We start from the raw sequence: 72089 nt of genomic DNA, 5'->3' as shown, positions 1-72089 counted from the left end.
GATCACTTCCCTAGTCCTGCTGGCCACACTGACACAAGCCAGGATGCTATTCACACCTGGGCACGCTGCTGGTTCATATTCAGAAAGCTGTTGACCAATACATGCAGGTGCTTTTCTGCCAGGTATCTTTCCAGCCACACTTTCCCAAGAGTGTAGCATTGCATGGGGTTGTTGTGACCCAGGTTCAGGACCTGGCACTTGACCTTGTTGAACCTCATGCAATTGGCCTTGGCCCATCAGTTCAGCCTGTCCAGGTCCCTCTCTAGAGCCTTCCTTCCTACCCTTCAGCAGATCAACACTCCCGCCTAACTTAGTGCTGTCTGCAAATTTACTTAGGGTGTCATCTTGATTCCCTTATCGAGATCATTGATACAGATATTAAACAGAACTGGCCCCAATACTAAGCCCTGGGGAACACCACTTGTGACTGGCCACCAACTGGATTTAACTCCATTCCCCACCGCTCTTTGGGCCCAGCCATCCAGCCAGTTTTTCACCCAGCGAAGAGTACGCCTGTCCAAGCCATGAGCAGCTGGTTTCTCAAGTGAGAAATGGTGTCAAAAGCTTTACTAAAATCCATGTAACAATATCCACAGCCGTTCCCTCACCCACTAAGCAGTTATGAAGGCCAAGAAAATCCAGACAAAACTATTTGTAGCACTTTTTTGTCACCAGTATATAGTGGGGAAATAATTATCAGAAATGTTGCAATTTCTAATATCATTAATCTCTCTAGTAAAATACAGAAGTCTATATTTATCTTCAACCCTTGAAGCTTGTGGAGGAGAATACTTATAAGACCACCAAAATAAAACTGCTTCTATAACCTTTCCCCAAAGTAACTTTGATCAAAATAAGTTTGTATTTGCTCCATGCTGTCTGATTTTATTTCTTTACAATTTATCACTTCATTAACCGACAATGCTATCCTTCTGTCCCAGTTTTCGTTATTCATTCCTGAATATCACATAGCTGTAAATAAGTATGTTCCAGTCATGTTATTAGATACTGTAATCAGCAGTAAAAAGCACATAAATTGTTGGAAAATATGTACAGAAGGAAAGCTTGGTGATCAGAAGTAGTGAAGATTAGTAGAACTATAAAGTAGTTGTATGAAACTAAAGTTTAGGGATGTGAAGGTATGTAAAATCACAGGTAAAACCGATTTAGTAAATAAAAAAGCTGAAGTCATAAAGCGACCACTGAAGCACAATCTATGCAATGCATTAAGAAGAACAAAAATTATTTCTATATTGATGTCTAGCATATTTCTATATATGAGGTGTAACTGTTTGTTGCTCATAGACTTAACTTTAAATCTACCCTCAATAACATTTTAGCCTGGACTTCGTAAAGAAAATAACAGAGAATTTAAGAAATTAATGGAATTTACCTGAGGACAAAGTAGCTTCTTGGATGTAATTTAGACAGGAATGGTTTTATTTTTTTTTAACCTCCAAATCATGTTTTAAGTCAGAACAAACAGGATCAAAACAGGAATCACTTGATAAAATGCATTTGTTTCTGTGATGCTTAGATAATTACCCTAAGAATCTATGAGTATCTACAGTATCAGTGTCCCTTTGGTCCTTTGTTGGCTCTTTCATAGATTCATAGATTCATAGATTGGTCCAGGCCGGAAGGGACCTCCAAAGGTCATCTAGTCCGACCTCCCCAAGGTCGGTCTTCAGACACCTGGCATCATTTCCTACCACAAATACAACCCAGATACACATAATTTTCAAAACAGGTGTTACCAACATTGCATCATCTAATTTTTTAACACCAATATTCTAACCCTCCATCTGGGTTTCCATAACTTAGCTAAGAGCCTGCATTTCCAGGTTTAGCCTCTCGATCTTGTTGCTCCCTGCTCCTGACAGGTACGTTTCTGCCATGCTTCTGCTGCTGCACCTGCCCCCACTGGCCTGGCAACTCAGCTGCCCTCCTGAACCAATGAGGAAGGGCAGGGGGCAATCTTAACCTCACCCAACTTCACCAAGTTTCCGGTCTCAGATTTTTAAATAACTGCTTCTTTCTCCTACACACTACTGAAAATTAAATTTTCTTAGCTCCTGAGTTTCACTCTAAGTCACTAAGTATTGTCCATCCTCTAGGTGTTCAGAATGTGCTAATGGACGTTGCATCCTACCTGGTCTAAAATCAACAAACTAGTAACCAGGGTTCTTTTGACTGTACAAATTATGAGCAATAGGATTTCTAACTCTTTGAGGCTTAATAAGAAGGTATTACAAAATGTTTAACTGTGCATCGTCAATGTCTTCAAAATTCTGTGTGCTTTAATACATGCACACTAGTTTCTACAGTCAAATCAGTATAATGCTCAAAATCTCAATGGGCATCTTTCAGCATGCTTCATAAGTGTTTTTCTAATTAAGAACACTTAACTGGTTTAAAATATGCTTTATTCACCATTTTAATCTTCTCCAAAAATCTTTCATTTCAGAGGAGTCAAATAAAAAAGAACAAGCTTCAGGTGAGATCCACCCAGACTGATATGCAATGACTACAAACAGGGCTGAACACACTGTCTCCACCTGCCTTATGGAGGCACCCAACATTCTTATTAAAAGCTAACACAGCTAGCACAGCATGTCAGCCACTGTCCATAGGACATTTGATATGATGGATAGTAGTTTAATTTTATGTGTACTGTAGTTCTTACAATAGTCTCCATGTGTTCAAATTATATTCTTTTGAGGAAGATATCATAAAAAAATTTATCACTACTTTAAACATAAAGTTCATGTAACTCTATGACTAATAATTCTATAATAATAACATAACATGTACATTAATAAAATAATAGTTTCAAGAAAGGAAAGTAGTGGAGTTTCCCTTTTCCCCCAAACAAATCAAGATTACATAGCAAGTTTCTGAAATCTTTTATCTTCAATAATGGTTGAAATTAAAATGTTAATTCCAGCTTCATCTATTTACAGAAATAATCCATGCACTGTGCTAAAATAGGCATATTTTCTGAGTCAGAATAATGCCTATTTTAAATTTTCATATTCTATTGAGTTGAAATCATAGTTTTCAGTTGAAGTGGGCCTTAAACTGGGCCTTAGCCACCTGTGACCTCTTGAGCACTTATTTACATATCATTTTTTGGTCAAACTCCTTGGTTATTTACCTTATTGTAAATGCTCCTTCTCTAGATAGTCCAATAAAGCCATAGAATAATTCTGTATAGCTATAGTAATGTATAGGCCCTGTACAAAATAATATTATACAATATTATAGATCTATGTTCTAAATCCTTTACATGCAAAGAAATGGTGGTAGTGATATTCAGCCTGAGAAACAAGTGCATTAAATATACTATCATGAACTAGACTATTGGCCTCCAAGTTGGTGTGAATGGTGAACAGTACACAGTGGTAATGTCCCTGGAGTGCAAAGGAAAAATAGGAATCAAATAGAGACAATATGGTTCCCACATCCTCCATGCTCCATGGAAAAAATAAACTGCAACTTGCTTTCTCCCTCTCCTAAACAGAAAAATGGTTTTAAAAGCCAACAGAAGCTTCCTCCTCTTTGTTCAAGGAGATACAGATAAGTCCCTTAATTTTCCCATTAAGTGTTCAGTAAGGGTCATTATCTGAGCTTGTACAAAGTACATAAAACATTTCAGAATCATTCAGTTTGAAGGACACTTTATAAGAGCGTGATATTGTTTTGGTTTTTTGAGATGTTTAAAAGTTTCCTTCTCAGTCATTGCAGCTGCATTTGCAAAGTGAACAGAAGTAATTTCAAAGGGAGTAAGAAAATACAAGCTCTCTCCTTCCACTTGTAAGATGTTATAGCTTGACTATACTGTGCTAGAAAAATTAATGTTTGAATGACAGTTTCCACATGCAGTACTAATTGTGAACTAATAATTTCTGTACCAGGAAATATGCATGTATTTAGGGACATAGGAATTTTTATTGGATTAAATGTGGCCTACATGTAAATTTTAGATGGAGTAGGCCTTTATGTATGAGGAATGAAGGACTGCAATGAGTAGTTCAGGAAATACAAAATAACTTAGTGTTATAATAGTTTTTTCACTTACTGTTTAGCTTAAAGAACAGACTTACACTTTGGCCAAAATATATTTGTCTTTGCGTTGATTTTGAAGGTATGTAATTATCTAGTTGGCTTGAGCTCTCATTACTAGAATGGGAAATGAAAGTGCTTTTCTTTTACTTTGCATTTTGCAGGAAAATATATACTTTTTTATCATTCATATGAATTTATATGTTACTTTTACAGAGAGCTTCAGGATGTTGGTGGATTATTTTTGTTTCAGCTGTTAACACTAATCATTTAAATAGAAGGTATTATCTAAATTACACTAATCTTAAGTGCTTCTTGTGACACTTTTCTCACATATGGGGAAAAATATAGCTGAATATTTCTGTTAGTGCAGGAAAGACAGTACATGAAAGATTGTTGGTGATTCTTCAAATACTTACGATTGCCACCATTTAGTGGACACTTATTGCCGTGTATCCTTTTTACACCTAATCATTCTGCAGTGTCAATGACATATTTGAAGACTATTACAGATCCTTTTTATTGCTTAAACATTCAATAGTGCCAAAAGTACCTTTGGCTTGTTCGTGCTACACACTTATGAGTATGACACTTGAGTCATGTTTAAAGCCACCAACCATAAAAGATGAAGAAAAGCATGTTACTTTTGTCAAGACTTTCACTCCTTCAGCTGCCTCTGCGTTTGTCCTTGTCAATCTCCTTCCCTTTCTCATACTTGTTCTTTGTCAAAAGGTAAGTTGATATTTATGATATTTAGTCAGAAAACTGAGGGCCCACATTAAAAGCACTACGTTTCCATCAGGAAACAAACAACAACCACTATGAACTGGTGGTTGTTCAGTAAAAGCAAAAAAAAAAACAAAACAATTTTTTCTCCTATATCCTACTGAAACCATAACCTGCTGCTTTAAGCTCCACATTATGTAGGCTGAATTCTTTGAATTCTTTGAAGTTCCTAAATATTGCACTCACGTATCACATGAGCTTTGGTGTCCTGATAGATTATCTTTCTATCCTTCATTTCAAGGGCTAGTTCTACAAATACCACCACAGGCCTTTAGAGCACAGCCAAATTCCTCACACCTTTGGCTAGCCAGCTCTTCCTTGCCTCCCCTCACTCCCCTCCCTTCCCCTTCCCTCCCATCCTCTCCCACTTCCCCTCCCCTCTAGAAATTGAAGGTATATGTCTCCTTGTTTCACTTCTCCAACCTCCAGTCATTCCACCGTGCTACAGTTTTAATTTCTGTTTTGAAGCAAAGCATGCTGATTTTTCTTCACTGCTCATGTCCTTGGTCTTACTCAAAGTCCAGCCTGTTCAAGTTGCCACTGCCACAGCTGGCTTGAAGAATGACTATTCTGTGCAGATAATGGAATCATGAGAGAACACAGCATTTCGAAGTGTTCCCTTTCATGCATTCTCATTTACCAGAAAGGTAACACTTGCAGATATAAATAGACTCAAGGCTAGTACCAGATGCAGTTTAATATTTGTCATGAATTTGCTGTAGTATACTCATTTATGTTTAACTTTTATGGTCATTCTGTCATTGTCATGACTTTCTGAGAGGAATTGTGAGAATGTCCCTACGTTCTCAGACCTACCTCTACCCTTAGTCTCCATCCCCTGAGGTATCTAGTTCGAAACCTTCCTCAGCTGGTAAGCAAGCTTGGTTTTGAAGATGTTCTCACCCCACTTTGCCAGAAGGATTCCAATGTTACCCAGTAGTTCTTGTTCCTTTAAGAGGATTATGCGGTCATAAAATCCAAAGCACAGCCTGCAGTACCAGACAGATATTGTTGTGTAGGTTGCATTCCTTCCTACTTGAGCCGTCCACACCAGGATGAAGCAGAACACAATCTGGACCCCAATGTCTTTCATTGTAGCACACCCCTTCCCAGGCCATTGGTCCAATCAAGGTCTTTCTCAGCATTGGTGCCCACATGAATGAGCAACAAATCATTATTTTTCATTATTATATCCTATTAACATAATGTCCATGAATTCCAGTTCTGGATATTATGCTAATCAGTGCATATAAAAAGTTCAAAGCTGAAAGACTAATCTAAGAGAAGACAATATAAATGTAGATAGGTGGGAAAATATAAAGATACAATAGAGTATAATTCTTTACCATAACACGTTGATTGCAGCACATAAAGCAGCCTGAAACATTACAAACTTTTTGTTTGTTTATATGAAGATAAAAGTTTTTGAAAAATAATATGAAAGAGAATTATTGAAAAAACACTTAGAAGGGGAGGTCTATTCAAAAGTGGAGGGTGGCATGCATGGTAAAAGGCAGGAATTTGCGTGGTTATAAAGGCAGGCATACTGGAAAAAGGATTTCTCCCTATGAATGAAAGGGGAGTGAGAGATGGGCAAAAAGATGGCACTAAGCGAGGAAGAATAAAGCTAAAGCTTTATTGACTATAGAAGAGAAATCAGTGAATGGCTCCAGAGAAAGTTTTAACATGCATAAAGTAACAGCTGAAAAAAAAAAATCTTTGCAGCAGCATTCTGAGTGACTGTGCATGGACAAAGATTTGTTTGCTAGGACTGTAGAAAGCATGTTGTAAAAAAGCAAGATACAATCAGAAGGAACAGTATGAACAATAAGTTTAGTTATATGAGTGAAGACAAAAGGTTTTAGTGAAGTAATATAACCTTTCTCATCTCTATCCAACTCAAACTGCAAATCAGTGTCTAAGGTGAAACAACTGCAGGCTGGACTGACAGACCAATTTTTTCTACAATGTTGTTTGTATGTAGATGTTATAAGTAGATAAATCTTTGGTTGTAGGATTGAGAGACCATAATTGATGCACACGGGCAAAGTAGTTTTAGTCACTGTGCCCACTTATAGTATCTTTTTTACTGACATCTGACAATTATATAATTTGTAGCATTTTAGGTATATAGTAAGCCTTAAAAAAACCCAGGGGACTAAATACATAAAATAGCAATTTTTTGTATAATTAATGCAATTGCATTATTTCCAGTTTTAATCACTTGCAATAAATGTTTTGTCAAAATGGCTTTAATCAAGTATCTTTTAAAGTATTTTTAAGTTTTAACATCAAAGGCCATTTTTTTAGACAAAACATTCTGTAGCAGCCTGCGAACTAACACATTTTTAACTGCATTATTGAAATTCGGCTTCACTGCCTTTCAGATGAAGTAGATACGTAGACCTGGGTTCTTCTCAGAAAAGTAGAGATTTACTAGTATAATTCATGAATAGTCAATACGCTTTTCAACATAGTGAAACCTGGGACACGACAGTTTTTTAAAAGCTTTGGCACAAAGATAACTAACTACCTGTCGGAGGCAGTTGCAAGGGATTACTCCATTCTGCACGTTATGATCGAGTTCCAGTGGTACACGTGGTAGAGAGTTTATTTCATTCTTGCGGCAATGATCATTGCTGTAACGGTGTAGCAGAAGTTCCGGTGTGATTTCTACCTACTTTGTGTATAGGCTGCTAAGGAAGCCTATTCATCAGCAGTCAAGACTTTTGACTCTTCCACCCCAGCAGTCAACAAACTCTGAATAAGATGTAACAAAACCCCACAGACCACTATCCAGAATGGAAAGACTTAATAACATCTCTGTAGGCTCTTAAAACCATGGATGTGTGAGGATTGATTTAGAAGCAACCTATCTAAAGAAAACAGAAAATATCTGAGGGAAGTCCAAACTATCAGCTTCCCAGAAGTCAGTGAGCTGGTAAGTATTAGACTTCTGTGGGAAGGGACCTACACTTATCTGCAGATATGTAATTTGAAATACTTGTTTTGGTGTACTTTATCACATTGATGGCGTTTTCAGTGAGATTATCTTGTTTATGATCCCCCATGTGACAAGATGCAGCATAGCAGGGGAAGATGTGGCCTCGGCAACCTAATTCAGCATGTTTGGAGAGCGGGAAAACAGCATAAAACTTCTATTCTAAAGATTACAATTATTATTTCTGTATTCACAGATGTGGTTTCGGATGTAGCTAACTGGGTGGATATGTTCTGCAGATTTTGTATTTTGCGTTTGTACTTTAGTTTGGGCAGCATTTGGGTGCGGTTACATTTAAAGAAAGCCTATAAAATATGTTTATGAATACACCAATGTTGATAGTGTACCGGGTACGGGTGCCCCGGTGCCGGCGCTGGTCGCTGCCGGGCGGCCCCTGTGGGGAGGGGCCGGGGCTGCCCCGTGCCGGACACAGCCGGTTCCCGCCGGCTCCAACGGCCCCACCGCAGGGCACAGCTGAGCCCCTCAGCCACGGGCGGGCGCCGCGGGGAAAAACTGTGTCAGAAGGGGGAGATGTCCCCGGAGACACCCCAGTAGGGAAGGTATTTTCCTTCAGGCCCTGGAGAGGACCCCACGGTGGAGCAGGTTTATGCTGAAGGACTGCAGCCCATGGGAAAGCCCAGGCTGGAGAAGGGGAAGAGGATGAGGAGGCAGGAGAGACAGAGAGGAGTTGTTATGGACTGACCACAGCCCACCATTCCCCATCCTCCTGCACCTCTTTAGGTGGAGGAAGTAAAGGAGTCGGGAATGGAGGAGTGAAGGTGAGCCTGGGAAAAGGGGTGTGGGGGAGGTGTTTTAGATTTTCTCTTTTTCACTCAATGTTTTTTTTTTTTTATATTTGACAAAAAAATTACATAAATTTTCCCCAAGTCAGGTCTGTTTTGCCCATAATGGTAATTGATAAATGATGTCCCTGTCTTTATCTTGACGCACGAGCTTTTCCGTTTTATTTTCTCCCCTGTTCTGTTGAGGAGGGGGAGTGAGAGAGTGGCTGGGTGGGTGTCCGGCAGACAGCCAAGGTCAATCCACCACAATCAGGCTCCAGTTTATCAGGAAACGGTTTCACTATGAAAATATAATATATTAAAGATATTACTTTTTAAAATTCAGTTCTGATCACACCCTGCCTAAATTCTTTTAAGAACTAACACCTGGATTCAGCTTCTTTTTTTAAAAAAAAATAAATCTTGAGTTACTCATTAATAAAATAGTTAAAACTATGTGTATTACCCATAAAATGTAGCCATTCTTTCTCTAGAAAATATCTAAGAATTGATTTTGTCAGATTTCGTTTAACTGATTTGATGTAAGTTTAGCTTAAAACTGGAATAAAGTAAGTATCTATGATGAATACTAACTAATCAAAGTACTGGAGGTCATTGTGCTTGGTTGAAGATCAAACATGATAATGGCATGGAACTGGACAGGTTCATTAACATCTGTTCTTGCAGCCTGTCTTGCAGCCTGTCTTTCCTTGTTCATCCTTCAAAATTTTCCCTCTCTTGTAAGGTGTCCCTTTATGCATTATTTCTTAGAGACAGAGCAAACACATTTGAGACATTTTCTGTAGATAGGGAAGAAGAGACAATCATGGGGGGAGATGTCTTCAGTCTAAAATGAGAGTCTCATTTGATGGAGTCTTTCAGGTAAGCTGGGTTCCATAATGCGTTTGCAAAAATAGCGAGTTACTGTAATCTCCATTAAAAAAAAAACAAACAAACAACAAAAACCCAACAACACAGCAAAACCCCTAAAAGAAACCACAGAAGAAGAACAACAAAAAGACTATGGGAGAAAGCATTCTGGAGCTGTGTGAATGCTATAAATAAAGTATATTTGGTCTCCACTTTTTCAGTGCTCTGACCTGATCGGAAAAAATCCCAATTTTTCAGTCCTGCCTAAGTGAGACTGCCAGACCTGTACTACTGCAGAAATGTAATGATAGTTCAAGTTGAATAGAATTCAGCATTTATAGACCCTATAGGATAGTCCCTTAATGTGTTTAATGTATATCAGTGGGGTTTTGTGGTTGGTTTTTTTTTATTTTTATTTTTAATTTGAAGCCCTGTTGTAATATGCTAATACTGGAACATAATGACAAATGTTGCCTGCAGCAGCTGCTTTCCTCAGCAGTTGTTCCAAGCTATGGAACTTATTCTGACACAGTTCAGCTCTGTGTCCCGACTCCACACCCTAGCCTAGCAAAACAGGTAAGTGTAAGCTTGACAATCAGCAACTGCTCAAGTGCTGCTGATTAAAATTTAAAAGAATACTGTATGAAAGCTATAGCAAGGACACAATCTGCTTAAGTAACAGTACTAACAAAAATGTTGGTTTTGCCCATGTCTTTGAGTACAGACCAAGGGTTTCAAACATTTCATACAGGAGTCTGTCAGCCACATCTTGGCTGCTCCTGACACCTAGGCTATCTACGTTAGAGCTAAAATAGCTTTGCGTCTACGAGCTAAAAGGAGACCTTTATTTAGCCTTGTTCAAACAGAACAGAGTATGAACATGTGCTTTACTGAGTAGGGACTGATGAAAAATGGACTTCAGAACTAAAAATAGAGAGATGCCACAGGATCCTCCAGGAGACTGCGAGACAGGTGATTGCTTGATTTTTTACATGCACAATGTTACCATTCTATTTCCACAACCACGATTTTACCATCATAGCTTGGTTTTGCTAGAGAGGTGGTACATGGAAGATACTCATGTCATATGGGTACCACAATCAGGCTGTAGCTGGGCAACTGGTGTTGCTGCTGCCTAAAGGGATGTAAGCAGCTGTAACTCCTATCCAGCCTTGACCCTCTTAATTTTGTCTCTGTTTGGGCTGTTACACACCTGTGGGGCTGTATAGTAAACTGGCTGGGGAAGGTTATTCTTCTGCAAATATAAAGACATCTCTCAGAAAAGTATGTTCTCAGAGTAACTTAGTGGAGGCAACATTTAAAAAAAATTAATATCCAGCTGCTGAGCCACTGTATGTCTTGCAACCACAGCCTCTTCTGTCAGGTCTATACTGCTTTGTACTAGAGATTCAGCACATGGCACTTTAAGGAGTAGCACTTCATGTTGTCCATGACTATGATAGGTTCCTCCACTCCTAACAGTATTTGTAACAGATTTTATGTCAGGAGTCCCCCTTCGTACATCCCTGAATAACAGTCAAATAGCCAGTAAAACTGGCCTCAGCTACCAGCATTGGAATTTAACCAGGGCAGCACATACTGTGTTGTAAAAGGAACACTGTTTGGTTACAGTGTGATGATTTGCAAAGCTGCACTGAAGGTTTACGTGTGGCTTTATGAAACATCTTTAAAAAGCAAATGCTCTACTTCATGGAATTTTGTCAGAAACTTAACATCCCCCACAAATATTAAGTTGTTAGGTTACAAGAAAGAGGGAGAAGGAAGGAAACAGCATGTGACAGAACACTTACCAAGACACATCCAGCCTTAGCATTGCCCCATTGTATCACAAAACCAAGAAACATCCTTCATGGTATGAGAAAATGTGTTTGGTTGGTCTATAAGTGATTTCAAAACTTTTTTTTCCTATTCTGTAGTAAGAATGTAAGTGTTACTACTGACTCAGCCCAGTACTGGACTCTGATGCACTAGAATAAGATTCCTCAGGGGTAATACAAAAAGCCTTGTCATGAATGCACAACTTGCTTATGGTAGAAGCTATATTCTTGTCATTTCAGTCAGAAGTTAACTTACTCCTGGATATAGCACTTGCAATTGAATAACAACCTCAACTTAGGTAAAACATCCAGCAGTTTATTGTATAAGGTTCTAACATTTTTGCTACCAGTATCTACAAATTGATTGTCATAGTTCTTTTAGCATCTACCCAAATGCGACTATTTGTAGTATAAAACTTACACTGAAATGAAGGAGCCTAAAGAAATGAGATTACTGACTCACGTATTTATCTCCTAGAAATCAAGAAGGTCAAAGTCATATTAATATTTAATATTCAAATTAAATGTCATGAGCATAAATATGTAAACACTGTTAATAAATCTTTGCATTTCATTTGAAGCTGTGGTCTAAGTATTGCTTAGGTGTAACACACTTGATAACTATTTTTTAAAATATCACTGAAAATATTATTACTACTGTATGGAAAAAAAATCCAGATTGGTTTTCTTTCTTTGATTTAACTAGCAATTTTAAGAATTTCAGCCAACATATAGTAATGGGTATTTTAGTATATGCTGGGCTAATTTAGATCTGCCTAGAACCTTGGAATTATGAAGGTTTTCTGAGAAATACAATCTTAAAAAGAAATGTATTGAAAAATAACTGCTCAGTGTATGAAGAAAAGTAAGTAGGACAGTAGATAAATATTTGTGTATAATAGCTGAACTTGTATGAAGAACTGATCCCCTGCAGCTGATAACAGTACTAGTGCTATGCATTTACTTAGACATAGAACAGAGTTCTATCAAGTGAAAATTGTTGATGAGTATTTAAAAGTCTGATTTGGTCTCTGCACTATGTTGTTACATTGAGAAGGCAGAACTCTTTCCTGGCCAGGATAATATCTTCACACTTGAGATATGATGTTCCCAGCATGGTTGTATGTAGCCAAAGGAATCATGAGCAGATAAGGTAGGTAAAACTTTTATTGTGTAGGAACAAGTATTTCACTGAATTTCACTGAATTTTTAGAGTTGGAAGGGACCATAGAGATCATCTAGTCCAACTCCCCTGCTGAAGCAGGATTGCCTAGAGCACGTCAGAGCATGTTACTCAGGACTGCATCCAGGCGGGTCTTGAAAATCTCCAAAGAAGGGGACTCCACAACCTCCCTGGGCAGCCTGTTCCAGGGCTCTGTCACCCTCACCGTGAAGAAGTTTTTTCTCATATTTGAGTGGAACCTCCTATGTTCCAGCTTGTGCCCGTTGCCCCTCGTCCTCTCACTGGCAACCGCTGAAAAGAGTCTGGCTCCCTCCTCCTTCAACCCACCCTTTAGATACTTATAAGCATTGATAAGGTCTCCCCTCAGCCTTCTCTTCTCCAGGCTAAAGAGTCCCAGCTCTCTCAGCCTTTCCTCATGAGGGAGATGCTCCAATCCTTGAATTATCCTCGTTGCCCTTCGCTGGACTCTTTCCAGTAGTTCCCTATCCCTCTTGAATTGGGGAGCCCAGAACTGGATGCAGTATTCCAGTTGTGGCCTCACCAGTGCAGAGTAGAGGGGGAGAATGACTTCCCTCGACCTACTAGCCACACTCTTCCCTATGCAGCCCAGGATTCCGTTGGCCTTCCTGGCTACAAGAGCACACTGCTTGCTCATTGTCATTTTGCTGTCTACCAGGACCCCCAGATCTTTCTCTTTGGAACTTGACTCCAGCAGGTCCACACCTAACCTGTATTGGTGCCTGACATTCTTCCTTGCCCAGCTCTCCAGCCTGTCCAGGTCTCACTGGATGGCAGCACGGCCCTCCGGGATGTCAGCCACCCCTCCCAGTTTGGCATCATCAGCAAATTTGCTGAGGATACACTCGGTCCCCTCGTCCAGGTCGCTGATGAATATGTTGAACAGGACTGGACCAAGTATTGACCCCTGGGGGACACCACTGGTTACAGGCCTCCAGCTTGAACCTGCTCCATTAATCATTACCCTTTGGGTCCTGTCACACAGCCAGTTCTCAATCCACCTCACTGTCCCCTCATCCAGCCCACACTTCCTTAGTTTCCCAATGAGGATGCTATGGGAGACAGTGTCAAAAGCCTTGCTGAAGTCAAGGTAGATGACATTTGCTGCCCTCCCCTCATCCAACCAACCAGTTATAGTAGAACTGAGACAATCTAATACAATTTATCCAAATATAGAACACCTAAAACACCTTTATATTCTGAATGCAAACCAAATCAAATGCAAATGATTGCCCGGTACCAGAATATTTAGCCAAAGCCTATTTAGGTCTGTGTAAACAACCAGGGAGATAATATAATTTTGCTCAACTCAAACTACCTCATTGGTTTTCCTTTTGTGAAAATACTTCAGGTCTTAGCAGAGAAATATCATAATATTTGAAAGTAAAGGATAACAATAGCACAGCTGTGCAAAGAATACACAATGTTTTCAGTTAACAATCAAATTAAAAATAAAAACTGAATATATGACTGCCCAAAACTTTGCTAGTCCCACTATTGTAAACTATTGTTATTCCAGTTGAGTAATTCTTTTCTTTGACATGAAATTAGTTACACATAGTGAATGGCAGATGGAGGACAGACCTGAAATGCTGTCCTCAGAAATGGAGAAAATAAATTCAGCCATGCCATACTGATATCAAAGTCATTATTAGAAATTCAATGTTAACTCTTCATCACACGAACAGAATGGCATAAATCCTTTGAAATCTTTGCTCATTCAAAATTATTGTAACATTCAAAATTATTTTAGCATTTTTGCTGCAGAATACATTTAGGAGACAAAAAAATTCTAACATTCCTTGGTCGGATAAGTTCAAGCAGTCAGGAAACATCAGCTGGACAGAGAGATTTCTACATTACTTTTGTTAAATCTTGTGACTTGTTTAATATAGCTTAATTAATTGTTTCCTTTTGTTCAAAAAAGATCTCTTTTCAGCATGGAATAGACAAGAAATGGATACTAGTGCATGTGTTATACTGGCATATTTGTGTTGGCATAATAGACAATCAAAACTCAGTGATGACTACCTAGCCTTTTCTAGCCAAGACATCCAATAAGTGTATAGTTCCACCTGATTTTCTCTAACACATTGAGATCAATTTTGAAATCCTCCACCCTACTGCATTGTTTGAAATAATAAAAAAAAAAAAAAGTGCAATTTAACTGTACAACAACTAGTTCAATTATTATGAGAGGTGAACCCCTAAGACAGTGTTATCATTTCGCCCAATCACAGTCGTCTTTGCCAAACTCGGTTGCCAGGCAGGCAGATTCTTCTCCAGCCAGCAGGGTAACCACAAGTTGACCACGCACCATCTTCTGTAGTATTTTTGTTCATCTTGGTTTTCACTCTTTCACAATCTATCTGCCCATGTGGTTTCTTGCTCTTTCATAATCTGACTAGTCATTCTGCTAGCCCACAGGAGTGATTAAAAAAAAAGTTATTAGAACAAAGATGAGTGGCCCAGGATGGTAGGGATAGCTTAAGCCAGATTTCAATGCCAGAAGAAGTGTTTGTGAAATAACATTTTCTGTATGGCTCAAGGAAGAAAATTCCTTCTGGGGCTGCTTTTTGGAGGTAGGCAACAGTTCACCTGGTGATTGGTTCCACTCCTCCAAATGATGAATCATAAGATAGCATCCAACAGAAGTTTTACAGTAAACAGCTTTTTGCTAAAGGCAAAGGGGGCACTGGTGCAGAGCAATAGGAGGAAGCTGTTTACAGAGGCATGAGAGAGAGACCTCCCAGCAAAGCATCCCTATATGGAGACCCAGGGCGCTGGGCTCCTGGGGAGATCCACCTGAGCCAAGAGGAAGAGCAGCAAAGCAAGAAAATGTACATGCTGTTTTTTACTACATATATCTGAGCTGTGCCAAAGGTGGCATTTAGAGTGTACAGCAATTTTAAAAGAGCATGGTTATTTGCTTTCGTTGTTGTATATTCCCAGAGTGACCAGCTTCCTAGAGTAAGGGAAATGGGGGGCAGGGGTGGGGGGGAATAAAGCTAAGGCAAGGGCACTAGACTGCTTAGGCCACAAGGTCTGATTTTTCTTGACAGGGTAACAGAGATGTGTTCTCTTTGTAGGATAAATCTTTGGCCACAGAGGCCAAAACCAGTCCTGAGGCGTATGCAGATTCCTCTTACAGTCTGATAATACGGGATTCAGGAGAATAAATCTAATGAACATCCACAGTGGGAGGATGTTTTGTCAGAACAAATGGGTCATTGAGGATGCTGTTGTGGATATCTGTGCTGACAGAATCTTTGGAGACATGTGATGGCAATCAGCTAGAAGTAACATATTATCATTACATCTGTATCTCACTGAAAGACAAGTCTAGATGAATTTGATATTCAGAACTAAAAGCTATCTTAAAAACAGAGAAGGTTCAAGGAGGAACTAAAATGGATTCAGAGAGGGGGAAGTGTGCTGCCAGAAGAAGCTGGAGAATTTTAGTTTACATAGTTTTTCAAACAGAAAGTTAAGAAATGTTAGATTACATCCCATAGGTACCTGGTTTATGAGGAAACACATTTGCTTTTGATGACCTCACTTTATTGAGCCAGAAAGTAAATTAGACTACCAAGGAAAGAATGGGAACATCAGATATGAAATCAAAATATTTAGAATACTGTAATTTCTAGCCTTTTAAAATGCTTCTGGTTTTACCAGATAAGGAATTTGGGTTCTGGCAATACCAGGAGCAGATAAGTGAAAGTCACATTTAAAGATTCCATTGCAGTTTTACTTTCAGGCAGAACAAAGTTTTCAGCATCTGAGAAATCAACCAAGTGCAGTGAAATGACAAAGTGTTACCATGGGTGCAGAAAATTTTGTACCTTTTATATTGGAAGACAGTACAGAAAACTGAATTCAAACTAAGTTGAAGAAAACAGCATAACAAAGTCAGTTATTTTACATTCTGATCAAGTACAAGAGATGCTGCACATTGGATCGTGTGACGAGGGATTCACAGGTCAGACTGCATGATACGGAGACTCCTGCAGGTCAAATCACATGGTAGGAAACATGGCATGGCATGAGCCCAGGTTCTCTCTGGAGACTACATTCTCTTCTAGATGCTGCACATATGCTCCTCCATGCATTAGATTAAATTTCTCAGTAGGTCAGTTTACTATGTCTGGAGTGGGAGAGAAATTATAACTGAACTGGAAAAGTATTACCTGCAAACCCTGAAGTTGGGCAGTGTGAGAGAAACACGTGTATGCATTGTGCATAACGCTGAAATTTGACAGTTCTGAAAATAGGTTTCTGTAGGAACTGGCTAAAAAAAAAAAAGGGAATCTTGTTTTATCCTCCCTTTTCCCAGTATATACTACCAAATAGATTTTGTAATTACATTCTGAATCAGTCAGCTGTGATGTAGGGAACCGCCCCTTTATTGCTCATTAGCAATTGTGCAGATCAGCGAAAATCTACCAAAAAATGGAAAAGTATGTCCATTATAGAGGTAAGTAGAGACTTAGGTTAGTTACATTATCTTAAATCTTGCTCCAACCAGATTTGTTATGCTGAAAAAGTATCGTATGCTTTCACACACTGAGACTGTGATTCTGTTTGGAGCATTACTTCCAAGAAACCTTGACCACCCTGCTGGATTTCCTGTTTCTATAGATGTGACCAAGCAACTGTGTTATTTTGTGGAATGCTGGATCATAAAGTAGTTTTCACAGTGACTTGGAGTATCAGACCTGTGCGGTACTGATTCAAAACTAAGTACTGATTCAAAAACTAAAGAATAATTATCAGTAGTTCAAGCAAAGTTTAAAATATATTTTTAGCCTTTACATACACATGGAACTTTATAGTTCATAGCTCCTAGATTGTGGTGACCTTTCTATAAAGAAAAAGATTTTTCTTTAGTGGAAAGCTTGTAGTTTAAATGAAAAATGACCATGAGGAATTCTTAACATTTTCTTTTCCCACCCTCTGCTGGGAAAAAGAAAAGGCATCGCATTGCAGCAGCAATTGAAATAGAAAATGAAATATTTTTATAATAGAGTTTCACTCTCCTTGAAAAAAAATTACTTATAAAGAAAGCAATACATAAGTGTCCTCTTCTACATTTAGTCAAATATCTAAATTTCTTCTAGGGGATTTTGAGAAGAAAACCACCTAAATCAATGGAGAATTTTTTTGTGGATAAAGCTTGAAAAACTATTATGATTAGGGAGTACAAGAGACGGCTATTGGTTGTTGAACACTTAAACTGATGATTTTGTCGTCAAAAACGTTGAAGAAAATGGCCAGAAAATGAAGGTACATGAGCGTTATTTTGTTCTAGTGGGTGTCTGTTTTAAGGCAGATTTCTAAGTCAATGGAGACAAAACCAATACAGTCAATGGGGTCTAGGAAACAGAGCAGTTGACCAGACATATATGACTACTTTGAGATGAGCTGAATATCTCCCCAAACTCCACTAGTGCTATTGACTAGATCTCCAGTGACTATCATGGGCGCTTAGTTTTGTACATCTAAGTGTGTTACTGAGGAGCTAAATCCCACATGATAAGTGTACTCAATGTTTGTGTACAGAGACAAGTACAGATTGACCCAACTTCCTTCAGGTTCCTGCCTGGATCAGTCAAGCTCCGGTGTAAAAACATAACTGGGTTTGCAGACACGGCTCCCAGATAAAGAGCAAGAAATGATAGTTCATACACAGTGGCACTGGCGTGTCCAGCTGCCTTTGAATGTTGACAGAAAAGCAGGCATCTGTCTGTACATCATTGACACATAATGAGTTACTCTAGCCTTGCTATCTTGCAATTCCATACATACAAGATTTATTGCCAGAGACTACATTACAGATTTGGTGTGCTTACCTCACTGCTTCTCTTGAAGATATCTCGCAGTATGGGTCACAATGAGACAGGACTTTCAGCTGCTTATTGAATCCTCTGGCTTATAAAAATGTTCCTGTTCTCCCTGCCGTTCCCTGGTTCTGGTGTCAGCCTACTGCTCAGCTGATGTTAAGCAGAGAAACTAAAGAGGTATCTTTCTTCTAACTATAGATCTTGATATTTGTATCACTATTTCATAACAGGATCTCAGCTGATATAGGAGCTTAGATACGGAAGAGGCCATCAGCTGAAGATCAAAGTTAAAGAATGGAGAATTCTAGGAAAAGGAGTATTTTCACTCTCCTCCTCCATTTGACAATGCCAGTAAAAACTGAGCAGAAATTGCAAATGTCTGAAAGGTGGTTATAAAATACTCTCTTTTACTCAGCTCTCATTTAAATTGCACAGTAAATGTATGTACACACACATACACCCACATTCTTCAGACCTTTCCTGTCCTGGACTTCTGGGTACCCTGAGTTGATGGGATTGTTCATTGTCTGAGACAACATACACTGTGCCTGTGTACATGCACAGCGTATTTAGTCATTAATACCTTGGGTGACTGACTGAAATTCCAGTTGCCTTCAGCCAGAATGCTGCAGAAAAACATTTGACAAATTTTTAGAAGACCTCCACAGATGGAAATTTCAGGCAGTCCCAGAGATTCCTCCAGGCAGCTCATGCTCTAACCCAACTGTTATGCATAACCTATGTATGGCAACAAATGCTTCAGCTTCCAGCCTGGGTGGAGAATCAGCCATCCTAGAGACGCCTCTAGACATCTCTTTGCACAGAATTTACCAAACTGTACATGGGTAAGGTACTTGTAAACAGTCCAAAGAAACTGTTCCTACAGGTGCAGAAATTATCACATGACAGTGAGTCTTTTCTACATAGATAATCAATAGCAAACAAATCATATATATGCTGAAGTGCACATGTAAGACCATGGATCAGATGAATTATGAAAAATTACTAGAATGGTAGTTCAGGGTGTCTTATCAGATCCAGCTGAAGATATTCCAAGGACTCTTCAAGGGAGATTCCTACATTATCCAGCAGTGACAGACCATTCTGCTCAGGAGATCTGATCTCCCGTGCAAATGACAAAGATCCAAATAAATTAATCTTTTTCAGCAACAGCAACAGCAAAATGTCATGGTTATCTGCCTGAAAAAAAACCTTTGCCAGCACCAAGAAAAAAAACTTTCTGTGCCACAAGTATATAAGATACGTATAACCAAAACTAAACATTCACCTGTGTAGACAAGTCTTGGCTGAAATCTGATGACTGCCTTATGAAGGTTTTAAATCATTCAGATGCCTTGTACTGGCTTACTGTGGAAGCAGGAATTTCCTTCTGAAATAAGCATTTGGTTTAGAATTAATTTATTTTGATTGAAGTTAACAATGTCCATTTGTAAGCTTATACATCTTGAAGTGGTTAATTTTTGTTATGTCTTCTCAAGAACCTTCTGCTATAAAATAATTAGGAAGAACAGAAAAAAAATGTGACAAAACTAGTTGCATTTGTAGTTAAAAGGTGCCATTTTTCATTCTGAGATTTGGCATTTATATGTTTTAAGAGTCAACAGTAATGTGGAAAAAACAGTAGCTTCTGTGCCAATTTTTACTTCAATGAATTGAGATACATGCCAGAAGATAGGACACTTTATGAATGTGTCTTTTTACATGCTACAGAATGTGTCTTGGAAATTTCACAGAAATTATGCCATCTGGTTATCCATTTGCTCATTATCAGCCATACAGTGAGGGGACAAAATGTAGTTTATTCAGCCTCACTAGATTCAAACTAAATCAAAAGTGCAATTTGCTTGATCTAGTATAGTAAGATACGTCTGCTGGGATTGATTAAAGTAAAAATACCAAGTGCCACAATCCTAGAGCATATTTCATCATCAAAGATATTTAATTTAGTTCTTAAAATATAATATGAAGATAACAGATAGAGCCATTGTGTCATGCTAAATCCTTCAGACCAATATTTATTAAAACTGATATCAGTGGAACAAATGAAAATGCCTGTAAATTAATTTACACACATAATAAATCCAGTACACTGGAGTGCCTAACATGATCTGACAGATCTAGGAATTTTTATTTTAGGTCATTACTAAAAGACTGTTCAGGATGTAAAAGATACAGAAAGTTTTCAACATCTTTTCTATTAATATCAGAGAGCAATTATACCACCTATTATCCATGACTGAAAGAGAGTATTTGTTGGAAAAATGATAGATTAATTACTCAGCAGATAGAGAGTTCTATAATGACACTGAAAATGAAGTAGCTACAGCGTAACCACTGAAGACCTAATCCATGTCTGTCTTTGACATATCAAAATGTTTTGTTTTGTTTCAGATGTCAAATGTCAAATTCTTAAAATTTAAATCCTTTCTTCATATGAACAGAACTCTTCATATAAAGAACTCTTTTCAGAACCAAGAGCTTCTGAAATAGGTTTTTAAAAACCTAATGAAGTAGTTCTCAAATTTACTTTTGGCAAATATATGCTAGTTAGGGTGGTATTCACCTCACAAATGTTTAGCCACCCAAAAGCTGGTGTTGCAACTCAGCTAGTTAAAGTTAAATTTAAAAAAAAAAACAAGCAAACAAACAAAACAAACAAATAAATCCCTCATACTAAAAATGGGAATGATCATTTTTGGTCACTTGAAAATTTTAACCTAAAATTAGTTGTTTGGGGTTTCTTGATTAGAATCAAATGTATAAACTATGGTTTTGGCAATGTTATTTACCTGCTTCTACTTTTAGGGGGCTGTAGCAGGGGCTACATACATCTGCATTATCGAAGGCTAAGGATAAAATTTCTTTTCTGATTAATTGAGAGAGAAGATAGCAAATTCCTAGAAGAGCTTCTTTCATCCAGCTAGAAAGTGAGTTTCTATAGTTTGGACTGTAGGTTATAATTCAAGAGTACCTTTGCATTTTTTTTTTTTTTCTATATGGCTAATTTTCATTTTTATATTAATCAGTCAACAATTTTGAAATATTGTGAAGTCTGTTGAACCCTCTTTTTTTTTTTACAGGAAATGGGAAAAAAAAGAGTATGTGTATCAGGCCCTAAAAAGCAGAACTGCACCACAAACTTTGCGGCAAGCTGGCAAGTATGTGAACCTAAATGTCTGATTACCATCTAGTGCCTATTTCTTGCATCTATTTTATCCAGGCTTTACCTTGTAACTACCACCATGATGTCTGTACAACAAAAGAAATGATGATTAATTATTTTGCACTCAACAAATCAAATAATTTTCAGGATTACATGAATCATTGCATGTAGATATTGTTGTAAGCTACTGCTTATGAAGCTACCTGAGGAGAGAAACGTTTAAAATTTTGGACAGGAAGTACTTACTGATTTTGTCAGTCTAGCACAAGGAAGTTCAGAAACAGATGCTCTTTTGTTATATTATATTAATTTCCCATTTTCTATACAAAAGCATAAGATTTTATTTTCATATCATGCCATGAATATTAGCCACTAGCCGTTTTCACCATTATTTTAAAATATGAAAACATTGAAAAATAATTTTAGGGAGGTGCTCTTAGAAGAATATGAGAAAATTATTAATTATGCCTGGCATTGATTGCATTTGAAATCAGTAAAACCCTGACCTGCTACAAATCTCTTGTCTCACAATTTATAAAGATTCCACTTTATTTCCTGCCAATATCTGTTTAACAGTGAACTAGGACAGATGGAGTGGTTGTACCCACCATACTTACGATTTGATTTACATGAAGTTTTTGTCAAATCCTGTTCTCAGATTAGTCTTAGCTTCTCATGGTGCTCTGCTACTTCAGTAAGATAATATTATCTTTGAATTCATTGGTCTTAAGAGATCAAGCCTTTCTTTTCCCCCCTCCCCTCCAAATGAAAATAAATTCAAGTGATACTGATTTGTTTCTGTGTCAGTGGCTGAGGAAGGGAATGAAAAATCAACTTGCTGCCTCTTTAATTTATTTAAGACACAGAGAAATATCCTGATGTGCTCTTAGCAATATATCTCCATAAGAAAAATTCAGATGAACAGTTTCACATGGAGCAGTATGTTTTTACATTTTAAGGAGGAGGTAATAAAATGATACATCTTTTGTTTTTCACAGTGTCTCTCAAGAATTGTAAAAATATTTTGATCTAAAGTGAACCAGCCAACACCAAACAAGCAAACAAAATTGTCCACAAGAAAAGAAACTGTTCAACATTATTGTAAAATATGTATTTCGCTTTTGCTGTTCTTTACTCAACTTGGCATTCACATGAGCAGAGCATTGATCCTGTTTTTGTGAGGCTGACTTGCCATAATATCTGTCAGACACCGCCTTACATTTGCTGTTCAAGTACTGCCTGCTGTATCTTAGGCTAGTTAGTTCTGTTATCTGACATAAAATGGTTTGTATTTGGGTTTTCATTATGTAGCTGGGATGCTTTGTGAGAGACAGCCTAGAAAGTGACAAAACAAACACACTGTTATGTTGAAACTACTTGCTAATGCTGCACAAGGGTAGGTACTATCATGTTCCAAAGGGAAATTGAGCTGGAGGCTATCGCCTGAAAGACAAAGCAGTTCCAGGTGTTGAAGACAGCTGATAACAGCATCCTGGTCAATGCAGAAATGACCTTGAAAACTTTTCAGTTACCTATACTGAAGCCAAATCTCCATCCATTAATTGGGCATCAGCAGTCATACATAGAGATGCTTGCAGTGCTGTTGGAGGTCCTACTTACTTCTAGCACCTGGTACTATTTACTCTGCCAACAGCAGCAACTACTGTAGTGCTTGATCCCGTACTTTGTACTGAACTGCACTTTTAAAGGGGCTCTCCCCCTTCCTCACAACTTGATATGGCTGTACAGCTCCCAGTTAAATGTTCCTCCTTGATATACTGCAGAAAAATTGTGTGAGTGGGGCTTCTGCTTACCTCTGTCAGCTCAACAGCGAGGCTTTTCTGGGTTCTTCTTGCATCAGAGGCGTCTCACTGACTTCAGTGTCAATACACAGGTTCTCTTTCACCTCTGAATTATGTAGGAGAAGGAAAGGATTCAACCCACGGAGAAATGTCATGAGTATGTCACCCAACTGTAGCTTCAGAACTTTCTATAATTGTACAAAAAGTACAATTTCACAGAATTCTCCACAGACTGTATTACAAAATTTTTATTCCTATCAAAGGATATTTACTGACAAAAGAGTCACTAAGTTTATTTAAAATTTATCTTAAGATACTTTTATGTAACTTTTTAGCAAGCAAAATAATGTGAGTTTCTGGAAGATCTATGTCCAGAAAAGATGATAACTTGCTCAAAGTTTAAACAAAACAAGGTTGGGGGGGAGAGTCACTTTATTAAATGAAGAAGCAAACAAGAACAATGTTTTAAACGTGCCACAGCAAAAGACTGGGACTGCTAAAATTTGGACATTATGTCTGTGTAACAGCATAAATTCTAAGCAGATATTGTGCAGCTTAAAGTGAGAAAATTGTCAGTGACAGTAAAAAGCAGATTTCCACGCATGTGTAGTAGGAAGCTGCGTGTTATTAAGAGTTATAATAAACAGGCATGGAAATGATCCACATCATAGTCATCATATAAATGTTTGTCTCACAACATGCCTCATTAACAAAGCCTCTTCATTCACAATTAAAAAGTGTAAGAAAACTTACTAGTACTGAGTATACCGCCATTCTGCTATTTCAGTATCAGAGTTGATAAAGCAGTCTAATATAGAAAAGGAAAAGAAAGCTATCAAAGGAATATTTCTGTCTTTTACCAGATGGTGCACACCTTGCATGTTTAGTGAATTGAATTTAAATAAAGACTTAGAAAATAATATCTTTCTAACTACCTGTAGACTGCAGAATTCTTAAACATATTTGATTTAATATTAATACAGTATGTTTTACCAGATGATTTATTTGATGTAGTAAGTAATTTATTTGATCCAGTATCTCCCACATAATACATGACATACCTGCTGTGACAGACAATGTATCTAATTTGGTAAAGGCAAAGTTTAATTCTACAGCTTCTTTGCTCTTCTGAATCTCTGGAATAAAGATATATTTTATTAGATTACTGCGTATTAGTTTCAGTTCAAACTATTTAAAGTCCAGTATTATGCGCATTAAGAAAAAGTAAACCCAGCTCAAGAGTGAAAAGAAAAAAAATAGAACATAACAGCTTTGCAAATGTGCTTGCATACAAACCACTTGACTTCAATATGCTACTCTTGATAAGTGATATTTGTAATTAGGAATATTTCAACAGCTGCTAGTATTCATGAAAATATCAGTAATTTTTAAGTGTCATGAATTCATATTAGCATTCTATTATTACTCATTAGTTAAAAATAATGTAATGTAGCTGAGAAACAGAAACATTATCATGTATCCATTCACATGCACTGAATTGTCAAAGATATTTGCAATTTACCTATAATCTGGAAATTGTCATCCAAACTGTTTGATGCATAATTAAGACATAACTGATACATTTGTAGGCATAAGGAATGATGTGAAAAGACAAGACATAATATGTTCTGGCTGATAATGCTGTTCAGTGAGATTTTGTCAATATATGCTAGTTCTTTCGTGCATTACATTAAGTGATGTACACATTGAAAGGAAAGTTGAATGGAATGGTAAATTTTGAAAGAATTTCTAATCTTTAAATTATTTTTCTTTCTGAATTACAAAGAAAATGAAAAGGTTTACAGAACAAAATTTTTGAAAAATTTGAGGTAGAAAAGTCGTTTTCAAACAACATGAATTTAGAGCATCTAAAGTATTCAAGACAATGGAAAAGGAGCCTGAAGAAAATCTAAGTGGAATTGGAAAGTTCAGTTTTGATAAATCACATCTTTAATAGGGTAGCAAAAAATAAAGCTTTCACTGGCTTTTTTTTTTTAATGAGCTCTACTTCAGACTTTGTGTATTGGCCTGAAATATATTAATAACTCCTGCATGTGTCATTGAGAAAATTGCAGCTCAGATTTTTCCCAATCACAATTTCTCCAGCAGTAACAACAGTACAGTAGGTCAAACATGTAGCATCAAATCCTCTCTGAAAAGCATCACCCTATAAATTTGGAATTAAGTGGAATGCAAGGCTGTCAGTTCAACAAACTCATTCCACATCCACAATTGGACACATGCCATTTACTGTGTTTTACTTGTGGAACCAGAACGTTCAAACTCTCCAGTGTGAGTTTATTCCTTCAACTTGATGCCATTAAAAGAGAGGTAGGTGGAAGGCCTAAGTTTCAGTCTCCATTGATCAGGACTTAGAGCTGAACCACACTAAGAAGAGGGGTTTTATTGAGAAGCAGTTGTTATTCCATCAGTTATACCTAGATCTGTTGCACCTAGTTATTATACCTGGGGTCAGCATTGAATGATATACACGCAGAAGCAAAAGACTCAAATCTCCCACATAGATTCTCTCAAATGAAAACAGAATGAGATTTTATTAGTGTAATTTATAAGTCAGAGAAATTTTATTAATTTTATAATAAGTAAAAAATGCTAGCAATCTACTCAGAAGTCAGGGTCTCTCCTGCTGGAAACTGTACCAAATTACAAAAAAAAAAAAAAAAAAAAAAAAAAGAAAAATTAGGGCCAAAAGGGGCTCTGAATACCTGTCATGCTAGTTAGGAAACTCTCCTAGAAGTGGTGAGTCTTGGGTGGCAGTCACTCTCCTCACTCCAGTTGAATATTGCACATACTCACTAATTACTAGACCAAATCCTCTTAGGGGAGAAAGAGAACTGAGTCAGATTTTCTTAACAGTTGAGAGAGTGACTAAATCATGACACAGAAGAGGGTAAGGGAAATAACAAATGTATCATCATCTTTCTGCACTTCTTTGCAGGAATATTTAAACACTGACATACTTTAGATGTGAGCCAATACTTCAACTACTCAATACAGGAATTATTCTGGAAGGTAACAGGAGTCTAAAAGACCATAGAAGCCTGGGAAGCTTTAGTGATAAAAATGAAATAAAATGTAGAACTTTCTCAATGGTTGTTGGGCAAGGCCTTTTAATCTCAATTTTGGACACAAGCAACTGAATTGCTTTAAAAATCCTCTTTCAGCTTTATTCTTTCTGGGGGCCTCGCCATTAGATTTTGTGAAAGAAAGTCATGCAACTAGACAACTGCATCTTCTGGTTAATTTAAATATAACTGTAGGAGTGATTCTTTAAAACCACTTAGAAGGCTAGAAAGCCTTATGTAAAAAATATTTTGGAAAATGGTGCTTTCTATGGGTCAGTGGATTAATGCATCGACTTGCAATTTCCATCTCATTTAATAATATATATTCTTCATGCAATTCTTAATCACAATCAAATCCACCCAGGCACAAAATCCAGCCAACACTGAAAAAGCACACCAGCAGCTCTATCACACCATACTGAATAGGCATATGTTACTTGCCTTCTTTACAATGATCATTTGTTCATTAAATATTCCTAAAAAACACCTCCAAATGTACTTTTCAGTTAACTACAGGAATCATGTAAAAAGGTCTGCATTTGTGATGAAAAGTGGCTTCATTAGTCTCTCAAGACTCTTGTCAGAAAGTCTGTTGTAAAAAAGCTACTTTTTCTTTGCTGGGGAGACTGATCGAGTATTTATGGTTCCCAGATTCAGGAAATCTTTTTATAGGATTTATGGGAATTCAAGGGAAATTTATATCTTTATTCTGTCTGCTTGATGCAGACTGATGATGAAACTAGATATGTGAGGAATCTAGAGAGAGTGAGCAACAGCTTTATACTACTTTAGAAAAAAATACGTTTTGGATTCCTAGACCATGTATTTTTTTCTCAGTTTCAACAAACTTAAAAAAAACAATTAAACAATATCTTCCTATTGTGATCACAATATTAACCTCACTCACAAGTATAGAAATGCACTTGGCATATTCATTGTGTACTAAAACTTGGCACAAGTTAATAGCTAATAGTCTGAGACTGTATTCAAGGCTGAGTTGCTGGCATTCTGGTTAAGGTAAGAGGAAAGCTGAAATTCTCCAGCTCTCATACAGGATCTCCAGATGATAATTTTAAAACATCAGGCTTTTTAATGATAATTTTCAAGATTTGGGAAGACTAATGCTTTAAATGTTTGAGCAATGCCTGGCTGAGAATTTATGTTACTGAACTTCCCATTGAGTAAGTGAATGTTATTTATATTTGCTTATATTACTTACAATAAAAGAATTAAAATCCCTTGATTATTTGGAACAGTAAGAAAACAAATACACACATCTTCACTCTGTGCTTTGTTCCAAAAAACCTGACAATCCATTTTTCATCCTTTCAACTAAAAAGGACTTTCTGTTTTCAAAAATCTCTTCACTAACTATTTGCAAATTGGATGTTCCTATGGTCTAGTATCAATGAAATAATCCATTTTACTGTGTAATTGTATTTGATAAGTTATATTTCATAGAGATTTTTCTGTCCCTCAAGCAGCAACTTGCACTGTAGAATTGTTTTGCTGAGACCAATGACTGTATTTGTAGCACAAAATAATACTTAGCACCAGTAAAGCTTGCAAAACCTAGGACATAATGACTAATATATTTATTTCTATGTCAATGCCTGTCTAGAATTCATACATTAAAAATTAACCTTTTTAATAATAGATATTCCAATTTGAAAATGAGTGTGCTCTGTGTGATTACTGCTACTGAAAAAAGACACCCCTCATTTCTTTATTTTGTATTTTAAGTGCTGCAGTCTTCTGATGTGTTCTAAGAATTATTTTTTCTCTGCTGAGAGACAGAGACTGCAGCCTCTAGCTATATAAACTTTTACATTAGTGATGTTAATATTCTGCTACCAATGCAACTAAGAGAGGATATGCTTTCATTGACATTTCCCTTTGAAGTGAAATCCTAAAGCTTTAATTTTTATTAATGCAAATCCCTGCTAAAAAATACCTTATCCCTCGTCACATATGAAGCAATATAAGATCTAAAGGCATCTTTGCTTTCAGACTTCAGTATAAAACAGCTGCTGCCTGCAGTCATACAACCTTAGGCTCTGATAATGTCAGCTTCTATAACGCAGAGTAGGCAGGGGCAAATTACTACTTGAAAAGAAAACTTCCAAATAAAATCCTAAACTTCTGGAAGATGCTGAAAGAATGATGGAGTGCTTTACAGAATCTGAACCTGCAAAGAACTTGAAAGACAGGAAAAACTCACCAAAAAGGTATGATAGCTGTGATACTCTAAGGTTCACAGAAGTAAATAAGGAAATGGTGGTTTCCTAACGAATGCATTCCTTACAAATACACAATTACATGTCAGAAAGTTGTGATGTCTCCCGTTTAATCTGTACTGCTAGAAAATAAATGAAGTCCTTATGGTTTTCATATGGTTACAATGAAAACAAAGACCAACAGCTAAATGATCATTATCTGAAGAAGTACAGTTGACAAAAGCAGCATTTTGGAGAATGGGGTACAGAATGCACTTAATACCAGATTCTGGCTGCAATTCTATTTGAGCTAGTGCTATAATAAAAGTATGTAATTATTCAGTGCATCTTATCACAGTGTGCAAAGGCCACTGTTCTGCTACCTAATGACCTAATGCATAGGTATAAGGATTGATGTTGCTACACCGTTTCTCCATGTATGCCAGTCTAACAACGCTTAATACTTCTATGGGACTTTACAAATATTTAAAAATAGGAAATATAATATACGTACAAAATAGTAATGGCAGATTGAAATTTGACCTCTAGAAGTTAAGTTTTCTTACAACTTTATTATATCAGCTGAATTCTCCAATGGCTTCTCAGCTGATGTAGACCAGATCAACCCACAAATGTCCAATCACCCTAAAAGGTGACTTGACCGGGCTGGTGGCAACTCAGTAGCACTCAGAAGCTTCTTTGTTAGTCACAACCATATACCTTATCAGTCAGCTTGGAATATGGGCAGACCAAACTCTTTTCTGATTATAAAGAACAAAACAGATATACCAATGTGTATCCTTCCAAATGCAGAGTTTCCCTCTGGCATCAGTGGTATCAACAGTGTACTGGAAGCAGCAAATACCTGTTTGTGCACATGATGCCTTGCATAGAATCAGCTACATTCAGGCTCTCCGAGAGAGTTCAACTTGTCTCTGACAGAACAACTGCATTGTATTGTCAGCTGTTGCACGTGTACATGTGTTCAGGAGCTATACAGTTACTCCATGTAAAGACGAGAGCAATGTAGTTTTTATTCTGTCGTGTGTGCTTAGAAGGATGTTTTCCAGTAACTTACAGCTTTCCCACAGTCATTGAAGCATTTGATTTCTCTGCGGTACACTTGCATACAATACTTCACAAATGAAAACTTGAATATTACAGTCTCTGACAGAAGCAAGCTATTTTGAGGTACTTTCTCATGATCTAGTGAGTGGAAACACACCATTCAGTATTTCTTTTGTAGGATGTACATTGCACACTAAAATTATCTTTGAAGGAATTGTAATAAATTCAGAATTTTGACAGTAACAAAACCCCTCAAATGACATAGTACATGCTATTTTGTATGTTACTGTTGTCTTTTTTCCTTTTTTTACATATGAATGAAACAGGACTTTTGAGCAGTATAGTCTTGATTTGTTTTTTTTTTTTTTCTTAAAATATGAAAAGCTTTTACTATTATTTTAGTTAATGTTGGATCTGGAAGGATGGATCAAATCCTGAGGTTTTCTTCAACAGAAAAAAAAAAAACAGCCAACAACCAAAAGTTAATTTACTTTGTTTGCAGACACAGATATGAAATTTAACAAAAGTAAACAGAGATGTAGCGAAGGGTGGTCAGTAAGCATTTTCTGGATAAGAGAGACATTATATGTAAGAAAAAGAAAACACCACCAACCACAAGTGCCCCACCTTTTCTGTAAGTGTGGTCATTGACCACAGTCATGACCACTGACTTGGATATTTCTGCCTTTGCATATTGCCCCAGACCTTTATGAGACTACCTTTCTGCAGTGCCAGCTACAGAAATATCTCATAATGGTCCTATTTACAAATTAATCTTCCTCCAGCAGATCAGGTTGATTAACAACAATAGTACTCCCCATTTCTTCATAAATTAAAAAAAGAAATCACACACACTTAAATGCTAAGAGATTTAGTCAAACGCGTTGAAAGCACAAATATGAATGTCACAGCAGATTTATACTAAATACAGTGAACAGAAAAGACTTTCCATTCTTGTTTTAACAGTTATTTTATGCTGTAGCACTTACCTTGGCACTTCAGTTCCTGTTTGGCTAACAACGCTGCCTAGCTCTAAGTGTGCAGATATATAGCTATGCCTTAAAGACCTGTATCATCGCAAACATTTTTAAATATGGTTTTAAGAAAGACATATGACCTTAACACACTTTGCCAATCTCATCCATAGTGCAGAGGCTGAAGGCGAAGACTAGCTAACCTTCTAGTAACGCATGCTGTTCTCACTGCTGGCAATTTACTACAGCACTGGCTGGATGAACACTAAATTTCAGAAGAAAGTCCTATTGAAGTCCTCTTTAGCATGCTACTGGGAGCTCTGTCCAGATGATACATTGAGTCATTGGAACAAGCATTGCAGAAGCTGATTTAGTGGTAAATACAAGTTAACAGTGCAAATATTCCCTAGCAAGATAATTACTTTCTACGTTTTTTTTCTAAGATGACTTTGCAACCCCTGCCTGTAGTCCAGAGCCCTAAGCATATTTGTATGACATACACGTTATGCGTGTCAAAAGGTTTAGCCAGGAAAACACCTATTGAAATGGCTGTAGTATCTGCAGTGGATAGCAATCTATTCCCTGGTAAAATAAGTCCCGCTGACATAAATAAAGCAGAAAAGCTTTAAGAGAGCAGGAACTTTGTTACAAAGTCAATTCAGTTTAAAGATATACTGTGTTGACATCTGAACTTTGAAATTCTGAAAGATACTAACTGTTGTTTTATTAGTAATTAATATATTTTATTAATTTAAATGAAAATAACTTCTCTGAAGCCACCACCGGAGAAATACATTAGCTTTCATTTAAATTCCATGCTGAGAATATAGGTCTGTAAAGGCATTGGGACAGACTTTCAAAGATATTTAAGTAACTACTGATGCAAATTAGGTATCAGGTAGGATATCAATATACCTAACCGATACAGAAACTTTTAGAAATCTATTTGCAAGCCAGTCTGCTTCACTGGGAAATGCAAATATATTTTGAAATATTAATAATAGGGTTATAAGTGTTGCAAAGCTGCATATTTTCCACACAAAAGGGAATTTTACCAGTCACCCCTTTATGATTCAGTGCTTGATGCATTATGGAATTCTAAGCAGAAATTTAAGAATAAAACGATAGTGAGTTGGTAAGCCTACATTACTTCTGTGATATCAATTAGATTACACTCATACATACACTTTCCCCCCCTCCCCCCCATCCCACCCCTCTATTTTGTCTGTTCTTTAAGAATAAGTAAGAAAGTGTTTGGGCAGTTTTTGTTTAATTTTAAAAGAATTAACTTATTTTCCTTTTCAGAATGTTATTTCCTGATTATATATCAGGTATTTGTGAACAGAAAATCAGTTCAAATTATGTATTTCATCTTCCCTCTATATTAAAATTATTACTAAATATTTTGGCTGTTAAAACTCAAGTTCCTGTAAACTTGCATGAATTTGAATAATTATAAATTAATTTAATTTTTTGTTCAGAGAAGATTTTCATAGCGAAAAGAGCACCATAACCAATCAACCGCCATCATGACAGACTGAATTTATAGTGTTAAGTACTATCCTTCTATCTCTATTTCAGTCTGTATGTATTTGTTTTTCATTTGAATATGTGTCCCAAGAATTTTCTACTGTTTTTCTAAACTCATTTTTTAGTATAGAAAATACTCCTTCAGCTAGGAACTCCACAGTTTTAAAGGCAAGTTAAAATGCAAAATTAAAGTTTATTTACTGAAAATTACCTGGCCAATTTTTCCTTTAATCATCGTTAGTGTATATCAAAAAAAGAACTGAAGAAGTTCGCAAAGCAATAAGGTTTATTATTAAGATTATTGGCAAAATCTTTGACAGAAACAAAAAACCCAAACAACTAAACAATTACATTGATTTGAACCAGCCTTTTGGATGAAATTAATAATTTCCTAGAACTTTCAATAAAAGGAAAGAACTGGAATGCTTTGATGGCATGTTTTCCTGCATTACTGAGGATTTTCTTTTTTTAAGTTGTTTTGCAGCTGATATTTTTTTCCATGTTTGTTCCATGTCATATTAAGTCTCCAGATCTTACATTTTGCAAAGCTACACAATCACAGAACACTTCCCATGTTGCTCTTTAGAAATTTGATTTATGTCTATTTATGAAGTGTCATATGAAGTTTTATTTTGTTCTAGTTTGGTCTCAGTCTCTAACTTTTTTAATATCATGAAAGACTAATGACAGTTGTAACAAATCTATATATGAACGTTTGTAAAATGTCAGTTGCTTAGTCAATTGAATGTTTTGGGGTTTTATTGATTTGTCATGAAGCACACAATGCCAGAATCCAGTCCAAAGGCTTCATGATAGTTCATCAGACCTTATAGAACTCAGTGTTGTATAAAATGCAGTAAAGAACATTCCCATCAAATATTCTTTTCTATGGCACCACTAAAAATGTTCCTTTAAAATTAAAGTTTTCTGAGGTTAAAAGTAGTGTTTCACTGTTATTAGAAATGAAAAAAATTTTAACATTTTAGTTATGACTAATATTACATAGAAGTAATCATTACATCCAAGCAGATACTTCTCCTTTCTCTCTAGATCAGTCAACAGTTTTGTTTGCATTATATTCTAATATGCAGAGGTACACAAACGAAGACTGGTTGCACCTATTAGTACCTAAAAAAGACTGGGTATCATCAAAAGCAGTGAGATGCTAAACAAAATGAGAATACTTTGAATAGCAAATCTTCAATTGCAATTTTAATTCCCGGTCAGGTGAGAACTTAGATGTGCATATCTTTAAACAGGCCAGGGAGATCACTAGTTTCTATAACTGTGTCATAATTTCATTGGCACTAGCAGAGCTTACAGGTCTTCCTTCTTGTTAGGTCACATTTGAGGTGTGCTCAAATCTTTGCATAGCTAGAAACTTGCACTTTGTTGGTAGGATGTTAAAGATAAATGGTCTTTATTCAGTCTAGATTAGTCATACAGAAGCTCTATAGGTTTTTCTATCTTTTGTAATCGTACATAACACTTTGAGATGACCTTAAAACTGATAGAATCCTCCTGTAATCATCTACTTCCTGCTGACATTTAAACAAACACAAAACTCTTCACAAAGCTTACCACGTTCTGTTAATTTCCTTTCAGAGGTGCAAAGGGAATAGTGAAATACTTTTATGATTTACATTGTACTTCAGCTCTTTCCTCACCGCTAAATGCAAATCCACTTTATAACACATACTCTGGTTAGATATTTAAGGGATATTGAAAATTCAGTCCCTTGAGGATGAAACTTACAGCCAGAACTAGATCTCAGTGAAAATATTTAATAAATGCAGGCAAACCCACCATGTATAGTGTTTTCAAACATTTACCAATTTTATAAATTTGTTTACGTACAATGATTTGTTCATTTTGATAGCTCAATCAAATAAAAATGAACCTCAAAACCAAAATGGCTCCATTCAGTATACTAGAATTAATCATTTTTTTGTTTGTTTAGTCAGTGAGTCATTGTATTGATGTATCTTTTAATTAAAATGCAGCAACCAAACTATTTCATATTTCATCAAACTATTTTAGCTTACAAGACAAACAATGTAAATATTTAATGCATTTTATTTGCCTACAAACTGAAACAATTTTTAAATAATCCCTTCCCTAAGATATGTTAAATGCTATCAAATCAGAAAGCCTATTTCTTACCCAGATTTCAGTTTGGAGATATTACTTGTGCCAAATCTGACTGAAGGCAGTAGAACAAGCAATGACTTCAGGCAGACAGCATCTATAGTGTATAATATGGCTTTAATATTAGTTAAAATATAATAAAATTTGGACCCTCGTGTTTTGAGTATTTTATTTTTTTTTATTCATAGGGGCATACGACTGGTTGTACTCCCTCACATAAAGTAAGAAATGCTACAGAAATGCTTTTTCCAAAAATCAGATACAGATTTTTTAATCTAGATACTTTTGACCACTTACAGGTTCATTTTCATGTTACCATTTCTGACAAAGCCAAAAGAAGCATTCTAAAAGTTTTCCTCATTGAAATCAGATGTTGTAAAGCAAAAGAGCTGCATAGAGATAAAATGAGTAAAACTGATACTAGCGAATGAAGAGCTGTTTCCTGAAATCCAGTGAAAATAATGATGCTAACGTATGGGGAAAAGATGATTTTAAACTATTGTGCAAATATTTGAAATAAAAATGGCCAAGCATCCCTGTCCATAGTTTTGCACCTGCTGCCTTGTTTTTGTATATTAATTTCTCATTTTGTGATGGCCTTTTACAGTGTCTAACTTGGTTACCACAGTCCAAATATATACAGAAATGTTTATTGGTAGAGTTTCATCCATTAAACAAACAAACAAAAAAATCTTGATCACAAACTTTCTGGTGGGACAATCTGAGAACTCAGTTGACTAATTCTACATGATAGTACTTTCCATATAAAAGCAAGGAGATTGCTATTATCTGAATTACCATTTTGTGTATATTCAGTTGCTTCTACAGCCTTGGAAAGTAGGAGAATGTACTCCGTTTTAACACCTTTTAAAAATTAAATTCATCAGTTGTGATAAGAGCACGACTGCAGATTTGTCACAGACCACTGAAGCATTTAACCGATATTCCACTAACCTTCCTGCTCCATCTGAACCTGAACAGCCTTCTTACAGAGCAATCAATGAAGTGAGCCTTCCCATTCCTAATGACTACTGCAAGAATACAAATTTCTGAGTCCTGGAAAATTACAAACACTAAAATGTGCCAAGTTTTACCAGATACCTTTGAAGACACTTGTAACGTGCCATCATCTGAGATTTCATATGTCTAGCTGGCAAAGTGTCTGCTGCAAAGAAATATGAAAGAATGAGTGCTAATTAAATAATAATATCAGGCATCAAATGAATTGATGAACTTCAACATTTTAATTTTTCTGGATTAAAAAAAAAAAAAGGAACTAGGAGAACTGTAGAAAGCTTTTGAGTAGGAATTAATTAGAACATTTTATTGATATCATGCTCAAAACATTTATAACAAAGATCTCCTTAACTATTTGATTCTATAAGTTTTAAAAGGAATTTATATGGCTTCAGTTATGTTTACTTCTCTTCAATTATGTAAGATTTTTCCATGCACATGGTTAGTCAGTCTTCCTTGAGGTCAATGACAAAATTTTGCAGGGTTCAAAGGAAAAGAGAACTTGATACTTCTATGAAACATAACATGAATAAAATAGAAAAATTAAAAATATATTTTCTTATCATTTGATAAAGTACTAGATGTGAAACTGTAAATACCACAGGGTTAAGATAATTTTACATACTCCATTAACAACAGATTAAACAATCAATAGGTTCATCTAACACTAAGACTGATATTTTGTGCTGATTCTTCCATACAGCCTGGGTGAGAGGTATAATTATACTAAGATATTCAGTAATAGCCGTAGAAAAGAGTTTACATAAACATTATTTCTTGGAAAGCAAAGAGGATAATTGCGTTCAGAAAAACTGAGTTACATTTTCCTAGTAATTTTTTTTCATACTTAATCAAAAGCCAGATCTCTAAAAATTCAGCATGTTTAGGTTTACATTTTAATAAATATGCATACAAACATTAAAGCATTAAGAAAAACATTAATGCAAAGCATAAAGAAAAAAAATACTGAATATCTGATGTTAAATCATTAAATAACTTCTGTAAATTTTTCAAGAATACCTAAATTATCTTCTAAGTTTAATTCAAAGTCATTATGACTTTGTTTCTCAATGATTAATCACTTTTAAAATTGCAGTTTACATCAGTGAAGAATAATTGAGTATCACAGAATCATAGAATGGTTTGGGTTGGAAAGGACCTTAAAGATCATTGAGTTCCAAGCCCCCTGCCATGGGCAGGAACACTTTCCCTAGACCAGGTTTCTCAAAGCCCCATCCATCCTGGTCTTGACCACTTCCAGCAAAGGGCCACCCACAACTTCCCTGGGCAACCTGTTCCAGTGTCTCACCACCCTTACAGTAAAGAATTTCTTCCTAATATCTAATCCAAATCTCCCCTCTTTCAGTTTAAAACCATTACCCCTTGTCCTGTCACTACACTCCCTGATAAAGAGTCCCTCCTCCTCTCTTCTGTAGGCCTCCTTTAGGTACTAGAGGGCCATTTTAATTTATCCTTGGAGCCTACACTTCTCCAGGCTGAACAATTCCAACTCTCTCAACCTGTCCTCATAGGAGGTGCTCCAGCCCTCTGATGATATTCATGACTCTCCTCTGGACCCATTCCAATAGGTCCACATCCTTCCTGTGCTGAGGACTCCAGTGCTGGATGCGGTACTCCAGGTGGGGTCTCACCAGAACGGAGTAGAGGGGTAAAAACACCTCCCTCGACCTTCTGGCCACGCTTCTTTTGATGCAGCCCAGGATGCCATTGGAATATATTCTAGAAATTAATCACAAGATCTTAATATGCAGGAGAATCAGCAGATCACTCAACACAGTTGTTTCCACACAGCTTGATGTCCAAATTACTGTGGTAAATTCTTTGTGTGTGTGTATTTTAGCTTTATAAAGGGTTAGCATATTTTCCACTGCCTACCACATATCTTGGTTTCTGACCAGTGTTATCTACAGAGTGGTCCCACTGGATCCACAACCTAGTTCAGAGCTTGAAAGAGCCCCAATAGACCTGGGCAATTCATCAAAACTGGGATGGTTCTTACCTACAGCATGGCACAAAATGTCTGTATCACTGGACTTGTGGTGCATGCACAGAGAACAGCAATTCATCAGCTGTGAGACCTAACTCATCATCCATGAGCATACGTTGTGCCCAGGGCCCCCAGGATAAGGTAGCTTGTGGCATTTATTTGCACTTCTCAGCTCTGCCCCACTTCTGTTTGCAGAAGCAGCAGCCACAGCTGAGCTCTGTGACCTAAAACAAAGAAAACTAATGCCTCTGAAAGTTTGGCATCCGTAAGCCAACATTTCCAAAAGGAAAAAAATTTCATCCAGTTCCTCACCTTGCTTTCAAACATCTAACATACTTTTAAGTACCAGAAAGACAAATATTGAAACAGTCATATTGTGAATGTTGAGGTTTTGTCTGGTACATATTGCATGAGTCACAAAGTTCATAAATACCACCCTGATGTGTTCTGGTATACTGTTGCAGTATTTTCAGTGATGTGATTACTTACCTTGTCTACCTTTGCAAAGTCGCATCTAGATAAATAGCATTCACTCTTGTCCCCTTTACGTGAAAATAAAAAAAAAAAAAAAAAAAAAATTTTAGTATTATTTTTTAAAGAAATTATTTGGGGAGGGAAAGAAAAGGACGCAACAATGGGAGGTTTTTTATATGCCTAAAAAGTGAGCCATTGGTCATGTGTTTTGTGCAAGTGTACCAGCTTTGAGAAGGTATGTATCTTTGTAATGTGTATTCAAGGGATAGGTAGGAAGGCGAGAGAATAGGCTTTATGTTTTCCAAGTGGGAGCAGCTCTGGCAGTGGATGTGGCATTGTATGAACCTTCCCCCAGTGACCAAGGCCAGCACAAGCTGAAATGTTGCAGTGCAGAGCTAACAGCAGTTCCAGCATGCATTTACCCCATACACCACACACTTCCCCAATAAATGAAACTTCTGTGTTAATATAGTGCGCAGCATCTATTTCACCAGTATAGCTAAAAGCTGACAACACAGCGTATTTTGTTTTCTGTGCATTTTCTGCTATATGCCACCATGTTGAACACATATGAGTTTGCAGATGAACATGGCTTTGACATTTTAATTCTTTTTACTATTCCTCTTTTATTCTTGGTTCTCATTTAGATTTCCTAAAACAATTTTTAGTTCAAAAACTCTAGAAAAACAGTAATCTCAGCCTATCCCAGACCCCTGCAACAGGAGAGAGTTCCCTACAAATTAACTTCCAATCTTTCCTCTAATTTCAAACTTGAGGAACAAGTTTCATTGCCTTCTTTAAAGAACTATGCTTTATAGATTTTCTTTTAGTGTTTAGCCTAATTTCACTTCTGTTCTATCACTTGGCCCTTCACTTACACCACTTCTGTTCTAGCACTTAATTATGCTCTTTTTTGTGATTCTTAAAACAAATCCATGCTTTCATTTGACTTTTACACCTTCATAATACATAAACTGTTTTGATATTTCAGTCTAAATCACCATTTTGCAAAGCCTTATATGTATTTTGTCTTTCTTCAGTTGTGTGCCCTTACAGAACCTTAATTGTCTGTCCTTACATCTTAATTGTTTTTTTGGTGTTCTTTAATTTCCCTGTAATTCACATGAATAGTATTGAACTGCACATATTTATCTCAATATACTTTGCCCGTCACTCACCTTCACTCTATTAATTTAAGGAGGATAACTAGAATTCTAAAGTAGAAAGGGAACTTTAAAAGGCAAAGAAAGTTATTACATGCACTTCAGCAAATATTTGCTCTACACATTTTATCAGACTTCTCACTTTTTCCTACCAAGCAACATGTTTGTACTGTAAGATATCAAGCAACAAAGTTTGCTTGTATCTTGGGGACAGTGGGCTTCCTTTCCACAATTTACAATTTGAAAAAATCTTTGTTCCATCTTAACAACGACATAGACCTACGCTAGCAATAAGGTGCAGTGCAACAGCTTTAATCTTGTAGAAATTTTTTACAAGTAGCAAGTTTCTGTGTATATATATTTTTTTCAAACACTTAAACAAACTGTAGGTTTGTGGTGTATTTGTGGCCTGCAGAGTAGCCTGCAGTGGGTTTTTCACTGAAAAATCTCAGTCTTGCTGGAAAAAAGCTGTGCTGTAATTTAGGATGAAGATGGAAAGGGAAAGATAACACACAGTTATAAAGTCTTCCATGAGGTAGTGCCCGTTTTATTTGTTTTTCAAAAATTAACACCTAAGTAGTCCTCTGTCCATGGATTTGACTAGGACTAGATTTGCGAGAAAAGCTCATGGCAAAACCTGGAGTAGAGCTGGAAACAGACTGCCAAGGGAAATTAAGGGGTAAAAAACTCTCTGTACTGAGGATTTTTAGTGGTGAAGGGCTGGGGTGCCTTACCTGTGAATCCATCAAGTGTTTGACTTAAGGCTGAGAGAAATAAAGTTTTCACAGCTGTTGTCATAGGAAGTCTGGGAAGCATGTTCGCAGGGCAGCCAAGACTGATATTCAGGTTCTCCTCTGAGGTATACTTAATCTTTGGAGAGAGCAGGGTCCCTAGCCCCTTGGGTCAGCCAAGCTTTATGGCCAGGGCTGAGATGGAGAGGCTGGAGCTGTGGTGGGAAGGAGCTGGGAGGAGACTTCCAAAGTAATCTAAGGCTTGATGCTTATGTCTTGGGTGAGGGATATCAATTCCAGGTTTGACTCTTGCCTTGGGGATCAAGGGATCAATCCCCACCAGAAATTTTATAATGTCATTCGTATCTTCCCTTGTAACTCTCTCCCAATATGCAACTGCCACACAATGAAATGGCAGTAACTGGCAGCGTTACAGCTTGGTACACTGTGTAACAACTTCCCACTTACATGGTTTTTACTCGCACCTAAACACATTGCAGACATCTCATGTGGTCATGCACCTGCATAGGAGCTCTCAGCCCAGATTTTACTTGATGTGCTCAAGCTCTCAGATTCAGTCATGTGGCTGACCATGAAAAAGGGCCACAAGATGGCAGTGACAAGGCCCTTTAAAAGGTAATAACTATATTTTTTTGTCTTTCAGCATATAGTGACTGGGTAGTTTCATCTTGTTAATAGTAACCTGATTACGAACAATTTCTGTTTGTCTGGGTCTTTATATTCTTTTATATCTCCTTTATATTTTAAGTGCATATATGCACATGAATGCACACACATCTACTGCCAAAATTTCTGTCAAGATATATACCAGCTAAGATGCATTAAAATTAAAGCTGCCTAGTAGGCATTTAATTTTTTCCGTACTTAAGATCAGATGCATTCACTGAGCTGCAACTAAGAAGTGCTTTTTTTCTTTTGATGGTGATAAATATAACAGGAATTTTAGGAGAATTAGGTGATGCTCTGTAGTATTAGCAGAGTAGAGTGAAATATTATTTTTCTCTTCCTGAAACATCAGAAATAACACTCATGAGAACTACAAGAAGAGTTTGGTAAATTAATTCTCTGCGTAGTATAACTGGAATAAAAGGCCATAAAACATTTAACATTTGCACTGACCGGAACTGTGCCACTGGGCTGCTGTAAAGAAATGTTATATTATATAGCTTTTTGGGTGTGGGGTTTTTTTTGTTTGGTTGTTTGTTTTTAACAAGCTTAGATATGCTGCACTAAAATTGTCAAAATTAAAAGTTTACCTCTAAAGCAAGCAGAATTTATTCACTCTTTACTCCTAATCAATATTCAAAGGTTAAAGGGCTTTTTAACACAATGGAAGAAAATTAAAAGCAAACATAAATCTATCGTTCCTGCTAAATCTTGCAATTTATAGTGGCTAGTGGATTTATTCTTTTTCTCACTGCATAAAATGCTTCTTTTCAGATCACTGTTACCATTCCTTAATTAAGAATTCACAAAAGTGCCATGTAAATGTACATAATTTATTCCCATCATATTGAAGGTCTGGGAATATTGCCAGTGAATGAAACATTTTATTCCATAGGAAAAACGAAACGAATACTTCTGTGTTTGATATGAGAGATTCATTCCTTAAACAGACATAGTCATAAATCTAAATTAGAGCAAACAGCACAGTCAGGGTAATATCTAATCGGTCTTTCAGCTCAGTATTTCAGAGGCTTGAAATGGTGATTACTTAATAAGGCAAAGAATATTCAAACCTTTAAAGGCAGACATGAATGAGCTTTGTTGTCAACCTACTTTCCTCCTTGGAAAACAGAAGCTGGTGCTGCCACTAATCTCTGGCTTTTTATACATACCAGAAGGCAAGTTTGGGGCTTTGATGACTTAAGAGGGTTTTCGTCATGTTAGAGTTGCCAACAGCTGACTTGGTGCACAGCCAGGGAATGAGGCAGACGTATGACCAGATGGAAGAGTAATTTCAGGAGGATTGACCTTACTGGAAAAAGTTAAAAAAAAAAAAAAAAAAAAAAAAAATAGTGCCTCAATATCTCTGGCTTCTGGCAGTATGACCACAGCATCATATGCCAGTGTCCTTCCAAAAAATCCTACCAAGGTTTCACATACACTTCAATAGTGGTAAGTCCATGTCACAGGCTATATTCATTTCTACCTGGAGAATGACAGTATGTCCCTTTTCTTTATTTAACAGTGACAGAAAAGCAGTCAGAGCATAATCTGGACTGCTGGGTTCTCATGCTTACCCCTTCTTCTGTTTCACATACGCTGTAACAAATTGGCTTTCTGTGCTATACCCCAAGTGCCTAACATAAGGTAGAATCAAACTGAAGAAACTGCATAGGAAACACTCACACCATAGTCCAAGGCTCATATTTTACAATGATCTTAGTATTTGTAACCTCCCTAATGCTGAATAAAATCTTGTACGGAGTCTAGAAGCCAAATAGGTAATAGTCAGTATGGAAATCCTGCTTAAATCTGGTGAGATCCATTTAAATTATTCCTGCCCACTCTAATCTTAAACAAACTCTCTCTCCCCTGCTGACCTTCCCATTTTGGGAGAATTTGCCTGTAAAGCTTCCGTTGTAATTCCTTTGCATTGTGTCCATGGGTGTACACTAACAGCATTGTGGGTTTTGTAGTATAAATTAATGCACATCTCATGTCACGGAAACATTCAATGAACTCCAGAGACAGAGACGCATTCTTATTTATGCCTTCTGAGGTAAAAAATACCTCTTTAAAAAAAAAAAAAAAGAAAAAAAAAAAGAATAGAGATGTTATTTCCAAGATCTTTAAAATACATATTAAAGAAAAAATATCAAAAATGTGGAGAAGGAAAGGCATTTTTCCTCCTTGGATTTTGAAAGTTAAAGACAGACCATTCAACTTTTTCTCTCTAATCAACATATTCTAATTTAAAGTTAATTCTAAAAAATACTCCTTCTTATAAATATTATTTATGAGAACATGAAAATATGCTAATCCTTGAGATAAAATTGTAACAAGTATTCATGACAGAGTAAATAAGGTATCTCTGCTCTGAAAACCTGAAGTATAGGTTATTTCAGCGAGGGTTTGTGTTTTTCTTGGAAAATGAAATGTACTTTTAAGAAGTTGACTCTCTTAGCAGAGTCTGAGCAGAACGGTGCAGCAGGGCCTCTTAGTTATGAGCACTCAGTGAGAAACTGACATCAAATAAAGCACTGCTTTCCCAAGGACCTCAGGCACTCTGTGATAACTCAGCAGCATGCATCCAAAACCAGCTGGAAGTAAAACCTACAAGGAAGTAAATCACCTTGAAGCTCTTCTAGTTTTACAGCAGAGTTTTTGTTGTGCCGTGGAGTCAATTCTCCTTAAAAGCGAATGGCCAGTCAAGTCATTCTCATCAACAGAGTGGTAATTGCAGCAGAGGCTGCACAGAGAATGCTGTGAATCAACGGAAATGTGCAAAACTGGTCAATTCGTGCTGTACAGCTCTTTGGTAAGGCTGCCAGCATGGGCCAAGAAAATCAGAGAAATCTTCTGGTTTTAAACGTCAAGTGTGTGCTTTTAAGGCAAAGTAAAATTTACCATGACCCACATTTTACTAGATTACCTGAATATTTTTATTTTGCCTATCACAGACATACCAATGGCATAGCTGGCACTTTTTTCCTTGATTTGTTCTCATATTTCTGGTCTTGATTAAACTCTATGCATTTTTCATCACAAAAAGGTAATAATGCCAACATCCAGTGACCATTTGAAAATTTCAGTTCAAAACCCAATGGATAAAACACCAGGATCTGTTCCACCTAGCACAGTGGTATTTAAAGTTTATTTTGGCAGTTCCAAAATATTCCAATTCTTGAAACGTCGCCCTCTGTTAGATACTGCACAACAGTCATTTTCCAATGAACTTAAATCTAAAGAGAATGATAGAAGAAATAGAAATACAAAAGAAAAAAAAAAAGGAAGTAAGTGAGAAAGAAGTAAAAAAACCAGCCACTCATACATGGCTATTTGGTCTTTTTTACATTTCTTCTTTCTTTATATCTGTTTCAAATCACTAATCAAACTCACTTCCCTACTATTGACCTGGAGGAGGAATATAGTTGTTGCACTCTATCATCTTGGACATCTACTGATGGATGATGGATGAGAACCCAATATGAAATATGTTCACTTTCCACCTGCCTCACATAACACAAAAGAGCTGCTAACAGCTGCAACATAAGACTTACCTGAAGGCTGAGATTGCTGCTGAAGGAGTCAAGATCACGCATCAGGTCAACATTGAAATGTCATCCACAAATCAGCACATAACTGATGCAGATCCAGTGTAGAAATTGCTTCCTACAAGGAATTGCAGTTTTAATAAGCCATCAGATACAACTTGCTGTTCTTTAAAAACCCAATCCAGTGTAATGCAACAACACAACCTTGATTCAACAGTCTGGGATGTAGGAAACTTCTAAAAATGTAATAAACTTCCTGCTAACTGAAAATTAAAAAAGGCAGAACATTGACAACAGCTGTCACCAAAATAGCAGCAATCTGATGAAGGTCTAATAAAACACATAAATCTAGTAGTATAGTAGCTCAGGAGGATGATTTTGTACACTGTACTCACTGGACCTAATACAAACTTCCTTCTCTCAGTCAAACAGAGGAGACAAAGCTGTGAGAGCACTGAAATGGCGCTCCCTACATGAGCACAAATGCTTTTTGATATCCAGCTTTTCTTCAGTGGCTGGCAATTTTGGTCCCAATTGGATATATTTTTAAATCACTTGATTTTTTTGAATAGCCTGAACTTCTACCACTTAAAAATGCATTATGAAAAGGGCTGTTTAATCACCTAACCTAAAATCAACAGTGATTTCTGTAAATATACAATTAAAAAAATTACAGAAGATTACCAATAAAAATTACATTACATCTCATGATTTGATATAAAGACAAAAATGTGTATGAAACAAAAATATAAGGAATCACTTAGACATAATTGGTTTCAATAGGAGTGAACTACACATTCAAATCCCTTTCCTCTCTTTTTCAGATTCATTTTTAATTCAATAAATAAAACATTTAGAAAGTTAAAATAGAAAGTTACACCCATTATCAAGCAGCTATAACTATTTGTATACCCTCTTCTGACTCCAGCAGATTAAGTCACTGCATAGAACACATGTAAATTATTGTAATCTCAGAAGATTTATAAATGAGACATCCCAGTACTGTAAAGATACCATGATATCTGTGTCATCTGGTTGTGCACAAAGATTCTGGATGCTGCAGTATTAGTATGTCTCAGAGACCCTTACCGTCAAAAATTCAGATATGTGGTACTGTCTGGTGAAAAGCCAGTAGAAAGATTGTTTATGTTTTCCAATTTAATTGCTTGTAAAACTGAATCAGTATTAATCATACTAGCTGGCAAATAGGTAAGTGAAATCAAGGAAGTCTACTGTAGAAACAGCAATATAGCATTAAATTCATACAGCTGCAAGCTTGACAGCAGTCACTGCATATCTGAAAATCTATTTTACTTCCTCTCATATGCATATGGTTACAGCTTGCTTTTCAAATAAATCTGATCAACATCTTGTGGTATTTGAACATTTTCCCATCTGGTGGATTGTTCATAAAACTCATTTTCCCTGATTTAGTGAGGCTAGGAACACACCAGCCTGAATGGTTTTAGATTTGTATTTGGAACTTCTGGGTTTTTGCAATCCCTCATATGTCCCATAATTTGTTCCTGATTTTACAGCAGATTAATTTATGTTTTAAAGCTAATAAGCCAGGTGTTACAGTGTTTGGCTATTCTTTGCTGCATCACGGTATTTTATTGTAGAGTCATGCTCACTGAATCTCTGTGTATTTTATACCAAAAGATAAAATGGATTTAATTTTTGAAGCATTTTACTTCTTTACTATAATGCTCAATCCTCTAAAATGAGCCTGACTATCCCAAAAAGTATTAATTAGTCCAAGTCCAGCTCTTACTTTCATTGCAAAAAATACTGCTTGCAACTAATTCCTCTAATAGTCCAAACTAAGTAATAACTAAGTAATATTTGTGTATTTAATTAAGGCATTAGTATTTCCTGTACTGATTTTTATTTCAGCAGACATATTGTTTAATGACCCCCAAATACTGGCATAGCGCAGCTATTTAGGCAACATGATAATATCTTAGTAAATATCTTAGCACCACACCTGTGGTAAGTCATGAATATCAGTCTTTCTGATCACTAGAAAGTATGGTAATACAAAGTGTAGAAATCAGATATATTCAGTGTTTGATTCAAATCCTAAATCTGTGCACTAGTTTATAGAAAACAGGGAAAAACATGAAATTTATCATCCTATAATGGGCATATTTGCTTGTTACGTGTTTCTGCTTCTGATACTTGAATCCACACCATTTTGGTTAGCCTGTGACTAGTCAGCCTAAGCCACCAGAACGTATCCCTTCATTATTTTTTTTTTCGGTCCTAAACCATTTTCCTTCCAGGAATTTGGTATATTTCTGAATTTATTCTTGTCTTGACATTACACAAAGCTGACAATACCGCCCATGCTGCCATCCTTCCACATGGCAGCCAGTGATTAGAGCAGACTCTAACAGATATTGAAGTCCCTCACTAGATGGCCTACACTAGGTGCCACCATCACATTATTAAAACATCAATCATGGCAGAGCCCTTGTGGTGTGCGGGGAACTGCTGAACTAAATGAAGCAAAATGAACCTCTCTGTCAAGCCAGCAGAAAACATGCTAAGCTTATTTTAGGAGTTTCCCTTTGCTTCTCAGATATTACTCAGTTCTTCAATACAGTTTAAAATGTTTTCCTCATTACATTATGAAGTGTTTAAACCCACCCTCCCATAGTAATATTGGTAATATTTGCTCTAAAAAGCCACCACCATCAGACATGTTCAGCTACTGTACATCAGTTCTGTTTAAAAGATTTTAACATTTTTATAGGAAGCATCTCCCTCATCTTTTTGGCAAATATTCTCTTACATACTGCTTTCCCTCTCTTCTTATCTATGAATACTGCTGGTTCTCCATATTTTCACCCAGAATGGATACTAGTTTGCTCATGCAGCAGTCCCCAGCAGGTTAGATGTAGCGAGTAGAAGCTTCATAAGATGAGAAAGGCTTTTGAACGTGAGTCTTTTGCTCAATGGAAAACTGCTCTAATTGTTTAGCAGCTGTTGATAAAAAGCATGACTGATACCACCCCATATTTTTAAATTAAAGCAATAATGGCAACTATGTCCTACGCTAATCTGAATGTTGCTGGGTTGCATAAAATATGGTGTGAACATACACCAGATTGAGCTTCACAGAAAATGCAGCTGGGAGACAGTCATAACAAGTGGATCACACACAAGCTGCTGTGTCAGACACTCTGTTTCTCAGATCAAGTAACCTGGACATGTACTCCGTAAGAATTATAAATGTCTAGAGAATTAAAAAGATTAAAGTACTGATGTGTATGGATGCTCTGAAGACTAAGCTGTGAGGCAGATTTTGAGCTAGCCTTACGTGTCACTCAGACACATGCATGTAAGTAATACTTTAGACATCAGTAGCTTTTGTGGCTGTCCCCAAATCTGATTTTTGGGAGGGATTTGAGCTTCTAGGCAACGTTATTTTGAAAATCTTAATCTATGGTGTCATTCATTTTATTTCAAGGCAATTCCGTATTCTATTTAATCACCGTTTTATTTTTCCAAACTTTAAAAGGGTGGTGATTGTAGGGAGTGTTTAGCTGGAGAACAGTTGAAGGACAGCTACATTCAGATCTTAAATCTTGCCTATGAGGCAAGATAAAGCTTTAAAGAAGAGAAATAAATCCAAAAAAAAAGGCAATAAAAGGTAATTTAATTAGAGACCTGGCAACAAAAGTATGGTTTTTATAGCATCATCCATTGATAAGTACTCTTTCACCTTTCTCTGCATGGGAGGTTGCCAGTTTTACATCCAAGAATTTCTTGGCAACACTGAGCAAAAAAGTCACACATTTAATATAGACCAAGGATGAAGGCAGTTTAGCAGGATTAAGTATTAGCACAAAACCGCTTGGAGTATATTTCTTCCTTTCATAAAGTAAATGAATTCAGGTAGTCATTAAAGAAACAGGTATATTAAAACAGAATCAAAGCCATGCATCAAACCTCATTGCAAATCCTGGGGAACATAGCTTTACAATAACATATGACTTGACCTTCAGCTCCAAATATCCATGAGACATTGCTAGCTGCCATTCATTCCAAATTAGTAAAGTATACAAAGTGATTTACTCCTGTAAATTCACATGGTCTGGATCATCACTGAAAACATATACCTATCTTATTAAGTACCTAATCCGCTTTCCCTTGATGATGATTCCTTGCACTTACATTGCATTTTATCTTTTCAAAGAGCTCCACAAAGTACTATGCAGTGCTTCCTCTCTAAATAGAGGAAAAAGTTAATTTTCAGTTGGAACATACTGTACATACAAATTTGACAGGACAGGCAACTAGGTTCTAGTTGTGGAAGCTAGTTGTTTCTTAAGATATTTTTTAGGAGTTCTTATAGTATGTCACCTAGAGAGTTTGTGTGGGTACTATGAACTATGTAAACCATTCAAAGCAATTGGTGATAGGTAGATGGCTGGTGGGGAATGAACGCATCCCCTTCATTTCACCACTGTTTGCCTCACTGGGTTGTTCGGAAGGAAACAAGTGTTGATCTCTCCCATTCTTATTTTGGGGAGGGACAACCTCAAATCCCCAAGTAAATGGCAATATCCAAATTAATTGCTAAGACAGAATCAATACATGAGAAAAAATATCTTTCTTTCTTATAATTGCAACCATTATTTGTTTTGTTTAATACAGTTTCCTGGAAAGACTAACACAGCAGATAAACAGTATTAGCAATTAGTAGTTGTGATTTCAGGCGCTTAACTTCTCACTATAATTTTTTTAATGGAGAAAATGTTAACTATCTCCCATTTCCCTGAGAATAGCTTAAAAAAAATAAAAATTATATCAAATAAGGTGGTATAATTGACTAATCCAGCCCTAGCTGATATTCCTTTTCTGAAGATGCGCTACAAATCTTTCCCTGGTTCCAAACCTTAGATGCCTATGGATTTCTATGACTAGAACTTGTATTTTGCTAGTCTAAGCCGCTGGGCTTCTAGGCCCAGATCTAAGGAAGTCAAGTATTAGGCCTTGGTATTTGGTTTCCTGCTTTGAGTCTCAAATTACCTATTCATTGCCTCCTATCTTTCACAAGCCTTTTGGGAATTTATCTGAATTTGTGGATACAGTGAACTAATTTGGCACACAGGGGATTTTGACAGCTAAAAAGGTAATACCCAATTCTTCTAAAGGAATTTTGGTTTCACACAGGTTACGTAGAGACATAGCATATGCAATAGTGTGCAATACCTCTGCAGGGTAAAACCAAATAATTAGAGCACACAGCCATGTCTCTGCTTTCCCTTATGATGCAGAAGCCCTTTTGTTTTAATCGGCACTGCTAGTGATCATAGGGTCTTCCCCTTTTCAGCTGTTCTTGTGACCACACACTCTAACACCTCTCTCCATTATGACCTTTCATTTGGCATTTTTCCACTTGTCACTTATCTGAAAAATGTCATTAACAAATCAATGGTGGTTAAAGTGGTCGTGCTCACTTTGGAGTTGGCCTATAGCTGAGTATGCCGATTACTTCATCCATTGTCAACATCCAATAAATATGAAAAACCTCCTCAAAGTTCTTGTGCTCTTTGAAAAGGAGTCATAACAAGTATTTTATCAGATCCATATTACATGTCACTCTTCAATTTAATGACACTTCAAGACTTCCAATTTCTGGAAAAGTCAGAGTTATATAACCACTATTTTGATACAACGCATGAGATAACCTGTGTTTCTGCTTTAGGGCTCAACCCTAATATAAATCTAAATCATAGTAGGAATGGGAATATAAATCTAAATTATAGTAGAGAAGTACCCATAAAGTGTTCAGTGCAGTTTCAAGATACAGAACGAAACTGATATTCTTCTCTGTCCCACCACCCCCAGAAGATACATGAATGCAGATTTGGTCATTAGCTTCTTGTGTACTTTACTAAAGAAATACCAATTCTTGGTGTAAGAACATAGTAACCATGGAACAGTTGTACTGGATGAGACCAGGACACTCTCTCCCAATATTTTCTTTACTGATGTGGCTGTGAATGGGTGCCAAGTCAAGACAAGAACATGATGAGCTTACATGTGATACTTCTTCCTAGCATGCTCCCATGTCTCAGGGACATACAAAGCCATCTTTGTTATTCTGCAGCTCTTACTGGATTTCTTTTCTTTCAGTTCCTCCGGTCTCCCTCTGGTTCAACAAAAACTTCTAGTGTCTACAGTATCTTTTGACTGGGAGTTCTCCAGCACTACTTGTGAAATTCATCAGCAGGGAATGAGATGAAGTCATCTAATAACTTTGTGAGCAACGTCACCACCACACGGAGTATATCTGCACCACAGTTAGATTTTTCTAGGTATCCCTTAAGCTTGCTTTCATCTAGCTACTTGCTTTACCAAGAGATGAAACAATTCTGTTAAGAAATTAATCCATTGAGTTCTGAGTGTCCCAAATGGGTGTGTACATACAATACTGGATTTGAGATTGTTGTGACTATTGTTAATATACAGACTAACTTATTAAATGCAGTCATGCCCCCTGAATGCTTGCACAATAATAACATTCCCAAAGGGAAAACCAAGCCACCGCAGGACGGGAATGGGATCTGGGAAATAATACAGGGTAGCAGCTGTCCAGAATTATGCAAAGCACAAACTGTCATTTGTCCATCCCCGTTTTACAGAATATTATCAAAATAAGATTCAAAATTTAGCTTTTATGGCACAGGAGTAAACAACCAGTTTTCTTACAAAATCGATCAATCAATAAGCAAAGCTAATTCTCCTGAGAGAGCAGAAAAATCATGAACCAATCCAAATAATTTAACTCCCAGGGATATGAAGCTAACTTTTTTCTCCCTCTTTAATGTCCAATTCATATATAGGAACTACTGTGACCTATCAAGAAATACTGGAGTTTAGCCTTAGGATTTTTTTGTTTAGGATACTGAGCATTTAATAATACTTTTCTTAAAGAGTACATAAACATTGTCTGTACTTTCTATCATTGATAGATTTGACTCATGTTCTATATAAGTGATTAAATCTGTTTCAAACAATTTATGTACAGCCTGTTCCTGTACTAGCTTCTGAAATGACACCTATATATTTTGGCATCTACATAGTAAATTTTCACTGAAGAGTTGCTGTTTTTATACATTTAGCATAGCATAAAAATGAGTATATTTTGAAAAAACATAAACTGTTACTGTGTAATCTTTTAATTACACAACAAAAGTATAAAGAACTAATAAAAGACAGACAACTCATTTTCAAAGTCAAATAAGTTCTAATGTTCAGTAAAAACAATTATCTTCAGATAAATATCAGTATATTATACTGATAAAATATTTAAAATATAAGAACCAAGCCAATTCCCAATGTTTAGAATAAGACAGCAGCAGATCAAGCTAAATTCCAGTTGTAGATAATCACTACAGAATAGATTTGCTCAAGATGGTTCAGAACACATGAGTGTTTCAATGACTATCGCAAAAGTGTTATTGCTCTGCTTATTTGATCAAAGTGTCAGTCTTGATCAATACGGACTGTAAGGCTTAGGTAAATACTTGTCAATGAAAATGTCCTTCTGGATGATTATCTTTGTAGAACAAGTACTTCATGTCTTCATAGCACAAGAGCAAAAATGTACATCTGTGGAAAGTGCAGGGTGAGAGTAGAAGACATTTTCATTAATTACTTCTGAACAGCAGTGGAAGTGCTTCAAGGTTGTTTGCTGCCTGCAGACTTGTTAGTTTCTTCATGCAGTGTGTCACAAGGGAGAGATTTTTGAAGCAATACCAGAACTCAAAAAAAAAAAAAAAAAAAAAATCAATATGATGTATGACTCTAATCTCTGCTTTGCAGATGTTAATGCCCTGTTTTTGTCAGTAAGGAAAAAAAAGATATCAAAACATGTAAAGAAGGAAAAGTTGGTCAGTTCATAGTGCAAACTATTACATAACTTGGGCAGATGGAGTGCTTTGCTCAGGAAAAAAAAAAAAAAAGAAAAAGACATTGCAAACCTGAATATTTCCATGTGAAGTCAGACCTTCTGAAAAAGAAAAAAAAAGACAGAATTGCACACAGTCCAAGGGTTGTTTCATATGTGATGGTTTCAAAAGAATGAATACAATAAAAGTACCTTCCATAAATGACTAGATACATTTCTACCTTCTGAGGTTATCAACTCAGGTTATGCTCATCAGAAGAAAGCCTGCACTAATAATGTCATGCTTCTGAACTCTGCTTTCATTCTACAGTGTGTTTTTACATGATGAAGCAGCCTTCAATTAAGACTTAGAACAAACTGTCGATTGCTAGCTTCTGGCACACATTCTGCCAAGAAACCTCATTTCTGTGGAACCTTTGCTTTAATAAAAAGTAAAGTAGTGGTGTTTCAGGGAACAAAGTATGGACTCCAAGACCTGAACTCTTGAACTCTAGCCAAACAGCCTTGGGTGTATAATCTTAAAATTCCCTCTCCCTATATGAAATAAGGTCGACTGTATTCTTGACTAGTTTCACTGTTTTCCCTATTGCACCCTCTGCGTGAAAATTATATTTCAATCAATAGATAAATAATAAGTAAATGTTTGACAATGAAAACCATGTAAGCTTTTTTTTTTTTTTCATTTTGTTTTAGAATAAAAATATTTTGTCCTTTGTAATGAAAATTTGCATATGCCAGCAAGGACAAGTGCTGCATTAAAGAGAGCCCATTCATATTTTTTAAAATGTTATGAAATAGCAGGACAGAAATTGGTCCTCTGTGTTTAATGAGGTCAAGGACTTTACTGTTAAAAAGCAAATAAAATGCAAAGGGGATAAGAAACATAAAAAAAGACAAATTACTATGATACTTATTTGAAATGGATAATGACAGACTGGTAACATTGTTACTGAAGGCAAAGGTTAAAGGGGCAGTATAACGTATGCATCATGTAAGCAGTCAGAATGACGGAAAGCCTCTGCCTCTCATTAGATGAATTTAATATTAGAGGTGTGTGGAGTAAGAAGAAACAAATAAAATGTTATCTTCACACACTACTTCAGGGTTTTTCTTTTTTTTTTTTTTTTTTATATTGCCAGAGATTCAGCTTTTATAGAGTCTGAAACATGTTTGTAGAAGTCTCAAGTCTGGGCAGTTGTTTGACTTATTTTTTATGTTGAATGAATCTTCACCATGGGACAATCTTTTCAGCTACTCAACACAAAGTTAAAAGTGTTACATCAAGACAAACCCACTGGAGAAATCCACTGGACAGTCACATCCCCAAGTGCGCAAAATGCTGGAATCTGTGTCAGCTTTCTTTGCTTTATACATTTTGGAAGTATTGTACACAACTGTTACCTCTGGCTTAGTGTCATTCCAGAGTTGATTTGCAAAACAAACCACTTCACTGCTGAGACTGTGATTAAAAAATAAAAGTGCTAGTTAATGCCTGTAGAAATTGGGCTTTGATAATTTTCTACTGATAAAGAATCAGTGCTTGCCAATCGATACTTTGAATTATGTAGCTTTTCAATCAAATTATACTTTCATGTTCTTTAAAATACATGGTTACTCTCCATCCATGTGGCAGATATGTAAGCCTTCATCTGTCAGGGTGCACACTTGCTATAGTTGTTTTAATCTTTTACTTGACGAAGGGTATATAATCCTTAGTAATGTAAAATAGACCACATTATGTCAGCAGAACTTAGACAATTACTAGACAGTATTTAGCATAGCCTTTCTTTTATACTAATGCCTCATTTTTGTCTACCAAATTTTATTTATTTCTGCATTTAGCAACATCAAATACAGGGGAAAATAGAATTTTGACAGATTAAATAACACTATAAGAAGCCAGTGTGCTATCAGCAGAGCTTGAACAAGGTGGAAAGGGAAAAGGGGAAGACATTAAGTAAACCTCGCTACAGCAACGTGTGCCTCCTGCAATGAAACACGTAGCACAGTGCCAAAAAAATCACAGATGCATGCTGCTGGTACAGGTAAAGCCTGACACTCAAGAGCATAAGGGCATTTCTGAATCCTTGGCTGCAATACTGTTACTCTGTAATGTATTTCCACATTTTGATGTACAGTCCTACTCCTCTTCAGGGGCTGTGAAAATTTTGTACATGGAATCAGTGGTAGAAAACAGAAAACTGTTGGGACACCAGAGACTGTCCCCCAGTTGAGCTACAGACTTCCTAAGAGAGCTTGTACAGGAGTGAAGGTCCACCTTCAACCCCATTTAATTTTGAGTTGCTAACTGAGGGTTTCTGTAGCTGAGGGCTGCTGTTAGTGTCAACAAAGAGAAACAGGAGCTCCTGGAGCATGGCTCGAACCATCGGGTAAAGACAGAGTTTACAGCAGTTGTATTTGGTGAAGCTGCATCTATGCCTTAAAACTCAGGCACCACACTGGTAATCTTTTTGGCATCTGGGCACCACATCATGCTCAAGAGTTTTCAGCAAAATGAAAAGGTTCTGTAAGAGTGTCACAAAGGAATTAGTGCCTTCAGAGTGGGGATTTACAGCATCCCAAATGCTGAAAAAAGAGGTGGGTAAAGCAGGGGACAGGAAACACTTCAGACAGAGTTGTGACCTGAAAGAAATGAATCTTATCCCTTTTTTAACTCAAGCCCACTTACCAGAGCTGCAGAGAACTGACTCCTTCTGTTAGTACTGGAAACACCCTGGATCCTCCTGGAAAATTAGACAACTAGGTTTTCCCTCATAAAAGTGAGGAAGATGCTTTTTTGTTTTTTGTTTTTTCTTTTTTCTTTTTTTCCTTTCAAAATATATCTGAAACAGAAAACATAAGAATAGCTGCCCTCCTGTATTTAATAGTTCAGTGATTACAATACTCCACCAAGACAGGAGTTGCTAGAAATCATACTTTCCATTTCCTGGAATGGGGGTTTAATTCCCCATTTCCTCTTTTCAAGAAAGTTCCTAAATCAACAGTATAGACTGTGCTGTTTGAGAAAAAGGATGTCAAGGAGCATTTTAACTTTTGTTAAAACAGTCCACATTCTGTGGAATAATTAGATGTTTTGGGGGGAAAGAGGGAGACTAAGCTAGAACAAGAAATAATATAACTCTTTAGCCTAATGGACGTGCAAGTCTCTTGGGGCAGTAGAACTGTAGATCATGGTCTCTGCTCTTACATAAACAGCTATTGAGGCATGTCTCATTTCAGCCAGCAAAATCACTGAGACAGCAGGACATTTTATTAGGAAGGCGAAAAAAAAGTTTAATCTGTCAAAATGGAACATCTGGTCACTCTTGCTTATATTTTCTGATACTGGATTAAAAACATCACACATTTAATGTGTGTGCATTTAAGCTGTAATCTAATTAGATGTTGAAAGTATTCTGGTGCCACTCAGCCAAGATGCCAAAATATTGTTTTTGTTTGCAGTCAGAAGCTGCTGCGTTTACTGATACTGTGTTGTACCAAGCTTTCCTTCACCCAGGTCCCATCATCCTACAGTAAGCAGCAGGGGGATACTAATCTTCTGCACTAGCACTTCAATTTTCTCATTACAAAAATTGGCTTCATCTTCCTGGCTCAGCAAACCCTGATCAGTGTTGCTCAGACCTTGGGGGCCACAGATTGGGAGCAGCGACAGAAGAAGAAGCGCCAACTGCAACAGCAGATATTTTAGCAACAGCTGTCCAGTTTTGTATGCTCCTCCTGGATATCAGTTTGAATGCTGCAGCTTAGCTGGCTTGGGGTGTTTGTCCCCACTACATATTATAGAGCCAGGAGGATGCTCTTTAGAATGGAGTAACAAGAACTGTCACAACAGCTCAGCAGATTGTTAGCATCTTCATACATTCTCAAAAGCACTGAAAGAGTAATCAGAGCAATGACAAAAAACTAACAATATAGGTACACAGCTATAAACCAAAATCATGCTTTGCATTTACACTGAGGCTTGTATACAGTGCATTTCACTATTCTTAAGTTTCATAGCATATCTGAGAGGAGAGCAAAGTTCATTAGCCCTGTTGTGATAATGTGAAAACTGAAACAGCAGTCCATCTTCCATGCAGTGTCAATGAGTAAGTAAACGACACAATGGGAAATAGCAGCCAAGCTTCTTAACTTTCAGCTTCATGCTCCAACCACTGGTCTATTCAAGGGAGTGAATGGGTCATTTATTCCTGAAGTATACTTTCCACTTCAGTGTTCGCATGCAGCTGCTGTGTAGAGAAAGAAACTAAAAACATAGGAATTCCTATTAAATTCCTCTGTTTGTGTATGTTTAGGAAGGTATAGGGCTCCCTACACCCAGAACTGTGAGTACTTACGCACCGTAGTGACAGTCCAGGTAATCAACCAATAGGTGAGATAATTATTTGATTTCCCTTGGCATCTCCTAGGTCTGCAAAATCAGATTTTAATTATCATGAAAAATTATTATTTCTGCTTTGGAATAAAAATTGAAAAACAGAAGATACATTAAAATAGCAAAATTTATATATCCCTTATTAATAAAGGAAAGTATCACAATAACACTAATAGTTCTCCAGTAATGGCTGTTTTACCTCTGCTTTGTTGCTCTTTAGGCTCTAGTCTTGTAAGAGCCGTGAAAATTCTTACAGGTTTCACATGGCATCAGCTCCAAATTCATTCATTTTGGCAAGGCTTAATTTTGAGGTTTCAGTTTTGTCCACTAATTTATGTCAAGTGGATCATAAGTATTCATCATAACCAATTTCACCTCTTCAGAAAAATGTTACTTCTTTCCCTGAACAAAATACTTTTTTTTTCAAAGCAGTACAAATAACTGCCTTTAAATTCTGCAGGAACACAATGTAACAGCTGAGTTCTAAAAATTGGAATGATGTACCTAATAAAATTTCCTACAATTTCTTGAGAGGTAAAATGTAATTACCTGACTGGGAATTTGTCCAAAATCTAATATTAACAATCTCCTTTCACGAAGGCACCAAGAGTAGTGTTTGAGAACTTCAGTTTATGTCCCCTCTCAAGCATGTGACCTCAGTAAATTATAATAATGAACTTAATGTCAGTGATTCTTGAAGATCATCTGTGCAACAGCAATTCTTTCAAACAGTCACCTGAAGATGTCTTCATCCCTGCCTGGGTTAATTTTCCTGGGAACATTCTCTTAGCCAGAGTTCTAGCCAGAGTTCTTGGCTGGAATTGCTCCTGACTCTTTTAAAGAAATAATTACAAATAAAAATGTTGAAGTTACAAGGATCTATAGCATTATGAGTTGGTGGAAAACAGTGAACCGAAGTACTTGTAGGACTGTTGTCCTTTATACTCTCTCAGGCACATAATGTTTAATGTGACTGTCATGCAATGCTGACAGACTGCTGTTTTTTTAAAAAAACGTGCAATTTAGTTTCCCACAACCACTAATGACACACACACAGAAAAAAATCAGCTATGCTTTGAAGACAGCAAACAACCTTCTTCTCCCCTTTTCCATGTTATCTGTGTTATATTTCTAACTGTGAAAGAAAAAACAAAGACAAAACCGAATAATCTTTTGATCTCCTGAAAGAGTATCTACTGAGACTCTCCTGATCAAAATGGGTAGTGATAAAGACACAACCTCTGAAGAGCACAAGGGGAGAATGATATTTACTACAGATCTTCTAATTTGGGTTAATGTTAATTGTAAATTTTCAGAAATGCTGTGAATCTAGAGGCCACTAGAAGAGGATTTCATGAGAAGCGTGAACAGTGTATTTAACCACTTGTTCAAATAAAATAAAAAACCCTGAAATGCATTTTATTTTCAAAAGTATTTCTGTTTCTATTAACAACAAATTATTTATTCTGCTGTCCTGGTAGTATTTTCAGACACAAACCAAAGCCCTTGGGGAAAATTACAGCTCTGCATAAAGACACACAACATACTTTCTGACTGACTGTCTTCAATTTTTTATTTTACTCTTTCCTGTTTAAGGCGCATAGCCAGGGAAAGACATAGTACTATATTGTACCAATCCCAGTGTGACCAATCCCAGATGATTAATTAGAACTTTGAAATCACTCTGAAATCACAATATCATTAATAAACAACTCACAAACAACACCTTTGCTGAAATACGGTCATACTAAAAGCTTCTCAAAGTACACTGAATAACAATTACTGTCTTTTTAAAAGTCTGTCTGATGATAATTCCTTAGCTAAAAACATACCCCAGTGCTGCTTCTGAATAGTTTTTAATTATAGGATTTCTTCACAAACCAAAAGCTACATACAGCTCCCTGGAATCACCCAGGAACACTGGCATAAAATTATTTTATCTTCTATATTACTAATGGGATTATTTTATGCTGCCTCAAGTTCATCCGAGGGGCTCTTCACATTCTAAGACAGCCCTATCTTATTAACGTGTGAACTCATACCACCGCAGAGATGCTGAGTAGAAACAGATGATCTTGCAGCATGAAACTCTTAGAGAGATGATCTCTCTTTACTGCCTGTCCACGATGGCAGAGTTCTTTACAGGTCATGATGATACCATTTCTCAGTTAAGGTATTGTCCTCTTCTGGAGCTTTGACAAATAAAATTAGCCCTACACATATCTATCCAAAGCCATAAATGTGTGTCTTGACAACCATGTTATCACCCATTTAGTATCCAAGCTACAGCTTCCAAGTGGTCATATTCTAAGCAGACACTTTCCAAACCCAACAGTAGCTTTCTTATGCTGCCCCAGAAAGAGCTTTCTGTACACAGTGGTAAACCTACCTTTGCAATGATGTACAAGAATAACAGTGACAATAATTAGGACAACATGCCCAGAATACAGAATTACTGATGGGGGTGGGGATGTGGGGGTGGACGGGTAGGAACTTTTCCCCTATCCTGTTTTTTACCTGCATTAAAATCTATCTGAAGTAATAGGTCTGTAAGAAAGGGAGAGTGAGGGTATTCATACATGCAAATGGTGCATGACACGGCATTGATCCTGTATGATCAGGAGTGACAGATGCTGTTCCAATATAACTAATCAATAACAGGGCTTGAGACTTCCCTAGTCTTCTCAGTGTACTTGTAGCCACAAGCTTACAAAACATGATGTCTCCACATATCCTCACTGGATCAAACAATGACCTTGTATCCTTTCCTGAAATGGCAATATTAATGGCACAAATATGAAAAATTCATTGGCTACTTTGTGAATTTAGAAAACTTGCCCTCATGTGTGCCAGGACTGTTTACAGAGCTATTTCTCTCCTCTGCACCCCTGTTTGTTGTGATGACGCTGTCTGGCGTCTGTGGAGGTGTAGCTCACCATCAGGATCAGTTCAGCCAGAGGCACTCAGCCTCTTCTGTGCGTCTAATGTGTTGTCACGGGAAAAGCAACGCACTATGCAGGTGACCTAAAAAGCAACACAACCCTGGCTGGCAGAGAAACCTTGCTTAGGAAAGAAAAAGCATTTGGAAATCCTGGAACAGCTGGCAGATGGGAGGCAGGGTGTTAGGCAGGACATGACTTACGGGTTGATCACTGCACATCTGTCAATTTGATGGCAAGTGAAACTTAAACAGATTACAGTAAAACTCAGAAGAGTTGGTTAGGGTTAGAATTTGGGCTGCTAGTAGGAGCTGACGTGGTTTTCAGCTATGGACAAATGATAGCTGTGTGCTTCAGAACTGAAAAATACCCTAGGATTACTGATGTCAAATGAATTAATTTCTGTAAATCAACTGAGCTTAGAAATGAGAGCAGGCAGCGAGAGAAAATTTTACTGGAAAACTTTTCTTATCATTCTCTAGTCCAAATAAGAATGAGAAGATCATTTGACTGTTTTGGCTTCTGTGTGATTATGTTTATTTAAAGAAACAGAACACTATTTAATTATGTATGTGAATACTTGGAACATATAATTACTACCCAACAGGCAAACTCTGTTTGGGTTTGTTGGAATGCCAATGGGCTTTTATTAGTTCAGCCCATCATTCTGTTGTGAAATGGAAATGAAAAGTGGAAAATATGTTTTCCTTCTCTAGGGATCACTTCAGCTCCTTTTTCTCTTTATTTTATCAGACTTCTTGTTGCTATGGGGGTCTTGAAGGCCTATTATTAAAACACCCTGCAGTCCTAAGGGAAGAAAAGCAAGCTGGTGCTGCAGATGGGAACAGTGTGAATGGAATAAACTATAAGCACGGAAGAATTCAAATAAATGCAGTAAAATCTATGCATTATTCTCTTTTCTTTCCAAAGTTCTGTTGGAGTTTCTGTCTTTTACCTTTCATTTTTTGTTAATATGATGTAACTCAGTGCCGTCCAAATATAAAACCACAAAAGTAAAACACAAGTTAGTTATGCTGGCTCTTCTTTGCTGTCCTTTGGAACAAAACAAGTTAAATCCAAGTTAATCTATTCTGTACAGACATCCAACCTGCAGCAGGACTGTAGTTAATATAAAACACTCATCATAGAAATTACATCTTTATAGCTCTTTCAGAAAAAGAAAGCAAAAGATACAAGAAACACCTACTTGACAATTAAGCACGGGTTTAATCTACAGGTTAAGATGATTAAAAATTCACCTGAAAGTAGTTTTTATGATAATTTCATCATCACATTCAAACAAATTCTGGAAAATAAGTAAGATACCATCAGGATCTTTTTTATATTAAGCCTTGCAAGAATGAAAATTTTGATTCAGGTAACACATAAGCTTTCTGGAACTTAATTGCAATTGATGAGTACTTACCATATTTCTATTACTTTTCTTTTCTTTAGATGTATGCAGTAAATTTTTAACATGGCCAAAGAATGCCCATGTGCACTGATTAAGATGACAATATTGAACATTGGGTGAGCCAGTCTTCTAAAAATTGGAGAAAAGGCAAGAGGAATGTTTCAGGAGAAACAAAGATGCTTCCTGTACTTCAAAGACAACATCTACATTAACAGAGAGTCAAAGAATATTTTTTAATGACCAAATGATTCCTGATCAAATGTAGACCTGTTAGCACACATTTCTGAAGGCTAGGAAAGAAATCTACAGCATAAATTGGATTTTTTTCTGGAATAGGAGAAGCATATTTCCTCCTAGAAAGTCAGATGAATTTCCAGCATTTCCTTTAATTTCAAAAGACATGCTGGTTTGAGAAATACTAGCTTTATCTTGGAAATAATTCATTCCTTATTCACATCATTGTTCTTAACCTCAGCTATGGACTGTATTCTTTTTAAACTTAATCTCTTCCCAAGGGGCTCTACCTGAAACGTATTCACTTTCATTAGCTGAAGTGTGTTGGATCCCCGTAATGGAGTTGGAAAAATTTTGTAGACATTTCTAGAAGAATTATACGAATGCATACACAAGTACAGGATTTTTAAGGTACTAAATTATGCATCAAAAGAGGCAGTACTTCTCTTAAAGCTGTTCCATTAAAAAACCTATTGCCTGCCTGCACAAAACAACACCTGTTGCTACCATTTCTATATTATAACATTCATATAAACATACTGGGAAAAGGAGTACCTGATAAATGTGAAAACAGTGGCTACTAGGAAACAAAGGAGAGAGAACTCTAAAGGACCCTGGGCTTACCAAAGTAAATACTTACATACTCCTCTAGAAGACAAAATATGCTTTTTACACTTCTTTTTCTACATGCCTACATTGATTCCATTTTTTAGATAATTCAACTTGAAAGGCACAATAAGTACGGCTTTGCAGCTCCTCTTCTAAAAATGCTTTTAGTATGGGTGGCCATCAGGACTATGTGAATCATGGAAGTTATGTTTCTGCAGCTGAACAAAAAGATTGGAAGAAGAAAAAAGAATATATTTTGTTCCTAGTCAGAATGAATACTCTGTCAGGACTTCTTTGTGATTTTGTTTTTTTGGAGAGAAACACAGGCACTGTAAAAATGATACCACAGTGGCTACACAAGTACTTGCAGCTCTATTCAAAATGAGCCTGGAAATACTGCTACTGCATAAGGTACAATACTTCCATACTACCCACCCTATGTCCATATGCACGATACATTACAGATTTTATTACAGAGTACCTTATGCACGCTTATAAGTTTGTTTGCTTCTCTCTTCCCTGACCCACAGAGGCCTAAATCTTTACATGATAATTTTTTTGGGTCTGATTTAATTTAATTCAAGTACATAAATAGCTGCAATATACTGTAACCAATATATTGCTCAGCTCCTTCACATAGGCAGTGTACAGCTCTTAGGTCTTCTGTGGAGACAAGCTCTTTCCTGGGTGACTGACAAGCACTCAACGCGAAATTGGTTCGTGAGAGTCATAAAAGCAGTGATCTTGCCCCAGAGTCACATACATTTTGTTCATAGCACATACCTGTCATTATATGGCACTAAACGTATTGGAATGAACTGATTTCATTAACTTTCCTGGATCTAGATTAAAATGGATAAAATACTCTGAAACCTTTATTATCAAAGAAATTTTCTTGAAAGCTAATATTTGCATTATACCTTCATAGCTCCAATACGTAGTGTAAGACTCGGGGGCTCCTTCACTTTATCATTAATTTGCACCATAACTAAATTAACACTTGTTACAATCTAATTCTAGAACAGCCGAAGGGAAAATGTAAAGCTGATATTCTGTTTTTTAAAAAAAAGTTATTTAAGAAAGCAGGAGGGAGGGTGGGGTGTTAAAATGTTGTTAGCACCATAAATTTTACATAACTCTACCTTAACGCTAAAGAAAATCCAATATGTTGAAAGGAAATAAAAATGTAAAATATAAATATAACTGTAAAAGAGTAGGAAGTCTGGACAAGGTATTACAACCTTTATTATTTTACCATTGTGGACACTTTGACAATAAGGCAGAATTAAAAAGGGCCAACAGAAATAGAAATGCAGATTATTTCATTCAAATCTGAATTGATAATAAAAGTAAACTCTCCCTGGTTAACAAGAATCAGTGATTCCACTAAAGTTGTTTCAATTCCTGCCATAAAATATCTCCTTTTTCAAAACATATGTGGATATTAGGCAGAGTATGGATTGCAAGTTGTACTAAAATAGTTGAGTCTTTCAGGAATGTGGCTACCAATACAAAACAAGAGGAATAGCACTTTTTGTTAATGCTTCAGGACAATGCTTTTCTAGTGCAGTTGGCCACCCTGTCAGGGGAATTCTCCAACCTCCACAAACTTATGGGGAAAAACATAATATTCAGATGAATGAAGCACTATTTTATGTCTATATACTAAGCCACTTTTTCTTAGCGTTAATGAATTAAAATAAAGAAGTTAAATAACAAGCCTCATGACATCTCAGAATTTGTGTTCAAAACTAACACAAAAAGAATGATACATGTTTAAGGAGCTCCTTAATGATACAAGTTTATTTATAGAGGTAATAACAAATCACAGATACTTTAGAACTGGGATTGGGCAAAAAGTCTTTTAATATCCATCTGGCAGAAGTGTCTGTGATTTCGAAAGCTACTCTGCTTGTCTCTTTCTGATGTAACTAACATCTTACAAAGTTTTTTCAGCAGAAAAGAGAAATACGTACCAACAGCTTACACACTGGTGCTTACAGCACATCCTCTATGTAAGAGATGGCTGAGTCCAAGCTTCTAGAAATTGAACCTACATTTTAAATTACTACACTGTCCAGTATGCTAGTGTGTCATTATTCAGAAACGTGTGGCCCTTTACAAATTACATGGGAGCAATATCCTAGCTCAGAGAATATACAGTCAGTATTTACCATGAGATGCAATGAGAGGAAGGTACAAAGGAGACTTGCTAGATGTCTGTGTATTGTAATTAGAGGCCTATATTTTTTTACTTTTCACCAATGCTTTAAAACAATCTTTTTATATCTGTCTATTTATATTTCATCCTTTCACTTTTCCCTTGGTAAGGATCATTATCTTATAGGTAAGATAATGATGAGTGTTCTTGGGAGACAGTAATTGCTCTTTGCTGGGTAGATTTGGTGACATCACAAGAAATATGTGCGCAAGAAGTCAAAAGGACTAGCATAATGTGAAGATCAGAGATTTTGAAGTAGAAAGTCAGATAGGAAGACAAAGGACACATAAAGGAGAGGATCACAAAGCCAAGATGAAATTCGTTGTCACATGTTACATATCTGGTGATCAAACAAAGCAAACAAGATGAAATAAAAAAACTATCAAAACTCTCTACTTCTTCATTTATTTAAATTTTTTTAAATTAAACTATTTTAAACAGCTTTGTTATCCTGTAAGGTGTATGGACTTCATTTCCTTTGAATTTAATGCTATGGCTGTGGTGGTTTTTTTTCTAATAGGTAACACACAGTGAGGACTCTTTAGTGTGCCCTCATGCCAATATAGAAGCCTTTCATCATTCCACTTTTCTCCTGCCTAGCACAATAAAACAATTTTATCTTTAGTATGTTTATTTCTCTGGATAATGAGGGGAATAAAGCCTTTAGCCCCCTAATAAGCAGCTCAACTACTATATAGATTCTGCTCCTATGCTTCAGAAGCGCTGTTGTCTCTTTGCCTCATTGTCTGAGTCTTACAGGTAAGTACATAAAACTTCTAAGAACTACAAGAAGGTCCCTGTAGGGAAATAAAGTTCTTTGTGCCAAAACTTTTGAAATGAACACTTAAAATGTTTCAGGCTGTTGGCCTTCTTTATCAATGCCCTAAGTATCAATTTGAATGGATTTATGTCTATCATTTGAATCATTACCAGTCTCAGTAGTACTGTATTTATGAATTAGTAGCACTGCATTATAACCACTGCCTAATAAAAAATGGCACTTGTTAACACAGACATGAAAAGAAAAAAATCAACATTTTTCTTCTTTTTTCTTTTGCCACTTTTTGTTAACAAAAAGGGGGAGAGGTAACCTGTGCTTGCTTTCTTTCTTTTTTTTTTTTTCTAATTTATTTTTTCACATTTCAGTACCTTACTGTGACAGCTGTTGGTTTCACATAACCATTATAATCTGTGTATCTATTCTTTGTTTCTTCCAATTTTGCTATAACTAAATTTCATTAACACTTTAGGAAATGTGAACATTTTCCTTCCATCTGCTAGATGGCTTTTAAAACCCATTTACTTTGATTTAGCAAATCTGGAAACAGCTGGCAAAAATGTATTTTTATTAAGTTCCTCAGATTCATATTTACAAGATATGTGACTTTCATAGTCTTTCTTAAGGTCTGTAATTGGTTTCTATTTCTCAACTGTACAATTTCTTTCTAAATGCTAATCAACCAGGTGGTCAGATGTTTAGTTATCATTCTGCACATTAACCAGTTTAATGTATTTCAGCTTAAATGTCTAGAGCTGATGATTCAAATGATGTGCTTAAAAACTATAGGAATGGTTATTTAGTTTTTAGCCATTACATTCTTTTACTTTTTAATTCTGAAGTTGATTGTGATGATTAAGTAATCTAAAAAAAGAACATGAAAAATAGGTTGCATGCACTGGGTGCCTGCATACAAAAGTGTTGATATTTTGCAAGCTCAAATCTACCGTCAGGGTAAAAGACTGGGGGATAGAGACTGGTCTATGCCCTTCTCATTAGTTTTTTCTGCTTAGTTTTGGATGCGAGAGCCTATATACACTACTCTTATTCACCCTTAACTTGCTCTGATTCTATAACAGCAGGCATTCTGCAGCTAGCAAAACTCATCAATTTGTTTCTACAGTGACAAGTCTGGGATTCTGGTCTTTCAGAGCTGCAGAAGATATGTCCATGTGTCTGAATCTATTGATATAAAAAAAAAAAAGATGGTTTTGAGCCATATTCTTTGATCTGTTACATCTACTTAGGACTGTCCCCTGCCAGCAGACTTTTAACTGTTAAAGCAGGGCTAAGGTAGCCAGTGCAAAATGTGATGGTGTGAAAGCAGATTCCCAACAGAATGATGCTTAAAAAAACCCACCAAGCAATAAAAGCTTTTACATCACTTTCCCACCAAGCTTCATACTGCTGTAATAAAACAGTATCACTGAGATGCTTTGTATCAAGCCAATGCTTTGTATCAAGTTGTCATTTTGAGAACATGCAATGAGGAGCAGATATCCATAGAGCAGTGCCAGGACCTGAGATACCAAAGATAAGGCTTGAGTCACCATTACAAAACAAATTTCATCTGTGCTTTGTTTAGATCACTCACATTTGGAAATAATGGCTCTATGTTTTATTTTTGTTTTGCCATGACCTGACCCATAAAATACATTTCTGTCACCTTCCTAACAACCTTAATTTGTGATCAGAGTTTCAAGAGATAATTGAATTCCAGGAAAAAAAAAAACAACACTATAAACATTATCATTTGAATAAGCATACATAAATCAGAAAATTGTCATAATATTCACAGAATCACAGAATGATATGGGGTTGGAAGAGACCTCTGGAGATCGTCTAGTCCAACCCCCCTGCCAAAGCAGGTCCACATAGAGTGGGTTGCACAGGAACGTGTCTAGATGGGTTTTGAATGTCTCTAGAGACAGAGACTCCACCACCACTCTGGGCAGCCTGTTCCAGTGTTCTGCCGCCCTCGAAGTAATAAAGTTCCTCCTCATGTTTAGATGGAACTTCTTATGGTCAAGTTTGTGCCTGTTACCTCTTGTCCTGTCACGGGGCACCACTGAAAAAAGACTGGCCCCGTCCTCTTGACACCCACCCTTTAAGTATTTATAGGCGTTGATCAGATCCCCCCTCAGTCTTCTCTTCTCCAGACTAAAAAGACTCAAGTGCCTCAGCCTTTCCTCATAAGAGAGATATAGGCCCCTAATCATCTTTGTAGCCCTTATTGTGGCAGTGTTGTGTGGATTATCTTCATGCTCAATCTATTCCCATAGATTCTTTCATTATCTCCAATAGATGTCATTGGCATGAGCAGAGTCAAAGACTTCCAAAACTTTTGGGAATCCAGACAGTACAGACAAATCTTCACTGACTTTCTGCTGATGAGGTTAGCTTCTTTGAAATGAGGGAAATATCTGTGTTCCAAAATAGCCTCTGAAAAATGTCACTAGACATGTTCGCACAGAAGGTTGACTAATTTGAGTGATGTTTCCGAATAAACGATTGAAAGACTGAGCAATATCAGTCTTATATGGCATTTTGCAATATTTCTAAATAGTATACTGATAAACAAGTACAAGTTTAGCCACTGGAAAAGTTCCACATAGACACTAAAAGCTCCCTTTGCTCCACTGAGCTTGGACCCTCGGATTCTAATGGAGTTTTCAGATAAGATTAAATTCTGTTGAGATGGTATTTGGGGTTTATGTAACCTATACAGTGGTGTTCTACTGTATCTGTGTTCAAATTACGTACACATGATGTGCCCAGCTTTGGACAGCAGAAGAACATAGGAAACAAACTTTCTCGTGTTTCTTAAACCAAAAAAACTTTCCTGTTCAGATTTCCGAATATAAGCACTGAGGAGAGCAGAGAGAGGGAAATAATCAGAGGCAGTTACACCTCACAGCTTCTCATTCAAGCTCCTCTCCCCTTGACAAGCTTCTCTTATTCCCCTGAAAAAACAGGAGTAGAAGGCAGAAGATTCTGATCAGACACTGCTCACCCCCACACAGTGCAATGGTGCTCCCTTCCAACCCCTGCTCCAGCCTAAGAGGAGGCACACTGCTGAGGGCAAAGGTGCCTCACCAATCCGAGATGCACCCAACTACATCTGTTAGAGCCTGAAGGTGCTCTTGAAGCACAATATACCTGGTGATCATCCAGGTGAGTAAACCAAAAGTGAGATTATCTGGGTAAGGAGTTCTTAAAGAATATCACATCTTCCATTTTCCCTCCCTTTAACAACACAAAAGTTGTTTGTACTCATTGCAATGATTCAAACCAGGGTCCTAAGCATCTTAGCCTCTCTTAATATCTAGGGTGTTATCTCTGGGCAGCAATACCAAACATACCACTCAGAGCTAAGTCTGTTGCTCACGAACTGGGTGCACATCAGCATTCCTCACTCCTCCTGACAAAAATCTTAGCCAAAATCCTTTGTTATTTTACAGGGATAGCAACCCTTCTGTCCTACTGCATGTTTTCATTAAGCTCCCTAATTTGTTCCAAGTTCTTCTCCTTGGCTCCCTTTTTGCACCATTTCAGTTGAAGGCTGGACCCAAGGATGGACCAAGATGACTGGGCAAGGCAGAAGCAGAGAAAACAGTACTGATTTTGTGATTGTTCAGGTATCACTGGTATCTCATACTAGATACTCAAGGAATTGCCTCACTTTTTGACAGGCTTCTCTCAGACACAAATACAAAGCAAAAAAAGACATCAGAAACTAAAGAACAGGATTGTTGTGGTGAAGTAACATTTGCCCAAATTTCACAGATCAAAGAAAAATTTCATTGGAAAGTAACTAGCATCATCATTTATTGCTCTTGTCACAAGTTGAAGCCCACACAAAAGCACTCCTCAGATAAGTGAAACCTAAACTACAGCTGTCCAATTCTAACTAAATTAATCCTATATGCACTGGGAAACAAGGAAGCAAACACTATATAAGTGTTGTCAATCAACTTCAAACCATTGTAACAAGGTTGGGAAAAGAGACCAAAGCGTGATAAAAATTCCAGTGACAACCCCAGGTATGGAGAAAGTCAAAGAAATATGGGCAGTCTCCCTATCTCCTTAGATCTCTCTCTGCCCAGAGAAGTTGTGGATGCCCTATCCCTGGAGGTGTTCAAGACCAGGCTGGATGGGGCTTTGAGAAATCAGGTCTAGTGGGAGGTGTCCCTGCCCATGGGAGGGGGGTTGGAATTCGATGATCTTTAAGGTCCCTGCCAACCCAAACCATTCTATGATTCTATATGAAAAAAAGGCACTGATGTTGGTGGCTTGTGCCAACAATCTAATATAGAAAGTAATAAATAGTGAAAACAGGAGCCCTCAGACACGCAGGAGGAACTCACTCCCTTTAGTGACCTCCAGCAACAAGTCCGGGCTGAGCCTGAGACGGAAGCACATGTGTAGGAGTTAAGATGACCAGCCAGGATTTGGGCACACTGAGCAGTCAGAGTGAATGTCCAGTTGCCCTAGGTCCCTGGTGCTCATCTAGAAAGGGCTGCAGGACTGAGCCTTTAGAGGCGGGACTGGGAGGTCTGCAGGTCTTGCAGAACAGAAATCGCTCTTACCCACTAGTCCTATCCTAACTGCATTTTATGTGTTATGTCAGTGAGTGGTGCAGTGCTGGTCTTTCAGCTATCCCACTCTAAATTCCTCAATTAACAGATATCTTCGTCATCCTTGTCACTTTTTTTGCTTCTTTCAACCAGAAATGCCAGTTTCTTATGGGCTGCATGACACCTTTTACCTACAGATTTTGCAACAGTGCACTGAAGACTTCCAGAACATGAACAGCTTGATGGAAGAGAAAGAGGTGAGATAATATTTCTGGCAAAATGTCCACAGGAGCTACGGGCAATAAAAAAAGGAGAAAACTTTAGGAGAAGAGTATAGTTCTCTCTCAGGCATGGTTATGGCAATGTTAAATATAATCACATTTTCAGGATTTCTGGAAACAGGCAATACACAATAGCTACAATTATTTCCTACAAATTGTCAGCAACTTTGAATCGAAATAATTCTAAGCATTATCATTTAGAATTGCACAGCATCTTTTACCTTTACCAAAGCATACTAGGAACTGGATTCAAAATCATGATGAGAGCTGTCTGCCTTACCACCAATTGTCACAAATCATACTTCCCAAGTGCTAGAAACAAACCTAACCAAACATAGAAAATCCTGTGATGCCAAAATATTACTCTCCCCTTAGAAAAAACCCCTAACACCCACCCACCCAAACTCAAAAGAATTAAATTTGCCATTTAAAAAAAATCCTTAAAAATCACAATTCGTGAAAGACAGGACATAAACCTATAATGTGTAGCTCTTGTGATAACTCAGACCCACTGGGCACATACGGTCATTCTGTCTTTGAAGGGAGCCACTGGCTTTAATTCACAGCCTACTCTACCAAAAGAACAAAACAAAAACCAAACTAAGCCCCAAACCGCACTTAGGAAGTTATCAATACAGTTGTCTCTTTTTCTAAGGTTAGCTAATTGCAGTCATCATTTTACTGGTGGATCAAGCGAAGTCACAAACCTACATAGGTTGAGGTGTGGGATAGGAACCTTCATGTGTGTTTCTTCTTCTGGTTTACTGCAAACAACTGGCATATTTGCTGCTGGATAAGTCTGGTAAAGGAGCACACTGACTTTCTCATTTACCACCCAACGCAAGCTACACAGTGATATATGGCTCAAAGGAGGTTTCTGGAATCCCTGAAGGCATGTGTCTCTTCCTTTGATCAGACACAGTCATCAGATTGAATAGCTCATCCCATTTTCCAAGCTGAGCTGTGATTGTCCTGTCAAGCTTGTGAAGCACCTCCAATTAATCCCTCATTGCTACTGAGCACAACCTCATCCAGTGAATGCATTTATGTATATGTCATTTTTGGAGGTTTGAGTTTCTAAAATAAAACCTAGATTTAAGTACTAGATGTGGGTCTTGGTCTTATTGCCATGGAAAAAAGGTAGAAGATTTTCAGGCCTGACAACCAAAGTGTAAAAAACAAACAGTTTAAAACCCCAACAACAACCCCTGAACTAACTAACTAAATAAAAATTAAACTGGATTTTTTAAAAATCTGTACCGTGATCTTTGTGCATGGTGTGATTTAGTCTCTAGCTGTACAGAGTTAGCTTTATAGAGCAATGAGGCAAAACTAGCAGTCTCTGAGGTAACAAAGGATATAGCAATGTTCATATTCTCTCTGAATACTGGGAACTCCAGGAGCCAGAAGGCAGAAGCTTTCTATAAAGCTGTCCAAGAGAACAAATGTAGGGCCTTGGAGCATAATTAAGCAACTAACTACTTCTGTTTAACATTTTTCACCAAAGAACATGTTATGTCCTATGAATTCACAACATGCAATTAAACAAAACACATTCTCCCTTCTCCTGTTCCCCAAATAAAGTAATCCGAGGACCATGACTTTGAATTGCTGGCTGTATTAGCCAGTACAGCCATCAAACGTTCAGCTGGGAGTCTGTCTGAGCACAAATGCTTTAAGCTGCGCTCCAAAAGCCAGCAAACATAAGAAAAAAATACCACTTCATAAGCGCTATGTACAAGATTATGAGTATTTCCCTTGCAGTTATTTAAAGAAGATTATACATCCAGCCACCTTCTAGTCCATATTTTTATGCTTCCAAAGAAAAATAAAGGACAAACACAGCATTAAGTTGAGTATTTGCTGCATTATAGAGATCTAATATGCATTGTTTGTGGAATATGTATAAAATGGGACCAAATTGAACGTCTTCACCTTGTTAACTTAAAATCTAATGGGACAGATGTTTACAAATTGCTAGTTATCCTACTCTGTTCAAATGATACTTGGAGTATAGGGGCTGCACATTATCAAATTAAGTGTGGCCAGCAGGTCGCGGGAGGTGATTCTACCCCTCTACTCTGAGCTCGTGAGACCCCACCTGGAATACTGTGTCCAGCTTTGGAGTCTTCAACACAGGAAGGACATGGACCTGTTGGAATGGGTCCAGCGGAGGGCCACAAAGATGATCAGAGGGATGGAGCACCTCCCCTATGAAGACAGGCTGAGAGAGCTGGGGTTGTTCAGCCTGGAGAAGAGAAGGCTCCGGGGAGACCTCATAGCAGCCTACCAATATCTGAAGGGAGCCTACAGGAGAGCCGGAGAGGGACTCTTTGGCAGGAGATGTAGTGACAGGACAAGGGGTAATGGTTTTAAATTGGAAGAGGGGAGATTTAGATTAGATATTAGGAGGAAATTCTTTACTGTAAGGGTAGTGAAGCACTGGAACAGGTTGCCCAGGGAAGTTGTGGATGCCCCATCCCTGGAAGTGTTCAAGGCCAGGCTGGATGGGGCTTTGAGCAACATGGTCTAGTGGAGGTGTCCCTGCCCATGGCAGGGGGCTTGGAACTCGATGATCTTTAAGGTCCCTTCCAACTAACCATTCTATGATTCTATGATTCTAAATATTCGGCATCAGTCTCAAATTAGTTTCCTTATTATCGCTGCTCAAGGTTACACAATACT

Source organism: Numenius arquata, chromosome 4 (genome assembly GCF_964106895.1).
Source record: "Numenius arquata chromosome 4, bNumArq3.hap1.1, whole genome shotgun sequence".
Classification (NCBI taxonomy): Eukaryota; Metazoa; Chordata; class Aves; order Charadriiformes; family Scolopacidae; genus Numenius; species Numenius arquata.
This window is presented reverse-complemented; position numbering follows the sequence as displayed.